A 72,089-nucleotide genomic window follows, 5' to 3' on the forward strand; every position below is an offset into this window, starting at 1 on the left:
AATGCTAAGAAAAATGAAGCTCTCTAGTAGTGGGACACCATCTTCTTGAGAAAAACATACTTTATCTTCATTGTGATCTTCACCCTTATGCTAAAGAGTAACTGTGATCAGAGGAAATATGTAGATTTTTTGTAGAGCTAGATGCCTTATGGGGCACCCTCTTGATGGAACTTGGTCAAAGAAATCATCCTAGAAAACATTGGTGTCCTTTGCAACACTTATATCCTCTAGGCTAGCAAGGGTTGGCTTTGATGGTATGGGTGATAGTGTTCTCTCCACATGCTGCAAAAGGGGAGGATTGCTTTATCTGAAATGAGAAAATTTCTACTTTGGGTGCTCTTGCACTTCAACTACTTGCAACTAGGCATTCTTGAGCCTTGTCTCCTCCTATTTTGCAGCTAACATTCTGTCAAGGTCCTCCTTTAATTGAGCCTGAAGAACCACCCAATTTGGAGAGTAAATGAGGGCCAAAAACTCACTTTCATTATCATAGTATGGAGGGAAAAAAAAGTCATCTCCATGAAGTAATTCCATGTTGAAGCAAGAGATTTCATAGAAAATTTGAAGAAAAACAAAAGATCAAAATATCTTTACACATATCAACATTTCATCTTTTGAAATCAGTAGATGCATAGAGTCACCATAGTGGTAAAAGAATGTTGATTTCATTGAGAATAACACCCAAATTCTCAATGGAAAGAGATCAACTAGCAAACTAGTAGACTTATGAGACAAAAAAATTATCCCACCAGGTGTGCCAAAAACTATGGTAGGGCTAGTGAAGTTTTTGGAAACTGATTTGAAGCATTGAATGCTTGTCCCATGATCCATACCAAAAACCATTGACACAAAATTCTTTTCCCTTGCTTGAGGTATGACCCTCAAGTGACCTTGTGTAAAATGGAAACAACCTCCAAGTGTGACACTTGTGCTCTAAGGCTAAGTCTCTAGAGAAGGCCAGCTTCCTTACTATTAAGGTGCATCTAAACTACTACTTGAGAGGAAAAGGGAGAAGGAGAAAAAAAAATTAAAAGTAGAAAGGGAAAAGGGGGTGATGCAACAAGATGGAATGTGGTTATAACTCTACCTATAGATGTAAAACATTAAGAAAAGATACCAAAATTCACAAATCTTACCTCTAATTAGTTACTTTAAGAATTTATGTGTAGGTTAAAACAAATGAGATCACACCATAACAACCATGATAAAGTAAAAACAAAATTCAAACTTAAATGATGAAATAGAAACACTCAACACAAGAAGAAACATGCACAAGATAGTCAAATGGTAAGAAGAGGAAACGTGGGTTTCTATTAATATGAGGGAAAAAAAGAAATTTGCAATCACAAAGCATAATTCTACTATGAAAGAACAAGACAAAAAATTGGAAAAAAGTATTTCCAACTTGCCTTTATAGATTTGACATAACTCAGATTTAACATTGAGTTCAAACCCCAACTAGAATGGAGTAGACTTGTAGAGAACAACAATAAATGAATCAGAATGAGATTTGATCTTGAAATACAACTTGAAGAGGTATCAAGATACATTGACACCCTAGAACAAGGCCCAAAATATAATTATGCAATAAAGAAGTTATCCTTGTAATGTGTCATGGCCACAAAAAATCAATTCATGTCGCTGTCAAAAAATGTGGGGTGGGATAATGCACAATGTTAATTTTCCACAAAAATGCAAAAAGTTGACCTGTGTGGAATAAATCTGATTTGCCCCAAAATTGGTGAGTCATTAATGAAGATCTTCTGATTTGAAATAGACAGTCAATATGTTGTTAAAAATCTCCCCAATGTATGAATAAATTATAACTATCAATCAAGATCAACTTTATAACAAATACATGATCAAGATACATCTAGAAAATCCCCACAAGATGATCCAAAATCTAATGGCCATCGCATCTTCACAAGAGAAAAAGGTAGCAATAAAAGAATATAAGAATCATCAAATTTAAAGTAACCTAGCAAGAGAAGAAACTACTATGTGGTACATATCTAACATTTGGCACATTTCCCAATGCACGATGGAGGAGACAACCAATTTTTCAAATTTGTTGGCCACCAAATGTAACCCTTGTGAAATGGAAAATATGGAGATAACACACAAGTTTTCCCATTGCCACATAGCACAAACCCATTTGCCACAACACCAATGTCGCTACTTTGTGGATGCAAGTGATGAAGCTCTCCGACATAGTGAAATTTAGTATTTTGCAAAGGCAAGAAAATTTATTCTCTAAAGTAGAAAATTTAGATATTTCAGAAAGAAAAGAAGATAAGCCTTCCAAAATAGCAAAATTCTATATTTCAAAAAGAGAATGAAAGTGCCTCTCCAAAATAGTGAAAATGGTTAAGATGAAATGTTAACCTCAACAAAAAACACATGTTAACCCTCAACTTAGTAAAAGAAGAAAATGAGCTAACTTCCTAAAGGAAGAAATAAAGTTCACTCAATTAAAGAATAAACAGAGCCAAAATTGAGTCACTTAGGCAAAGAGTAAACTGAGATAACTCAATAAAGAAGGAACTACATAACATTAAATGTTAGCTGCCAAACAAATGTGTGTGTTAACCCACTACAAAGAAATTAGCCCATTAAAGGTCTCTTTGATCAATTATCCATCATGGGCTGAATGGGTGGCAAAAATAGCCAACAAAAACCATGCCAAATAAAATGTGCACCATGCAAGATGAGAATTACATGAAACATGAATAACAAAGAATGACATAGAACTCAAATAAAATAAATGAACTATGGTTGCACACTTAGGAGGAGGGTCTAGCATAGGTCCTCTACATGACATAACTAGGTATAGAACAAAACTACAAGAAGGAATGGCTACTTTATGAATAGAAAAGTGGTACAAGATATGTGCACAAGGATGAAGGACCTAGAAGTTACCACTTTTTTTCCCCCAATCTAAGACATAGTGCATACACACTATGCTTTGTATTGCCTGAACTATATGGTTGGACAAGGAAAAACATAGTGTGTATGCACTATAGAATGTACACTATTTAAAAATAGAAAACAATTAACAAATTTTCAAATTTAAATACCGCATATACACTATTTTAAAATACAAACAAAGTGCCAATTTTTCAAATTTAAAAAATGCATATGCATTATGATCTTCATTGAATATTTCCAATCCTAAGAGTTTGATTTGCATTGCATATCCAACTCAAAGGCTTGAACATAGATTTGATTATGTGGAATCCATCAAGTTTTCTCATAGTTATATAACGAGAGAATCAAGTTACACAAGACTATTTATCTCTTTGTTAGCTATCTAACCATATACTTTTTTTTAAAATTTGGGTTATGTTAAGCCTTTCAACACTAATTTTTTTTCAATGTATGTCCATTTTTTTTCAAAAACCAACTTGTAGTATTTTGGGGATAGATTCTCTCCCTTTCATCATTTCTTGCAACAAGTTATATTTTTAGAAACTAGACTCCATTCTATACACATTTTTGAAAAATGAGTTTTTATTTTTATGTCTTCAATAATTTCTTGGGGTGAAAATTTGTTTTTCATGCTTTTGAGATGACTCCACTTGAAAAAATTATAATAAATCAAATATAGAGTTAAAATTTACCAAAAAAACTTGGATAAACTATGTACTATTAGCTATCTCCTTAGGTCATTAAAAAAAAATGAAAAATGAAAAATCTAAGGGGAGCACGCTTGACCCTATGTTATAAATTTACTCAAAAAATAAAACCACTTTGTGTGAACCCCTTTTTTGAGGATCTTAAACTCCACCATTGAAAAATTATTATTATTAGTTTAGAAACTAGATTTAGAGGTCTACAACTTTTTTTTAATCATATCTGAAAATTTTATGTCCAACTATCTTCAATTTCCTTCCAATTTTCAGATTTTTCTAATTTAAAAAAGAAGTGGCAACTTATACCCCCTTTTTGGTCCCCCATCTATGTGAACTTACCCTAAAAGGAACAAGAAATATTTTTGGTTAATGCAAGATTGGTCCAAGACCCAAGATGCCCTTAACCAAAATCAAAGTGAAACCAAAACTATCTTGAATGTATGTGCTTGAAACCCATCTTTGTAGATCATGTAGTCAATGGAACAAAGGATCTTAAATGTATGAATAGAGATATTGAATATTGAAAATGCAATTGAAGACCTAGCATAAACTCCTTGAATGGATTGAATGCATAAATCCTTGATCTTCAATGGAGAAAAACATGAATACCTTGGATGGTTGACGAGAACTTGATAACTTGTATGCTTGAACACTTGAGCTTATGGATGAAATTTCTTGTTATGATTGTGGATGCTTGGATATTTGAAAGAAAGATGACATGATATCAAAAATGGATCAAATGGAAGGTTTTATATAGATATTGGATTTGACTAACTCCCATAGGCCAATTGTCATAGAATTTAACACTTGAACATCACAAAAGATGAGACTCAAAGAGAGGAGGAAAAATAAGGCCCCATGAGGGGTGCATTATACCCTTGAATGGCTCATGAGGGGTAAATTGCATCCCTAAAGAATCAAGGGTGCATTATGCCCCTGACTGTTAGGTGCACAATTCCTAGTGACAATCTGGGGACCCCAAAATAGGTCCTCAAATCCAAAAATCATGTCTAGATTCTCAGTAAATATGATTTTAGTTCTAGGAGAAGATTATAAGTGGAAAGGTTGATGGAAATGTGGGACCTAGGGGATATATATCCTACCTAAAGCTTAAAACCATGAAAATAGGAGCTTTAAAGAGGATCTATTAGGTTTTACCCAAATTCCTCCTAGGAGAAAGGATGAAAAAGGGAAGACGAAATGAAAGAGGAAAGGAGATGGATAATCTTGCATTAAATAGGTTCTAAGCCTTTATTAAATTGGAGTGCTTCCAATTTAAGATAGTACATATAGCCCCCACTTTAGCAAAAGTATGGATCAACCCATGCTTGTGGTAAAGTAGAGAGAAGGGGAAGAGGGGGAGATGAATCTAGTGAATCTTAATGAGATAGGACATATCTTAGTCAAAGAGAACAATCCCCTAAGACTAAGGGTCCTATCTCAAGATGCATACATGAGGGTTCAAAGAAGATAATTTTTTTTTAAAAGGACAAAAATATGACAGAGGAGTTGGTACTAAACAAACCCAAATCAACTAATGAAAGTAATCTCAGCTAAAAAAAATCTCTCCCACTAATATCATATTTGAAAATCCATTACAAGAGCATAAATTATGACATAATAAATGCAAGAGAAATTTCATTAATCAATATAACTTTTGGATCTATCTCTACTTGCATGAAAGAAAAAGAGACAAAGGAAAAAGAGTGATTACCTCATGAAGTAAAGTGTCCACAACATTGTGAATCAGTAGGAGAGTTTCTTGCAAAAGATATAATTGAAATAGTCTAATGGGGTGCTAAGAAAATTTCCATCCATAGATAAACATCCATCATATCACCATGGCATGGTTATGTGTAAAAAGATGTGTTACTCATGTATGGGAGTGAACATGTTGTTTGAATGTGTTACCTATATTGTGACTTAGAAAGTTGTTATATGTGTTACCCAAATATAAGATTTATCATATTAGTATCTAGATGTGTTACCCGTGAATGAGATTTAGCATATGTTTTTGTGTGTGCAAAAGAGGGATGAAGTAACAATGTGTCGATTTTAGAATGACTTTGAAAGCATACCTAGTATCTAGGGCTAAAATACTCCATACCATGTTTAGTATTGATATTTTCTACCCCATGCAAACAAAAACTATGTACAAGGAGGGTGTATATATGCCTCCCTCCTTATCATGTATATATCAAATAGTCATGAAAAGGAAGAAAAAGTGGATACCTACTTACACAAGAAGGAGATAAATTTTAAGCAACAATATAGACTGCATTCATTTTGAAAAGTTGTAACTCTTCAATCTATGAGCATAAACAATCATCAAAAAGATATATCTCTGATGGCAAGAAGATCCTAAAAAGGGAGAAATCTTAAGAACAAGATACCTAGCTAAGGGGAGTGCATCTCCAACTTGAAGGAAAGAATAACAAGAGTGCTCCTATTCAATCCTTGATGTGTTTTTGTGTGTGTGTGTTAAATAGGGATCGTTGGATAAATGATAAGAATCTCCAAACAAGGGAAGGTGTACATAAAGGACATATCTTTTGTTGATAAAGAAGTGGTAATGACCTAAGACATGTACTTCTCTGTAAAAGAGAGAATCCTTAGTAAAGACATAATTATTCATGAAGAAAAGAAAAATGACACATAATGGACAATTTTGCATAAGCTTGAAGAAATTAGATCTCTATAGAAAGAGACAAAGAATGTATAAGGGCTCTTGCCCCCCAACCATGAGGCAAGAAAGGAAGTCCATAGTATATTACATAATGAATTATTTAAATACATTAAGATGTGTCAAGAGAAAAAATTAATAGCCATGCATTCAAATGGCATCATCTAATAAATATTGAGAGAAATATAATTTTATACTATAAAGAGAATAGGACAATCTATAGGAGATCATAACTAGAAGCATTACCAAGGAATATTAACAAAGAAAATATACCTTTAGATAAAAATGGACCATAGAAAAATATCTACCTATAGAATGATAAAGACATTATGATTCTAGAGAATAATCTCATAGAGATAAGACATATACAAATGTGAGTGTAGAAGAGATAAAAAAATCTTCATCTTGCATAATAGATAAAGAAGAAGGGTCTCAAAAGGAATAAAGAAAGAGAGAAACCTTACCCCCCAAAGTGAAGGACAAGGTAAATGATCCTATTGGGACATTCCAAGGAAATTCTATATAGGATAATAGGGAATCTACAAGAATAGATTGAGAACAATGACTATGTGAAATCATGCAAAAATTCTAACATGATAGGGAGGTTGGATGAATCACTCACTTATTCATGCTCTTGGTCTTCTTGCAAGACTATTAAGGTTTCTTCATTTCACCACTTATCACTTATAGGATCTTAACTATCTTAGGTTCCCCTAGTTTCTCTAGCCAACCCAACTACCAAGAAAGATTACACTATCAAGTCAAAACTTAATGCTTTCACACTTCATTCACTCTATCCTTCACATCAACATAAAGGTTCTCAACCTCCAAATTTTGAACCATGTCTTGCAGATCTATGGAGGTATCATCAAATTAATCAACTCAACCAATTAGGTGAATTATAATTCCCATCAATTCTATCTTCCCGTCGGATTTCTTCCATTTTCCACAAATAGGCCTAATAGGTTAGTAGTCCCAATTAGGTCTCCTGTAGTGATAAAATAAGGTTTTTCTCATATTCCATCCAAAGGAAATCTACAATATTTTTTAGGGTTCTTTCTTCATTTTCCATCCTCTTAGAAATTTTTGGGGTATTCGGGTCATGCCCTACCATCCATTACCCTAACCTAAATTAGGTGAAACTTGGGCATTTTAGGCTTAACTGGTTACCTCCACAATTTTATTTTATTTTTGGATTTTTATTGGATTGGTATCAAACTCTCTCCTTCATGGTATGATGGTAGTACTTCCTTATTACATGTCTAGAAGTAAGTTTGACTCTAGCTTTCCTCCTCTGCAAGTTATGTTGGTGTCTTTATGGTCTTCCCTAGTGGGGCTCACCATAGGCTCACCTAGGGCAAGACCATAAAAATAGTTTCTCTATATTTGAGAGCCTCTAATTCTATGTACATGATGTAGATTGAGTATACTCACTATTCCCAAGAGGTTTTATAGATTTAATGGTGGGGAAGTTAGTTAGAGCTCCATCTTCGAGAACTACCTCAACAAAACTGGTGACAATGTACAACAAAAGAAATTTCACAAAATGTAATTAAAATTTTCAAAATCCCTATCTACCAACACAAAAATTCAAACAAAAAAAAAAAAAAGGTTCATAAGTGATAGTAGGGCTCCTTAACTTCTAACTAACTTGTGTCATTAGAAACAAAGAATTTATTCACAAAATACTCCAAAATGTTCATTATAAAAACTATCAAACCATACAATGGACTTCAAACCCTTCTCACATGTCTTCTCCATCCTTATATAAGGTGGTTGGGTGGCTATTTACTCCTTAGGAATCCTCTCCTCTACTTTTCCACTTTCTTTCCAAATTTTGCTCAAGCAACTTTCAAAAGTTGCAAAGTTGCACAATTCAACTTTTACATCTTTTTGCAGCTTTTCACCAATTTGGTCAATTGACCTTCATATCTTCCAAAACTTAACTACAAATCTCAACTATGGTAAAAACCTCCTATAACTTTTCCTAGACACTATTGACCTCATGATGATGTCATCATTATGTCTTGTTCTAATCAAAGAGCTTTACAACTTACTAGACCCTAGTCGCACCTAATAAAAAGGCCCTAAGAACCTATGAACACTAATTTCCAATGTACTCCAACTATGGTCAGCATAACTTTATCTCCCATATTAAAAATTCCCTAAGGCTCACACTTATACAAAAAAAAATTAAGTTCTTCATGTAAATCTTGCACCTTGTAGACTTCTTAACCCTATATTCCAATATCTTGGGAGTTAGAGCTATAGTACTGACTTCTTGTATTATCTCTCTACTGTTCTAACCTACTTTTGACAATGGCAACTTGAAATTTCTCAAATCAACCACATTGAAAACTAGTGAAATGTTTAGATCAGTGAGAAGCTCTATCTCCTAGAAATTATTTCCATATTTTTCTAACACCTTGCATGGATCCACTCTCTTCATTTGAAAATTGGTTGGCACACCTTTTTGTAACCTCAATTTATATAAGTGAATCATGACATATTCCCCCACTTCAAATAGTGTGTCCTTCCTTGATATTTCCACATTGGTTTTTGTTTTTTGTGTAGCCTTTGTTATGGTCTTTTTCACTTGCTCTTATATCTCCTTCATTGTCTAAGAGAAATATTCTACATTGCCACTTCTATATTCCATAACTCCTAGATCTCTAAGTTCACATATTCCTCTTGGGTGCATACCATACACTATTCGAAAAGAACTTCTCCCTTTTTTCCTATTCAAACTATCATTGTAGGAATATTCAACTTGATGAATGATAAAATCCCATGTCTATACATACTCCTTGGTTAGGCACCTTAGAAGGTTCCCTAATAGTCTATTAAAAACCTTTGCTTCACCATTAGTTTGGGGATGGTAAGATGAACCAAATGAAAAATTAGTTCCTATCCTGCTCCACAAAATCTTCCAAAAATGACTCATGAACTTCACATATTTTTTGGATACCATGCTTATGGGTAACCTATGGATTCTAACAAATTCTTTGAAAAATAAATGAGCTATGTAGCTAGAATCATGAGTGGTTTTACAAGGGATGAAATAAAGCATCTTACCAAACCTATCTCCCACTGCATAGATACTATCCAACCCTACTTTAGTCTTGGGAAGACCCAACACAAATTCTATGCTAATGCACTGGCATGGTCTGATAAGAATAGGTAGGGGTTGGTAGACTCCTACTTTACTGGATCCCCCTTTTCTTTCATGCACACCACACATTTATCTACATACCTTTTGACATCTCTTGAAAAGTTGGGCCAATAGTAGAACCTCTAAACTAACTTCAAAGTTTTATTAACATGAAAATGGCCACTATGACTACCATTTTTCTTCTCTCAAATAAGGTTCTCTCTCATTGAATATTTAGGAACACATAATTTATTCCTCTTAAAAAATAAGCCACTTTGTAGAGTATAATAAAAAAAAACTATGAAATGATTTTGGAAATCAACACATACCTTATATGATTTAGAGAAATCCTCATCATCCTTGTATAGATCCTTAAAAATTTCTATATCAATTCTCATAAATTGCACCTCTTGTACTATCAACATACTCCTACTCAATGCATATTCCACCTTGTTTAGTTGTCCCTTCTTGTTCTTGATAGCGAATGTGAAAGCTTGTAAGTATTTCATCCACTTTAAGTGCCTATTGCTCAACTTCCCCTAAGTAATGATGTAGCTAAGTGTTTGATTATTACTAAACAACAAAAATTCCTTATGTAATAGGTAATGTCTCCATTTCTTTAATGACTAAACTAAAGCATATAGATCCAAGTCATAAGAAGAATACTTTGTCTTAGATTCATTAAGCTTCTCACTGAAGAAAGTAATTGGCCTACCTTCTTGACTCAATACTCCCCCTACTTCAATTCCACTTGAATTACATGCCAATGTGAATAACTTATCAAAAATAAGTAATGATAGGATAGGTTGGGTAGCTACTTCTTCCTTCAACCTTTCAAAAGCCCTTCTTTCTTTTAGAGTCCATTTGAATTTTCTCTTCAATCCTCCTTTAATGGTGTCCAACATTTGTGCACAAATACTACTAAAGTTCATAATAAAATTCTTATAAAATTAAGCTAACCCATGGAAACTCCTTAGCTCTACCCTTGTGGTTGGTGTTGGAAAATTCAAAATATTCTCCACCTTTCTTGGGTCCAACTTAAATGAACCTTGAGATACAAGAAAATCCCTAGGTATACAAATTCTTGGTTGAAGAAGTCACACTTTTCCAAAAAAGATAGACAACTTCTCCTCCTAAAACCTTTTAAACACAATCTCCAAATGTTTTGTATTGTTATATTTAGTTTTTCTAAATATGAGTATGTCATCTAAGCACACAACCACAAATCTACCAATATATTCCTTAAGGACTTCATTCGTTAAACTCAGGAATGTGCTAGTGGTATTTTTAAGCCCAAATTACATAACTCTCCACTTATGGAAACCTTCGGTGGTCTTGAATGTTGTTTCATATTCATATCCCTCCTAGATCACATTTTGATAGTCACCACTTTTTAAATCCTACTTGGTGAAGTTTTTGGAAATACAAATGGGAAATATATACTTCTGAGAGGGGGGGTGAATCAGAAGTACTAATCTCTAACCAATAAAACTTTTAACTTTAAAAAAATGCATGCTTAAACATATTGAAACAACATGTAAAGTAAATGCATCCATATAAACACTTGACACTAGATATGATTACCCACAATTCTTTACTGCGATAGCAATAAGGTTCACCTGTTAAGGTTACATGATTTGACCATTCTCATGATCTACCTTGTGAAAGGCCTACCCTATTAAAGGATTACAAAGGATTTTTATATCCTACCTTGTTAAAGTATTTTAACACCCTATTAAAAGTGTGCCGGATCAGAAGGGGGGGGAGGGGGGGGGGGGGGGGGGTGGTGGTGAATCAAAAGGACTAATCTCTAACCAATAAAACTTTTAACTCTAAAATAGTGCATGGATAAACATATTGAAACAACATGTAAAGTAAATGCATCCATATAAAACACTTGACACCAAATATGATTACCCACAATTATTCACTATTGTAGAAATAAGGTTCACCTGTCAAGGTTACATGACTTGACTGTTCTCATGATCTACCCTTTGAAAGTACTACCCTATTAAAGGATTACAAAGGATTGTTAGATCCTACCTTATTAAAGGATTTTAACAACTTGTTAAAAGTGTGCTTGGCTAAATGAATTTAGAACACTCACTTGCAATGTCACCCTGATAAATGATTTTATAATGATTGTTAAGTCAACCTTAATACAAAGAATTTCATCATGTTGATATAGTTATTAGAAAGTATAATAAAATGTTTGATTCGATACCCATACAATCTAGTATGGCTGATTTTAGATTTCAAAGTCCTTCTAAATCCTTTCTGATCTAATATGGAATTGTTGTATCCTTGATCCTTTATTTTGATAATTGATTTTACAATTCTCTCCTTCTTCTAAGTCACCTTTAATATATACTGATCAATTCACCCCTTTCACTTCCTTCAAATCTTTGCTAGGATCACCTTTCTTCATGTATTCTCTAATTCTCTCCTACACATTGAATTATGGGGCTTCGTCTCCCTTTAAAAATACTTCGGTGGCTTAGGGTTAGGTATGAATCTAGGATTGAGATTCATCCAATTTTCCCACTCAATTCCTTCCATTTTTTTGATTGGTTGCATGTTGATTGCATAGGGAATCCAAATAGATTATATCTTATCTTCAAAGCTTTGAGATCTATCCATATGTTAGCTCCAAAATAGTTTACATAGTTGTTTGTGCCATTGCAAAAAACTAGGTCAATTCTGTGTTACTCAGCACTTGTTAATGTTGATTCTTGAAACATACTATAATTCTATCTGGCTCGACACTTGGACTTGCTTGACATCTATTGTTCACTTAGCACTTGAACTCCTTAGCACTTACTATTTACTTAGTACTTCATTAACTCGGCACATGAGTGACTTAACACTCATTGGAACTTGGCATCTATACATAGTATACTTGGCATAGGTTACTAGCTAGACAAGAACTTAGTAAAAAGCTTAAGTTTTTTGACACTCAATTGTCAAAACTAATCTGAGATCAATAGAAGTACATAGAACATCCTATACAATCCATCAGTTCCTCAATCCTAGGCATGGGAAACCTATATCTAATTGTGATCCTATTAATAGCCCTAGAATTAATACAAAGTCTCCACTTATAACCTTTCTTGGATGCCAATACCATTGAAACTATAGAAGGGCTAATGCTCTTCTTTATAAAACCCTAGTCTAGAAACTCCTACACTTGTCTAGCCACTTCTTGGCTCTTCTCTAGAGTGATCTTGTAAGTTTCCTTGTTAGGTAATGAGGCCTCTGGGATAAAGTCCATATGATGACTAATAGCCCATTTAGGAGGTAGTGTTATAGGTGTTTCATCACTAATTATGTCTTTGAACTTAACAAGAAAATTTTGTAGCTCCTCTCTTATAGGTGTTAGCATAGTCTTCTCTTATCCCTTAGGTTATACCATGATAGTATATCCTTCACCACCTTCTTTTAGAATGTTGACAAGCTCTATTCCACTACTTAAAAATAAACTAGGAGTCTTATTGTGGTTCTTCATCCTCCATTAATGATTGTAACTTGAATATATTACCATCCTTCCTAAAAGAAATGATATTCTCCTTCACATCATAAATGAAACCTTTTTCATACTTTCATGCTCTAGACACTAGAAGATGGAAAGCATCCATAAGCAAGATATCACAAATCAGCTTATCCTTGTATCCACCAATAAATAACTCCACACATGCTTGATCATTCAACAAGGCACTATGACCTTTGTTCAAACATGTCACCTTATATTGATTATCTTCTCAAGCTTGATCTTCTTGACTGCCTCTTTAGATATTATGTTATCTCTGGACCCTAAATCCACAATAACCTTGCACACTTTACTAAGTATTTTATACCTTATTCTAAATAAGGCTCTCCTTTTCTTTGGCTCCTCCTTCATAGGTTTTCGAACCAAAATCCTCCTAAATATTAGGTTCTCCCCCATTTCTAACTCAATGTGGTTGTTCTTAGGTGACTTGAAAATTGATGTGTCTTCTTGAGCATATCCAATCCTTTTCATATTAGTAGAAGAGGATGCCTTCTTAGGACACCTATAAGAAAGATAACCCAAATTTCCACAACTATAGGACTTCATGCTAGAAAAGTAAGAGTTACTCCTACCTAAACCCCTTCCTATATTAGAACCTCCTTGAGATATTATACATCTTCCATGGCCTCCTCTTGGAGTGGTTTCACTCCCATGCTATAGAACTTTGGAATCCCCCTTGTTCCTTGATTCAATTCCTTTGCCTCACCTCTATGACCTCTCTGATCTCTTCCTCTACCTCTACCTTTGGAGGATTGGTTACAATTATTTTATTCTTTTCTTAAATCTTTATAGCCAATCAATATCTTTGATGCACTATTTTAGGACTAAGAAGCATCATCTCTTCTTGAATGTTCCATATTTGTCCACTAAGATTCTAGCTACCTTAAGGTTTTCATCCTCTAGCACATGTGACCTCATTATAAAGCTTTTTAAATTATTTAGTGTAGGAACTTACATCAATATCCCTTTACTTCAAATTCTACTTATTTTGGAGGAACTTGATTTCATAATCCTCTGGCATATACACTTCTCTCACCTTAAGAAGCATCTCTTTCCATGATGAGATAGGTTTCATACCTTTTAGTTCCCTCTCTTCCTAAATGAATTTCCACCATGCCAAAGAAGAGCCTCTCTAGCTTTATTTTTCTAACTTAACTTTCTGAGCCTTTGTGATGCCATCATACTCAAAATGGTTTTCCATCCCTTATATTTAGCCCATTGCTAGATTTGCCTCCATATTACCACTAAAAAATGGAATTCCCTAAAGTTCTTTCCCACTCATAGCCTTCAATGCCTTTAAGAAAGGATCCTCTATGATAACAGGGTCTGGTGTAGGAACTTTTTCCTCTACAAAAACTTTTGATTATTTCCCATCAACCTTTTCCTTGACTTCATCAAACATTTCTTGTAAGTGATCAAACACATCCTCTATTTGGGCCAATCTCTCTCTAAGATACTTTTTATCTTCCTCTTTCTCATTCATTTTCTTTTCCATTTTGTATTGGTCACCATTTTGGTTTCTCCTACTTATTCTTTAGTCTAAAACATCTATCCACAAGAAAAATATTTTTGGGCTCTAATACCACTCTTATAGGGAGGTTCAATGAATCACTCACTAATTCATGCTCTTCATATTCTTGCAAGACTCTTAGGGTGTCTCTTCTTAACCTCTTATATCCTATAGGACCTTAACTATTTTTCTGTCCCCTATTTTCTCTAGTCAACCCAATGACCAAGACAAATTGCACTATCAAGTCAAAACTTGATAATTTCACACTTCATTCACTTTAGGCCTTACATCAACATAAAGGTTCTCAACCTCAAAATTGTGAACTAGACCTTATAGAGGTATGGAGGTTTCATAAAATTTATAGATAAACCAATCAAGGGTGTTAGAAGTCCCATCGACTCCATCTTTCCATCTAATTTCTTCCATTTTCCACAAACAAACTTAATAGGCTAGTAGCTCCAATTAGGCCTCCTACACTGAGAAAACATGGGTTTTATATTATTCCTTCCAAAGGAAACCTATAATATTTTTTAGGATTCTTAGTTTAATTTTCATCCCCTTATATAATTTTGGGATCTTGGGGTCATATCCTTCCACCTATTACCCTAACCCAAATTAGGTAAAAATTGGGCTTTTTAGGCTTATTTGGCTACCTCCACAAACAAGTTTTTTTTGGGATTGTTATTTGATTTGTATGAACCTCTCTCCTTTAGTGGATTGTGGTAGGACTTCCTTCTTCCATTTTTAAAATAAATTTGGACTCTATTGTTTCTTATCTACAAGATAAGCTAGTTTCTATATGGTCTTTCCTAGCCAAGCTCATCACCATAGTATTGCCTAGAGAAAGACCTTACGATTAGTTTCTCTCCATTTGGGGACCTCTACTAACTATTCCCAAGAGTTCATATGGATTTAATAGTGGTAAAGTGAGTTAGAGCTCCATCTTCAACAATTGCTTGGACAAAACCCATGACATTGTAGAACCAAAGAAATTTCATAAAATATAATTAAAAAATTCAAAATCCCTATCTACCAACACACAAATTCAAGAAAACATGAAAAATAAAAAGGTGCATAAGTGATAGTATGGCTCCTTAACTTCTAGCTAACCACTTCCATTAGAAACAAAGAATTTGTTCACAAAATGCTCCAAAATGCTGATTGCAAAAACTATCAATCCATACAATGGAATTCCAACCCTACTCATAGGTCTTATCTAGTATTATATAGGGTGGTTAGGTGGTTACACACTCCTTGGGATTCCCCTCCAATATGATTCTACTTTCTTTCCAAATTTGCTCAAGTAGCTTTCAAAAAGTTTTACAATGCAACATTTTACCAATTTGGTTGATTGACCTTCCTATCTTCCCAAACTTAACCACAAATCTCAACTATAGTAAAAACCTCACCTAAAATTTCCTAGACCCTGTTGACCTCATGATGATGGTGTCATCATTCCTTGTTCCAATTAGAGGGCTTTACAACTTACTAGCCCCTAATTCCACCTAGTAAAAAGGCTCTAAGAACATATGAACATAAATCTCCAATATACTCCAACTATGGTAAACAAGACCTTATTTCCCACATCCAAAATTCCCTAATGCTCACACTTACACAAAAATAATATGAAACTTAGATTTCTTAGGAAATCCTTAGGTGTTCCTACACCATGACACCTTGCATATATAAGGAATGATACCCGCCAAAACCCTTTCTTTAACATACAAATTTTTAATGAAAAAAATCATAGATATTATGGTCATAATTATAATAAAAGGGAAATTATAATGAAGTATAGGAGATTTATTTGGTTCAACAACAACTATTACAATATACACCTCCAAATCCAAATCTCAATGAGTATCGAGATAATCAAGATTAGGAGTAGGTAATAGAAGATGAAGAGGAGGTCATAAAAACTATTCCTTCACTATAACATAAGGATAAAATCCTAGACCGTATTTATATTCATCTTAGGAGACACATTAAGAGGATTTTTAAGACCCTATTCATAAATACTAGGTCCTAAGCTAGTGTAACTATGTTCAACAACCATGCGATAACCTTTAGAATAGTTATTCATTAAAATGGTTTATACAGTTGGTGTAAGTAGTGATAATAGTAGGAGGAACAAAAGGGGCCTTATAATTTTCCATATTACAAGTAACAAGATTTGAAATAGGCTCCTCAAAGAAGGTAGAGACATCCTCATCATGAATTAAAATCTAGGCTAGAAAATATGTGGATGAAGTGTTAGGAGATGAAGGAGAACGAGGGTTAGGAGGGTTACTAGGAGCAACATTATCCACTAAGGTTCTCACATAATCTAAAGAGGTAATGAGCCAACCTCATAAAGAGATAATCACAATTTCAAAAGAAGGAAAACTTGTGTTTTTAATTCTAACAATAACATAAGTAAGGAAAGTATGAAGAGCCATAAACATTATAAAATGAATAAAACTCTCATAAATATCATAAATTCTATAAAGAGATGCAGCAAAAAAAATTTAAAAATATAACCATACAATAAAAGATCTTCATGAATCAAGATATATGATAAACTAAAGAAGAATATAAATCCCATGCACTAACAAGGAAGAAGATGACCAATAAAGATCAAAGGATCTAACTCCCAGAAAAGACGAAATAAGTCAAGTTCACCAATAAATGGTCAATACATAATGAGATGCAATAATGTAACTCCAAGAAAGAAGAACATGTCAAGTTCACCAATTAATGTATGGTAAGAAAATGGAATCAGTCCTACCTTACATAAATGAAAATGGGGAATACCAAGACCCCCACCCACTTTGATTATGTTTGATTGATACTAGGACGAATATCAATGTGAAACCTAATGAAAAAAGGAATAAATGACTTAGATTTAATTTCCTCTCACCCACACCTTAAGTGGATGTAGGTAAATTTATATGTAATGAAAGTAATGTAAAATGGAAAGTATGGAAAAAGAAGGGTGAAGATAATACCATATAGAACACAAACCTAAAAATCTATGATCAAATGTAGAATTTTTTTTGTAACATGAGATCTAGGCTGAAATTTGTGAGGTTGATAAAATCTAGAAATATTTCAATGATTTTCTGAAGGTGAACTAGTGCATATGAGATGAAATTATGCATCAAGGGTGTAGTGCAACCCCGTTTGACTATGAGATCAACATTAATTCTAATTTTGTAGTTCTGAAAAAAATCATAAAATGGTACTTCGATCTCCAACCTATTCATCAATTAAAGATCTGAAACCTATAAATTAAAGCAATTGTTTTTTGTTGTTAGGGAATTTGCCTGAGTGAAAACAAAGTTTATCAATTTGAATTTTAATTCAAATGACTAAAATCAAATGCTAGCAAGTATTAGTGATAGATCTAACATGAAGTAATACAAATCTATGAATATGCTCTTAAATTTAGAATGTAATCTAGTATGTAGATGTAATAGCTTTGACTCAAATTTAAAACTATAGAAAGTAAATAAATGTGAAAACAAAACCTTCTCTAACATATGTTCTTGAAATCAATATTTGTAGATCATTTTGAAAATGCAACAAAGGATCTCGAATTTATGAAGGGAGATCTTGAATGTTTAAAATGTAATAGGAGACCTAGGCTAAAATTTGTGAGGTTGATAAAATCTAGAAATATTTCAGTGATTTTTTGAAGGTGAAATGGTGCATAAAGTATTAAATTATGCATCAAGGGTGTGGTGCAACCCAGTTTGAGTATGAGATCAACATTAATTCTAATTTTGTAGTTCTGAAAAAAATCAGAAAATGGTACTTCAATCTCCAACCTATTCATTATTAAAGATATAAAACCTATGAATTAAAGGGATTTTTTGTTGTTGTTAGGGAATTTTCCTTAGTAAAAACCAATTTTAGAAATTTAAATTTGAATTCAAATGACTAAAATCAAATGCTAGCAAATAGTAGTGATAGATCTAACATGAAGTAAAGAAAATCTATGAATATACTCTTAAATTTAGAATGTAATCAAGTATGTAGATGTAATAACTTTGACTCAAATATAAAACTATAGAAAGTAAATAAAAGTGAAACCAAAACCTTCTCTAATGTATGTGCTTGAAATCAATAGCTGTAGATCATGTTGAAAATGCAACAAAGGATCTCAAATTTATGAAGGGAGATCTTGAATGTTTAAAATGTAATAGAAGACCTAGCATAAACTTATTTAATTCTTTGAATGCATAAATCCTTGATCTTCAATAGAGGAAAACTTATATTCCTTTTTCATGCTTGAAGAGAACTTGAAAATATGGAAGCTTTAACACTTGAGATTATGAATGTAATTTCTTGTTACAATTATAGGTGCTTGGATATTTGAGAGTAATATTATGTGATATAAAAAATTGATCAAATAGAAGGGTATATATAGAGATCAAAATTGACTAACTCCCATAGGTAGACTATTATATAAGTTAAGACTTAAACACCCAAGAACATGGGAACCAAAGAGAAGGGGAAAATAGGGCTCCATTGTTAGAAATAATAGTCCACCAAGATAACTAAGAGCGGGGGGCTGAATCAGTTATCCAGTAATTAAAAAAAAAATCTTCTTTAAAAAAACTTAACCATTCAACCAAAGTAAACAATAACAATAATGAAATAATAATATACAATTACACAAGATATTTTGACTAGGGAAACCCTAGAGAGAATGATGCCCACAAGATGATGTACTAATATAAATAATCCTTGTTAGAGGATGGACCCTATTAGGATTCTATTACAAAATTTAGTACAATGAGTCCCTATTAGGAGAATTTGAAACCATTTTAGGAGATTCCAACCCTATTTGGAGTTGTGGTACAATGTATGCAAGAAGAGCCTAGTTCCCAAACATGCAATTTCAACTACAAGAAGAGCTCATTGCTCAAACAAGTATTTACCATTATCTTGCTCTTTTCTCTATCCTATCAGCCACACCAATCACTATTAGACCTTGTAGACCAGCTCATGAACCTTAGCTCCAAATATTAAACCTTTGACCACTCAACAAAACATCAGCAATGAAGTTTCATTCACTTCTACACTGCTCTGCTCAACTTCACATTCCACACTCTCTACTACTTCTCAATAATTCAAATTCACATCATCGCATACTTATGATAAAGGAAAATTTCCTTCCTCTATACCAAGTCCATAAAAAAATTCCTTGAGTTGGCTATTAGACCTTCTAAATCAATTATTATAGGACCTCATTAAGAACACATTACACTTAGCGATAACATTAATCTTCTGCCTTGCAACTTGAATAACTTTCTATACACACAAATTATGATGAGCAATATTAGCCACATCATCCTCAACATGTCTTCTCCATGTCCTCAACCTCGATCCTCAAGATATCAACTCTGCTAAAAGATATAACATGTTTACTAGAATATGCCTCTATAAACTCTATCTTAGGATAGACATCACCAAAAATTACATAACTTCTTCTAGACTTATCCTTTAATATTTAGACATTAACTACATATACTGAATACTCAAAAGTATCTCTCATAATCTCAAGTGGTTATAATGCTCAACTAGCCAACCATACCAACATGATCTTTCTATTTCTCTTCTATCAAATACCACGTAAAATTACTATGTTAACATCAATGAAAAACTTAGTCATGAATGTAACATATCATCATAGTAGCATATGTAAAATACTTCCCCATAGGAATATCATCAACATTCATGCTTAGAACTAATCTTTTGACAATCTCCCAAATCTTCCAATAATCTCCTCCTTCGGCATTATGGGAACATAGATTGAAAACATCTAGTTCCAAGAATACCAAAAAAAGACTGTTAATCTTATTTTCAAATCCTCTTCATCAATCATTATCCCCTGTTGATATACCTCAATGTTCTCTATACCAAAATTTTATTCCATCCTATGCTCATGCCAAATATGGTGTACTCATGCTAAACATCACCAACATAATGTTTACTATTTTTCATGCCAAACTTCTCCCCATTGACATCAATGTCAAAGGTTTTAGAAAGAAAAATGTCTACATCAAAATCTACAACAAATAATTCTTACATATCTTGAGTTTCAAAAGACACTATTCAAAAAAATATCAAAAAGAGTTCTAGATGACTCTGTCCATCAAAGATACTCCCCTGTACAAGAAACATCAACATTTAATCCAAAAAAACAATGGTGCTCTATTACCCTAGACTAATGCACTCTTACATCTTCTACTTAGATATAGGAAGGGGCATAACCCCAAACATACCTTGTAAATACTCAAAAGTCTCTTTGGAAAGAGGCTTAGTGAATATATCTGCAATGTTCTCTTTAGTGCTCACATACTCCAATCTGATTTCCTTTTCTACAACTTTTTCTCTCAGTATATGATACTAAATAGAAATGTTCTTAGTCCTTAAATGCAACACTGGATTCTTAGTTATACTTAACGTGCTTCTGTTGTCACAATGTATGACAATAGGTTCATTTATTTCTATTTGTATATCCTTCAACATCTACTTTATCCAAATGACTTGATTGAAATGATTTTCTATTGAAAACAACTATGCTTCTATTGTATTTTATGATGTATAATCCTACTTCTTTCTTAGCCAAGAAGCCAATCTTCCTCCAAGAAATAAAGCTTCTCCACTGGTGCTCTTTCTATCATCCATACTATCTATCCAATCTATATTAATATAAGCACTTAGAGTGAAATCATTAGATCTATCATACCATAATCCAAATTCTTAAGTTCCTTTTAGATATCTAAATAATCTTTTTACTACTACATAATGTGCTTCTCTAGGATCATCCTAGAATCTTGCAACAATTCCAAATGCATTTGCTATATCTAGTCTCATGTGAGTCAGATATTGTAATCCTCTGGTCATAAATCTGTACTTTTTTTGCTCAATAGTAGGTGTCTCATCCTTTGTAGATAACTTGTGTCCAACTACTGTAGGTGTTCCAATGGGTTTACATGCTTCCAAGCCAAACCTTTTCAATAAATCCTTCAAGTACTTAGTCTAAGAAATAAAGATTCCTTGTTTATTCTATACAATCTACAATCCTAGGAAATATTTCATCTCTCCTATCATACTCATCTCAAATTCTTTCTTCATTTCTTCAAAAAACTTTTCATTTTCTTTATCATTTCCTCCAAATATGATGTCATCAACAAATATTATTTCCTTGTCATCTCTCAAAGGACATCCTTCAAGATGCTCAATGTATAACTCTTTTTTAAGTTCTTTATTCAAAAATGTTGACTTGACATCCATTTGATATATTTGAATTTTTCTATGCTACATACACTAAGAATAATCTTACTACTTTTATTCTAGCTACTAGAGGATAAGTCTCCTCATAATTCATTCCTTCTTGCTATGAGTATCCTTTACATACCAATCTTTCTTTGTTTCTTACAAATTTTTCTTGTTCATTCATCTTATTTCTGAATACCCATTTAGTTCCTATCCCATTCTTGTTTGCTAGCTTGCAGACCAATTCCCATGTCTCATTCTTTACTATCTAGTCCAATTCCTCTTTCATAGCTTGTTTCTAGTAATCATCTTTGCATCCTTCATCTACATTCTTAAGCTCAGCTTGAGATATCAAGTATAGTTCTTCATTGACTCTACTTTTTATCATCGCTCCTTTGTCTTTGCTTATGATGATTTGTTCAGATGGGCGATTCTTTATCATATTCTTTCCTCAAGTAGGAGTTGCTATCTCAAGTCTTGGCTCTACTAAAGGTTCTAAGCTTTGTTCCTACCTTAGATATCCTTCATTATGAAAATAATTGTTAGTCTCAAGAGATACCTCATCATTCCTTGGCTTAGTAACAACATCATCATCTAAATTGTAATCAACTATTTTCTCTTGTATTCTGAATTTCTTATCAATTCTCACATTTGCACTTTCCATAATAGTCTTAGTTCTCTAATTATAACATCTATAAGCCTTTATTTTTAATGAATAACCAAGAAACATACCTTCATCACTTCTATCATCAAACTTACCAATATCATCATCTATTTTGATATAATACTTCTAAAATTTTTGAAATACCTAACTGTAGGTGTGTGACCAAACCATAGTTCACATGTTGTCATGTTTGTGTCTTTCCTAACTTGCACTTTGTTTGTAGTGTAAACTATTGTATTCATAGCTTCTCTCCAAAATGTCTTAGATACATCATTCTCTACTAGCATAACTCTTGCAACTTTTGTAATTGACTTGTTCCTTCTCTCTGCAACACCATTTTGTTTAGGGGTTCTTAGAGCTGATCATTTCTTTTTAATTCCATTTTCTTCACAAAACATGTTAAACTCATTTGATGTAAATTATCCTCCTCTATTGGATCTTAAACATTAAATCTTCATACAAGATTCATTCTCAACTCTATTCTTGAATATCTTGAACTTATCAAATGCCTTAGATTTCTCTTTAAGAAATGAAACCCAGATCATTCTACAAAAATCATCAACTAGTATTATAAAATACCTTTAACCATATAATCCTTTAGTCTTTTTAGGACCACTAAGATTTTTGTGTACAATATCCAACTTCATTATAGTGGTAAACTTCTTGCTGGGAAAAGAAGCTCTATTATGCTTTGCCAAAACACACTCCTTGCAAATTGTGTTTATAGACTCTACAATCTTTGGTAAATCTCTAACTACAAACACTCTACTAGTCCTTATAATACTATCAAAGTTTATATGACAAAATATCTTATGCCATAACCAGTTGTGATCTACCTTTGCAACCAAACATGTTATTTTAGTAAGATTCAACTGAAATACATTACCTCTAGATTTGGTTCCTATTTCAATTACCTTTCCATCTTTTTCTTTGATCATGCATGTCTTTTCTATGAACTTCAACTAATAACATTTGTCTACTAGTTGTCCAACACTCAAAATATTGTGCTTTGAATCATCAACAAAGTATACATCCTTAGTGTCAGTTTTACCATCAAGAGTTATAGATCAAATACCTTTAACTTGGCATGCTACATTGTTTCCAACTCTAACAATTCCTCCATCCTAACTTTTAAAGTCAACAAACTTGTTCATGTCACCAATCATATAATTTTAAGAACCACCATCAATTATCTAGTTAGACTTCTTCTCAACCCATGACACCAAAGCTACCTTCTCTAGACTTTCTTCTTTAATTGCTACAAATCTAATTTCATCATCACTAGCACTTACTACTTGTTCGTCAAAATCATTATCTTCATTTGCATACAAATAGTCTCTACCTTTTCTAGGTTTATGATTTCCATTATAATTTTTCTCTCTTTTAGGACACTTAGATGCATAATGACCATATTCATCACAAGTCCAACATTTGAAAATTCTCTTACCTCCTTTTTCTCTTCTTACCAGAACGACTACTCCTTTAATCTTTCTATCCTTCTTAGATCTACTATGGCTAGAAAAATCTCCTCTAGCACTTGTCCTCCTTGATAGACTAGGTCAAAAATTCAAGACACTGAATGCTATCTCTATTTTGGTCAATTCTCTGAACTGTCTAAGTTCATTCTCAACTACTTCAAGTCTTCCAAGCAATGTCTCCTTTGTGAAATCTTTGGTACAAGATATCAACAACTGTATCATCTTAATTACTAACTTAAATGGTGGTGTTAGAGTTTTCAATATCTTCCATATAACCTCATCATCTTCTTTGGTTCCTCCTTGAGCTTTAATTCCTACCACAATTTATGACATCCTACCTATATATGTTCTTATAGATTCATATTCCTTCATTTTAGCATCTTGAAATGTACAAATCCAACTTTGTAGCCTCAACTTCTTAGAATGTGCATCATCTTCAAAACTATTTTCGAAAGATTTCTAAATCAAATGTGAAGTAGCAAGTGATTTTACCTAATTGTACTCAATAGTGCTTCTCTAGCTCTCATGTCACACATGAAAAGGTCTCTTTCTGCCTTGGTACAAATTTCCAAATCCTTTTTAGCAATGATTTTTTTCTCTACTTTTGTCAAGATCCAATATCTTGGACCCATATACAAAAAGTGTGTCTTCATATTTTCCTTCCAACTATCATAATTAGTTATATTGAACTTCAAACTATCTTTCCTAAACATGTTCACTATTGATCTCCCAAAGTTGTTAAACTTTATCTTCAAGTACCTGATGCTCTAATACCAATTGTTAGAAACAATAGTCCACCAAGATAACTAGGGGGGTGAATTAGTTATATATAAATTTAAAAAATTATCTTCTTTAAAAGCTTAACCATTCAACCAAAGCATATAGTAACCATAATAGAATGCTCATAGACAATTACACTAGATATGTTGACTAGGGAAACCCTTGATCAGAGAAAAGCCCCTAGTGGGAATGATTCCCACAAGATGATGTAATAATGTAAATATTCCTTGTTAGAGGATGGACCCTATTAGGTGTTTATTAAAAAATTTAGTACAATGAGTCTCTACTAGCAGACTTTGGTTCCCTATTAGGAGTTGTGATCTACAATGTATGCAAGAAGAGCCCACTACCCAAACATACAATTTCAACTACAAGAAGAGCTCACTACTCAAACAATTAATATAATTTTATCTTTCTCTTTTATCTATCCTATCAACTAGACCAAAAACTACTAGACCTTGAAGACCAAGTCATGAACCTCAAATCCAAATATTAAACCTCAAATCACTCAACAAAACCTCAAAAATGAAGTTTCCTTCACTTCTACATTACTCTGCTCAACTTTGCATTCCACACTATCTATTGCTTCTCCATAATTCAAATCCACATCATCACATACTTATGATAAAGGAAAATGTCTTTCCTTTATATTGATTCCATAAAAAAATTCCTTGACTCATCTATTAGACCTTCTCAATTAATTACTATAGCACCTTATTAAGAATATGTTACACTTAGCTATAACATGAATCTTCCACCTTACAAATTGAATAACTTTCTATATATGCAATATTATTATGAGAAATCTTAGCTATGTCATCCTCAACATGTCTTCTCCATGTTCTCAACCTCTATCCTCAATATATCAACTCTACTAAGAGATATAACAAGTATACCAAAATATGCCTTTGTAAACTCTATCTTTGGATAGACATCACAAAAACTTACATAACTTCTTCTAGACATATCCTTTCTTCTTCCAACATTAACTACATATTCCAAATAGTGAAAAGTATCTCCCATAACCTTGGGTGGTTATAATGCTCAACTAGCCATCTATACCAACTTGATCTTTTTTTTGTTCTTCTATCTGATACCATAGAAAATTACTATATTTACATCAATGACAAACTTAGTAATGAATGTAACATATCATTATAGTAGCATATCTACAATACTCCCCCATAGGAATATCATTAGCATTCATGCTTGCAACCAATCTTCTTACAGTCTCCCAAATATTTCAACACCCATCATGAGTGCATTGCTCCCCTAGTTATCCCATTAGGGGTGTAATACACTCTTGAAGCATTAGGGGCACATTGTGCCCTTGGTTATCAGGTGCAAAAACCCAACGGACAAATTGAGCACCATAAAATAGGTCCCAAAATCTATAAATCATGTCCAAATTTTAGTGTTAGGAGCATATTCCAACCAAAAATTTAGATGGAAAGGAATGATCCAAGAGAAATAGATCCCACCTCAAGATTAACACCAAAAAAATAGGATCTTTAAAGAGGATCTATTGCATTAAACAACAATTCCACCTAGGAGAAAGGATGTAAAAGAGAAGAAGAAATAAAAGTGGGAAGGGGATAAATAATCTTACATTAAATAGGTGATAAAATTTCATTAAAGTTGGGTGCTTCTAATTTAAGATGGTATAACTAATTGTTTGGATAGTTCAATCAAAGTTAAAGAGCAAGATTCATTCCACAAGGTTCATGGTTAAAGAGTTATGTTTTGTACACTTAGTGGAGAATTCAAGAATCTATTCTAATGTTGTATCTATTTTCATAGAAAGAGATATCTATATTTACATGAGTTACAATTTTTTGTGCATCAAGGGTGTAGTGCAACCCTGATTGACTATTAGAGACACAAATTCTAATTTTCAGGACCCTGAAATAGGTCCCAAAATCTGTAAATCGTGTCCAAATTTTGAGAAAAATCCATTTTAGTGTTAGAAGAATAATCCAAGTAGAAAGGTAGATGGAAAGGAATGAATTAGGAGAAATAGACCCCACCTCAAGCTTAACACTAAAAAAATAGGATCTTTAAAGAGGATCAATTGGGTTAAACCACAATTCCATCTAAGAGAAAGGATGGGAAATAGAAGAAGAAATGAAAGAGAGAAGGGGACGGATAATCTTGGATTCAATAGGTGATAAACCTTCATTAAATTGGGGTGCTTTTAATTTAAGACAATACAATTATTTGTTTGGATAGTTAAATCAAAGTTACAGAGGAAGATTTATTTAACACGGTTCATGGTTAAAGAGTTATGTTTTGTACACTTAGAAGAGAATTCAAGAATAAGTTTTAATGTTGGGTCTATGTTCATAGAAAGAAATATGTATATTTTCATGAGTTACATCTAAACATATCTTTTTGATGAGGTTAAATATTAGTCAGCAGACTTGGATTATGGTTGAAGATGTGTTCAGGATGCTATGGTTCATATGGTAGAAAATTAGTTTTTCATTATGTAAATTTATTTGATGTCCCTTTAGAACATTGTTCCTACGAGGCCAACATATGTTATTATCATTGAGGGAAGTGTATATTGCAATGAAATGTGTAATAAAATATATTAGAGTGCTCCTATACTATTCATTGTAATTTGAGGAAAGCTCAAGGTAAAATTAATAGTTTTTTCAGGAATTGGTATAAATGAAATGTTATTTCCTTGGTTGTAATCATCACTGAGATAATTTGTACTTTTTTATGCAAGATTTCAATTGAATTATGGAGGTTTAGAGAAAGTATTGATTGAGAATGTATTGTGAGAGTTAAAGGAACTATATTAGCAAAAAAAAAGGTTAGACCATGTACTTGGATAGGTTATCTGAAAGATTGTTTATTTAAGATGGTCTTGAAGAAATTTGGATAGTGGGTTTAGTTTACTTTCTATCAACTCCTAGCAAGGTCAACGGAACTCCTGATAGGGTTGCAATCTCCAAATAGGGATTCAAAGACCCCTAACACAGAATCATATATAATGATTGTATTTCTTTGGATCCTAAATAGTCTATCCTTCTGCAAGGAACTTTTATATTAGTACATTAAGTGGTGGGCATCATTCCCATGGTGTTTTTCCTATAGTTAAGGGTTTCCCTAGTTAGTAAATCTAGTGTTATTATGTATGTTTATCCTTCTATGTTTTTTGTATCTTTTTATTACATGTTTTAGATTTTATAAAATTATTATAACTTGTTTTGAGCACACAACTTATTGGACCTTTGTCTGAGTTATTTTGGTGGACTTTACTTTCTAACAAATAGTATGAGAGAATCAAGTCCTTGAAGGAAACTTTTAACAACTTAAGGATATCCATGGCTTTATTCAAGAAATAAATTATAAAGTTTGATGGAGTAAATTATGACAATTGGAAGAAAAAGATGAGGACTCATTTGTTGTGCATGGGTCTAGAATTTTCTTTGGTTACAATCAAGAAGAAGGAAGTAATAGTTAAAGATAATATTGATTCATGTATACCAGAGGCTAATGATCTATTCATGAAAAATATGCTTTCTCAAGAAGCATTCCTATTAACTCTTGTAGAATCTGAATATGTATAGGTAAAATAATTAAAGCTTGGACACAATGTTGAGATCTGATTATAAAGATCATTGTTGAGAGAGATTATTGAAAGAGGGAGATTCTTTTAGAAGACTATGTATTTCTATCATTTTTTTGTCACTAATGTCAAAACTTCTAGTTTCTAGTAAGACAATTGCTTATAAGATTCAAGTACTATCAATTGCTTATAAGATTCAGGTACTATCACTTAGTTGATTGATGATGAGGATTTGATCAATAAGAGGTAACAATAGCACCTAGAGGAAAGGTTGAGTTATGATTATGTAACAAAGTACAAGGATCAGTTAAGATAGTGAAGTTATGATATATTGATAATCTACTTAAGGTTACAAAGGTTGGTTTCACTTAGAAAGTTTAGAAGAACAAGTTACACAAAGTTTGTCTTTCAGGCTTGACCGAGTGGATAGCAAGTGCTGAGAAAAGTAAATGCAAGCCGAACATAAAATTTGTTGGAGCCAAGAAAAAGTTCATTCTAGTGTATGTTGAGAAAAATAGTTGATGCCAAGCATCAATAAACTTTAGTAGGTGCCAAGTAATTTCATAGTTTATGCCAAGTAGTGTAGTATGTGCCGAGCATCAGAAGGTTGATAATGCCAACCTATTGCATTATTTAAAAGATCAAAGATTTGATGAATCTAAGCCAACAAGTTTGTTTTCTTGAATTTCGTGAACTAGGTGGAAGATGAGATTGATGAGCTGGTGGCATAAAATATGAGGTAAACCATTTTTAGGTGAACTCAAATGGATTCTAGGAGAAGTTTCTAGAAGAGATATGAAATATGGGTAGATACATTGTATCCTACCTAATCCATCTAAACCCTAAATTTGGATGATGAAAATGAGCAGGAAACTATCTTAATTTCCTACTTATAAGAATGTCTACTTATGAAGAAAATTGTTTATGTGTGAGAACCTAAGGAAGATAAGGAGTTAAGTGGTTTTTTTCATCAAGTGACCTAAGTGAAGAGTTTGTAATGGCATGTTAAACAAGAAGGATTTAGGAGATGAATGGTTGAAGGGTGAACAAGCTATTAGAGCTACAAAGTATGAAGGCCAAGTAGAATTGAGGATTGAATAGAGATATGTAATTTTCAAGAGAAATTATAAGTTTTATCAAATCAAATCTCTACTATTACTCTCTAACAATTTCATTAGTTTAGGGTAAATCCTTTGGATTAAGGTTGACCTAACAGTCATTTGTAAATCCTTTAACTGGGTAGCATTCTAAGTGAATGGCCTAAAGTCCTCTAACAAGGCTCACTCCTAATAGGATGATAGAAATCCTTTAATAGGATCACATTTAATAGTGTGTATTGTAACCTTTAATAGGGTTGGCCTTTCATAGGGCATCACTTTACAAGAGTGAAAAGGAGTGCCATGTTACTAGTGGTATTTCCAAAATTGGTTTTCCACATAAATCATTGTGTTAAGTGTTGATGAATCTACTATGTCTCATGGTTTACATTTCTGCAAGTTTATTTGATAGCAACCTACAAGTTTTAGTGATTACATAATATTATAGATGCATGCATGAGTATGAATGTTTTATGGGTTCACTATGCTATGAAAGCTTTTATTTAAACTTTTGGACCTTGGATAATTGATTCACCACCCCCCCCTCCACCCCCCCAACCCCCGTCCCCCCACCTCCCAACCTAGTTATTCTAAAGTATTCAAACAATTAGTATTAGAGCCATTTTCTTGAAGATAACTAGTTTGAAGGTACTAGAAGCACAAAGATCAAGATGCCTAAAAGAGAAGTACCCAAGATCAACAGAGATAACTTTCCTACATGGGAAATTTTGATGAAGCTACACCTTAAAGGACTTGGAGATAATGCACAATCTACCATTCCTATGGATCATGTTGACCCTACTGGTCCCCCAACTGCTAAAGATATATGGAAGAAGAAAGAACACAACTAGGCAATGTTGGAGATTGTCTCTACCCTAAGTTATGCTAAGTTTGATGATATCAAAGGACTTGATAGTGCAAAGAAAATGTGGGATGCCCTAGTCACTATCTATGGAGGATATGCAAATGTTATAAGAGCCAAAGCTAAAAGTTTTAGAGATAAGTTTGATGACATAAAAATGGAAGAAAGTGAGAATATTGCTCAATAAATTGAAAGGATAAAAGTTGTCAATGTAATAAGAGGAGCCACTATTAATATCGATGATGAAATTTTTTAAAGAAAAGTTTTGAGAATAGTGTTGCCTATATATGCTATTAGAGTTTCTAAAATTCAAGAACTAAGATGTATTTTAGAGAATAAGCTATCACTTGAAGGTCTAGTAGGTAGACTCACTACTTTTGAGCTATCTAACTTTGATAATTACAAGCCTTAAAATATTGAATCTACTTTCAAAGCTAAAGTGTCATTGGAGGAAATTAAAGAGAAGAAGAAGAAGATAAAGACGAGGAGGATGTTGAACAACTTGAAGCACTACTAGAAATAAGATTCCAAAAAGATAAAGGCGAGTTCAAAGGTAAGTTGTCCATCATTTGTTTCAATTGCAATGGGGTTGGCCATACTACTACTAGATGTCCAAAGAAGAAGAGCTATAGAGGTGGTGACAAATACAATAGTAGAAGAGATGAAAATAGAAAAGATTACAAAGAAAAAGGTAAGAAGTCTTGCTACTTGCTAAAGAAAATGATTCTGATGAACATGATGATGAGGTGGTATATGTTACAATGAAGGACAAATTTGATGAAGATGAGGCATCTGCACTTGTGAATTTTGTGAACAAGAATGATAGATGAATCATTGACAATGGATGTTAACATCACATGACTAGAGATAAAAGTAAGTTCATTACCTTGATTTTTTCTGATTAGAAACATTGCAATATTTGGTAATGATGCACCATGTTTGATAAAAGGAAAAGCATCTATCAAACTTACAGATAAGATTTCATGTGACAATGCTTACTATGTTGAAGGACTAAACTATAACTTATTGAGTGTGTCACAACTGAATAATTTGGAATATAAGGTTTAATTTGAAAACAAGATTGCTAAGATGTATGACACAAATGGGGAACTAATTGGAAAAGGTGATCAAACTAGAAGTAATATATTCTATCTTGATACAGAGGATGCTACTTGTCTTGTTGTAAAATTTGATGATGTATGGTATGGCACAAGAGGTTATGTCATGTTAAATTTGATAACTTGGTTACTATTAGTAACATGAAGAAAGTTAGAGGTTTTCCTAAGTTGAAGAAGCCTGATAATGTAATTTGCAAACAATGGTGGGTAGGAAAAATGATAAAGTCAAGTTTTAAGAGTAAACTTATACCTCTACAAGAATACTAGAGATTGTTCATACTAACTTGTGTGGACTAATTGAAGTACAAAGCTACAAGGGAGATAAGTACATAATGCTATTTGTTGATGACTATTCTAGGATGATGAAAATTATGTTTTTGAAATAAAAATTTGATGCTTTTCAAATGTTCAAATGGTACTTAGCAAGAGTTTAAAAGGAAACAGGTAAAAGTCTAAAATATTTGAGATCTAACAGAGGAGTAGAATTCACATCAAATGAATTTGAGATGTTCTATAACAACAAAGGAATCAAAAGACAAACATCTGCTACTAGAACCCCTCCCCAATATGGAATAGATGAAAGAAGGAACAAATCTATAATGGAATATGCTAGAACACTCATGATGGAGAAGAATGTTGCTTTGAAATACTCAAGAGAAGCTATAAACATAGTTAACTATACCTTGAACCATGTGTAAATCAAGAAGGGTACTCGTTCAACACCTTTTGAACTATGGTATGGATACTCAGACCAATGTAAAATACTTTGAGATATTTGGAAGTAAGTGTTACATTCTCAAAGATGTTAGAAGTGGCAAGCTTGATGCAAAAAGTGAAGAAGATATATTCCTAGGAAACTTCACAAGAAGAAAAGCTTATAAGTGTTTGAATAATAACACTAACAAAACTATGGAAAGTGTAAATGTGAACTTTGATGAATTTAAAAAAGTACATGGGGCTAAACCTATGAAAAAGAAAGAAGAATAAAAATCATTTATATACTTTTATGAAGGAGTTCTTGCTAAAGAAGATGTTGTAGATCAAGTTACAATGACTACCAAGTCACACCCTATGAATGACAAGTTGCATTCAGGAACTGAGCTGCATTCAAATGTTGAGTCATAAATGAAGTGGATGCACTTTCTGACTCTAAAATTAGTACACATGTAAGAGATGTTGAACTAAATGATAGAGATATACATAGTGATTTTGAAGTTGAAATACAAAATGAAGAAACTAGAGTTGAGCCAAGATTATCTAAGTATGTCAAGAGACATCATCCTACTACTCAAATCATTAGAGATAAAGATATAAGAATAATGAAAAGAAACACATTGAGAAGTGAAACATGTTTTCTAAGCTTCAAGGAACAAAAAATAGTAAAGATGGACTAGAAGATGCTAACTAGTACAAAGCCATGGAAGAAGAGATTGAGCAAATAGAGAAGAAAAAAACATGGAGTCTAGTTCCTAGACTAGAAGACACGAATGTGATTGGTACCAAGTGGGTATTTAGAAACAAACTAGATAAAAATGGTGTAGTCGCACAAAACAAAGCAAAATTATTTTACAAGGAATATGCACAAGAAGAAGGAATTGACTATGGAGATACATTTTCCCCTGTTCTTAGATTGGATGGAGTAATAACTCTACTTGCTTATGATGTATAGAGAGATTTTAAAGTTTATCCGATGGATGTTAAATCTACATTTTTGAATGGCATATTAGAGGAAGAAGTTTACATAGAAAAACCAAAAGGTTTTGCTAATGTTAACAATAAGAACATGGTATGTAGAATACACAAAGCTCTATATGGTTTGAAACAAGCACTAAGAGCATGGTATGAGAGACTTCATACTTATCTTATGAAAATTGGATTTGAAAGGATTGATGATAACAAAATTCTATACATAAAGATAGAGAAAGGAAAATGTATTTTTTTTTCTGAAATATTTGTTGATGACATCATATTTGGTGGTCAAGATGCTTGATGTAAGGATTTTGCAAATTAGGCAAAGTAAGAATTTGAAATGTCTATGTTTGGAGAGATTAAAAAAAAATGTGGGTTTGCAAGTATATTAAATAAAATATGGTATTTACATCACTTATTCAAAGTATGTCAAGGAAATATTGAAAACTTTTGGATTAGAGGACTCCAAACTAGTAAGCACACCTATGGTGATAGGACACAAATTGTCAAAGAATGATGATTCTGCTGAGGTGAACCAAACAATGTATAGGCCTATGATTGGAAAATTAAAATATGTAGTAGATAGAAGACCTAATATTGCATTATTTTTAGGTATAGTTGCAAGATTCTCTACTAATCCCAAGGAAAATCATTTAATGGCTATGAAGAGAATAATGAGATATCTGAAAGGAACAAAAGAGTTTGGTCTGTACTACAAGAAGAATGAAAATTTTGAATTAAGAGCCTACACTGATGTTGATTGAGCTAGAAACATTGATGACAAAAGAAGCACCAATGGAGGAGCATTTTTCTTGGGCAAGAGATTAGCAAGAAGAAAATTTGTACTTCATAATCTACTGCTGAAGCTGAACATGTCTTTGCTGCTATAAATTGCACAAACATTGTAAGGATCAAATAATTACTCAAAGGAATGAAGGAAGAAATCATGGAACCAATGATATTTTATTGTGATAATATAAGTTCTATCAATATATCAAAGAATCTAGTGATGCATACAAAGACAAAACACATTGCAATCAAGTATCATTACTTGAGAGAGTTAGTTCAAGATAAAGAGGTGAAGATGGAATATGTTAACAAAAAGGAGAAAATTGTTGATATCTTCACAAAACCATTACCTAAGGATGCTCATGAGTATCTAAGAGGTAAATTAAGGGTGATACCCCTATCAAAGGCTAGCTAAGTACAAGAGGAGTGCCCTGCATCAAACAAGTTGGTATTCATATATTACACATTGATGCAGAGGATTTTACTTTAGGAACTACCTAAAGTAATCAAAGAGCTAAAACTCAAAATTAGTCACAAGAAAGGTGATAGAGGGAGCAATTGAAGAAACTAAAAAATCTTATATCTGCATGTTTAAGATGACAAGTTTTTATCATTGTTGTCAAAGAGGGAGATATTCTATTGATCAAGAACTAGAACATATAAAGGGAGATATTATACTGATCAAAGAGGGAGATAGATCAGGCTAGTATCAAAAAGATGAATAAGAAAGAGAGAGATATTAGAGATATCAAAAGATTGCTAAGAGATAGAGAACAATTCAAGAAAGAGAGAGAAATCCTAATACACCTAGTCAAAGGGAGTTGTAAGGAAGAGTGAATTTTGTAACCTAATTAGAAGATGAAATTTGTTAATAGAGGGAGAAATTTCAATACAAGTTTTCTTTTTGGTATTGTCTTACTATTTTTAACCTAGTAAATTTGGTTGATTTGGTTGGTTAGTTTGGTTTGACATCAATTCCAAAGAGGGAGATTGTTGAGATTTTATTGAAAAGATCATTGTTGAGAGAGATTATTGAAAGAGGGAGATTGTTGAAGAAGACTATGTGTTTCAATCATATTTTTACCACTAATGTCAAATTTGTTATTTTCTGATAAGAAAATTTCTTATAAGATTCAAGTCCTATCACTTAGTTGATTGATGAAAAGGATTTGATCAATAAGAGGTAATAATAGCACCTAGAGAAAAGGTTGAGATGTGATTATGTAATGAAGTACAAGGATCAATTAAGACAGTGATGACATGATATATTGATAATCTACTTAAGGTTACAAAGGTTGGTTACACTCAAAATTTTTAGAAGAACAAGTTACACAAATTTTGTCTTCCATGCTTGACTGAGTGGATAGTAAGTGCCAAGTAAAGTCAATGTAAGATGAGAAAAAAAATAGTTGGAGCCAAGTAAAAGTTTATTCTAGTGTATGTCAACCAAAACAACTGATGTCAAGTAAAGTTTAGTTGATGTCGAGCATCAATAAACTTTAGTAGGTGTCAAGTAATTTCATAGTGGCTGTTGAGCAACATAGTGTATGTCGAGCATCAAAAGGTTGATAATATTGAGCTACTACATTATTTAAAAGATCAAGGATTCAATGAATTTAAGACAACAAGTTTCTTTTCTTGAATTTTGTGAACCAGGTGGAAGATAAGGTTGATGAATTGGTGGTGCAAAATTTGAGGTAAACCATTTTTAGGTGAATTCAAATGGATTCTCGGAGAAGTTTCTAGAAGAGGTATGAAATATGGGGTAGATACATGTTGTATCCTACCTAATCCATCTAAACCATAAATTTGGATAATGAAAATGAGTGGGAAAAATATCTTTATTTCCTACTTATAAGAATGTTTGGTCATGAAGAAAAGTTTTTATGTACGAGAACCTAAGGAAGACAAGGAGTCAAGGGTTTTTCTTCCTCAAGTGACCCAAGGGAAGAGTATGTGATGGCATGTTAAGAAAGAAGGATTAAGGAGATGAATTGTTGAAGTGTGAACAAGTTATCAAAGTTGCAAAGTATGAAGACCAAGCAGAATTGAGGACAAATAGAGATTTGTAATCTACAAGAGAAGTTGAAAGTTGTAATATTAGATCAAAGCTCTACTATTACTCTCTAACAATTGTATCAATTTAGGGTAAATCCTTCAAATTAAGGTTGACCTAAGAGTCATTTGTAAATCCTTCAACTGGGTGGCATTCCAAGTGAATGGCCTAAAGTCCTCTAACAAGACTCACTCCTAACAGGGTGATAGAAATCCTTTAATAGGGTGACATTTAATAGTGTGTATTATAACCTTTAATAGAATTGTCCTTTCACATGGCATCACTTCAGAAGAGTAAAAAAGGAGTAGCATGTTACTGGTGGTTTTTCTCAAATTGAGTTTCCATGTAAATCATTGTGTTGAATGTGTTGATGAATCTATTATGTTTCATGTTTCACATTTCTACAAGTTTATTTGATAGTAACCTACAAGTTTTAATGATTGCATAATCTTATGGATGCATGCATGAGTGTGAATGTTTTATGGGTTCACTAAAATGTGAAAATTTTTATTTATAGATCTAGACCTTGGATAATTGATTCACCCCCTTTCCCCCACCTTGCCCCCCCTTTGTAGTTATTCTAAAGTATTCCAACATACAAAATTTGGATCTGATTGCATAATATATTTCAATGTGATGATTAAGAAAAGAAGTCTAGATTTTAAAGTTTGGTGTATATGTTTCAAAGTGTTGAAATGTAGGAAGATGAAACAATAATGGGATACTTTAGTATGATATATGATATTATTGCAAGAATTAAAAGTTGTGATGGAACCATATCAGAAGAGGAGATTGTATGAAATATCCTAAAAAAACTTTGACACCTCCTTAACATCAGAAGGCACGAATGATTGAAGAATTTATTCATTTTAGAACGAAAATTTATAGAGAAACTCTTCTTGGAAATTTCTAGGCATATAAATTATGGATGAAATGGAGTGGAGGAATACCTAGGTTTGATGCTAATTTTAGCATGCAAAGAGATGGGCCTACACTAACTAGGAGTGTGAGTGCAAGTGGATACTATGCTAGAGATTTGGAAGCTAAACAAAAGGAGAAGAAGAAGAAAGAAAATTAAATGAAGGGATGGATTTTGTATCAAAAATAAAATGTAAAGGTAACAAATCTTTTTCCTATTGTAATTGTAAGAATTTTGGTTACTTTTCACTTAAAATTTCTAAGAGGGGGAAGAAGATTAAGCTTACAAATCCTTACAAATCAATAATTCCAAAAGATTTTTCTTTGTCAATGAAGATGGTGAACTTGATTTGAAAAGAGTAAATGTACTAGATAGTGATTATGAGGATCATAAGATAGGATTTTTTACTATTAAAAAAGAAACTTCTAAAAAATAAGAATGGAAGAAAAGGCCATAGTGTCACATGTTGAAAAGAAAAAAGTTTGATTGGATTATAGATTGTGGATTGTCTCATCATATGACATAATTTATGAATAAGTTTTTTGAATTCAATAGTTATGATAGAGGGATACTTAGAGCTAGAAATAATGCAATACTTAGACCTATAAATAATGCATCATGTTAGATTAAAGTAAAATGGTCTATTACTCATGATGGAAAAACTAAGGATTTTTACTTTCTGGATGGATTAAAATATAATCTTGTAAGTGTTGGGAAAGTTGTTGACAAGGGACATCTATTACAATTTATAGATAAGACTTGCATAATCAAAGATGGCACACTAATTGGTATAGGTAAAAGAATGAAAGGTAATGTTTTTAAATTGAATCCTATTGAGATGACATGTTTGTTTTCTAAGGTAGATGATAGTTTTTATTCAATAAAATATTTTGTTACATTAACTTTGATAACATTGTGAAGATCAAGACAACACATGTAGTAAGAATCTACCTATGATTGTGAAACCTCCTAACATGGTCTACAAAGATTACATGATGGAAAAATAGAAAAATGTTCATTTACAAGAAAAATGTTTACCAATACAACAAAGTTGGAGATTATGCAAATAGATTTGAGTAGTCCTATAGGAAAAAGAGAATTTCATGGTGAAAGATATTTTATGTTTCTTATCAATGACTTTACTAAGATGATGTGGGTAGCATTTTTGAGAGAGAAGTTTGAAGCTTTTGAGAAAATTAACATGTTTAAAAGTGAAGTTGAGGATGAATCTAGTTTGAGGATTAAGTGTCTGAGATCATTTAGAGGAGTATTTATTTCAAATGAATCTAACATCTATTGTGAGGATAATGTTATGAAAAGATAGCTTTCAACTCCTAGGACACCACAATATAATGGGATAATAAAAAGAAGGAATAGGTCTATAAGTAGAGTAACTAGAGAAATGACATTTGAGAATCTTGAGATTGCATTTTTATTACATATCTATTGGAGAGAAGTAAAGAACACCACAGTATACACAATGAAAAAAAATAAGGTTAGAAAAGGCACTCATAAGGACCATTATGAACTTTGGTTTGGACATAGACCTACTCTAAAATACTTTATGATATTTGAGTGGGATCATAAATGTCCTTTGTATAATAACTATGTTAAAATAATAAGTTGTCTTGTATGATAAGTTGTGACATTTGAAACCTTTGGCTAACTAAAATCAATGTAGAATTTAATTTTCCTTTAATGGAAAGGTTAATGTGAATTTTCTCTTAAAAAAATTTCCCTAAAAAATATATAAATGCTTTCCATGAGTTCTCTAGGGAAATGTATTATTTTTTCTAGTGGCATCATTTTTCTACCTATTTTTGTCTTTTTAAAAGGGCGATTGAAATAGTTATTTAGAAACTATATTTGGTACCAACGATTATTAGATCTATGGTATATTGCAAAGACATGTGCCAAATATATTGAAATTCATGAAGTTTGTGATGTACTTTCATTAACAAATAAAATTAATCGATAGCACATGAATTATAATTATATTTTTTTGTCATGAATCACATGATTGAATATTTTTTCATTATACTCTCTAGTAAAAATTATATAAAAAATCTATACATTTATTACTTTTGATTATTAAAAAAAATTCAATGCTATGTTTTGTTGAATTCACTATTTATAAACATCACTATAAAATAGAGACATATAAAGGAAACAATTTGATTTGATTCCAAGTTCAATAAAAATAAAAATAATTATAAATTAAAATCATCATATTGTTTGAAATGCTTTAGAATAACTGAGAGGAGAGGTGAATCAGTTATTCAAGGTCCAAATGTCTTATTCAAACTTTTCACTAAGTATAGTGAGCCCATTCAACCATTCATTCATCCAAGCTTTAACTTTCCTAACCAGCAAGTTACTGTAAATCAACATGCAACCATAACACACAAGAAATCAACACATAACACTGTGATTTATGTGGAAACCCAATTTGGAAAAAACCACCAGTAACATTCTACTCAATTCTCACTCTTTTGAAGTGATGCCCTGTGAAAGGCCTTCACTATTAAAGGTTTACAACATACTATTAAATATGACCTTCTTAGAGGATTTATTCACCCTATTAGAAGTGGGTCTTGTTAAAGGACTTTAGAACATTCACTTGGAATGCCACCCTATTAAAGGATTTACAAATGGCTATTAAACCAACCTAAGTCCATAGGATTTTCATAGCTAATACAATTTCTAAAGTATTCAAAAAATCGTTGACCTGACTACAATATACAACTTAACTTGTAGATCTCATATCACTTCTTAGCTCATATCATTGTCTGGCCTTCAATCACTACATCTCTAACAGCTTGCCCTCCTTTCAAGCTTAGTCTCCTTGAGTCTCCATGCTCAATGTACTAGTGCAATCATCTCTTCATGACCACTTGTAGAAGTAGAGCCTCTATGCTCTTCCTTCTCCTAGATATCTTCTCCTTGACACACTTCCAACCACTTCATAGATTTGGCTCTTCAACAGCAACATTATCAGCAGCATTTGCTTCTTGTTCTATGACTCCTTAAATAGAAGTCTTGGAGTTCCTTTTCCCACTCAATTCTTCCATTCTTTAATTTCAATTTGTATGGATTAGGTAGTATTCATTGCATCTAACCCATATTTTGTTCCCTTTAGAAAATTCTTGAATAATCCTCTTGAATTCACTCAAAAATGATTTACATAGAATTTTGTGCCACCAACTCATCATTCTTATCTCCCAACTCATTCACAAAATTCAAGGTAGGGTATATGCAGGATCATGGTGTGCCAAAAAGTGGCAATCTGAAAAATATGTACTTCTAAAATGCCTCAAAGAATTTCAAAATCTATTCCCACTTTTTTCCCACCCATCTTGATACTAAATGAAAACAATTAATACCTTTATAATTCCTACTATATCTTTCAATACCAACCTTATATGGTCATCTTTAAAACATCCCGAAAATGTGTTTTTGGCATGTTCTTATGTGTTTTTTACTTCAAGCATGTAGCTGACGACTTTTTTTTAACCAAAATTTGATGTAATGAAAAGGGTTTCTTAAGAATATTCTTAGCTTTTCATAAATGTAAGTTTTGTCAAATTATGAGTTCAATAAGTAATTATTACTTATTTTCTAATGGAGTTAGCTACAAAGTGTTGATTGACATACTGGTTGAAAAATAGCTATAACTTTCAAACCGTATAAGATTTGTGAAATCCAAAAGATGCGTCACATTCTATGCTTTGACTAGTATAAGAAGAAAAAAAAAAAAACTTATTTTTTATTTTTTTTGAACTAGTTAAGGTGGTCAGACACAGGATTTTTTTAATTCTGAAAATAGTGTAGTAGAAAATTCATAATTAATTATTTATTTGGAATAAAAATTTCCAAAAATATGCGTCACATCTAGGCATGAGTCTACTTTTTATATCTAAAATTATATTCAAAAATATTATCATTTGATTATGATTAAGGTGCTCAGACATACACCTACTTTTTATTTTTGCCCTGAAATTTTTGTAGTACTCCATTAAAATCCAAACTTTTGACTAATCAAATAATTTTTTCTCTAGGTAAGGCCTTGTAGTATAGAAACTAGATTCAATTTCCTACAGATTATTTTCTTACAACTTTTTGATATAAAGTCCAGAACCACTTTAAAATTATGTGTCAAGTTGACATAACCCTGATTTGCTGGTTTTTCACTGCCACTTAAGGCCATAGTTTGGTACACCATGATCCTGCACATACCCAGTAACCACTTTGTCATCTCAGATTTGGTGAATCTTCATCATTTGGAATAATGTAGCAGCTCAACACTATTAAAATACTAGTGCTCAACACATACTATGTTACTTGGCATCAACTATATTTTTCTTGATGCTCAACACTAGAAGACCACTTGGCACACACTAGAATTTTTTGTTACTCAGCTCCAACTGAGAATTTTCTTAGCTTCAACTAACTTGCTTGGAACCCACTAATGATCTTAGTTTAAGCTTTGCAGTCAACTTTGTTACAACTTCTTCCTCCAATGTTTCTAAGTGTGACCAACCTTTATATTTTTGAGTATGTTGTCAATACTTCATTTAACCATTATCTCAATTGAACCTTGCACTTCATTACAACATCATAACTCAACCTTTTCCTTAGGTTCTCTTGTTACATCTTGTTGATCAAATCCTCTTCATCAATCAACTAAGTGATAATACTTGGATCATAGAAAATGTCATTCTTACAAGTAGTAGGTTTGACATCAATGACAAAACATTGATTGAAAACATTCTGTTAACAACAATCTCCCTCTTTGATCTTCAACAATGAGCTTTTCAATCAGATTTCCAACAATCTCCCTCTTTGGCATTGATGGCAAACTAAAATAATCAACCATCAGTCTAAACTATTCAACCATAGGTTAACTAGGTTAGAATAGTAAGCCAAATGCCAAAAAGTAATTGCTTCATTTGTGCTTCTCCCTCTTAGCTTTTGTAACCTTGTTCTTTGTATTTCTCCCTCTATATTGCTCATCTTTTGCTATTCTGATCAAAATCTAACCTATTTATGATTAGTTTTTCACAACTTCTCCCTCTATTTTCATTATTTATCTTCAATAGTTCTTTATCAGTTTTGTCGACATCCTCTACATCGAAGTGTAAAATCTTTTACATTCAGTTCATTTGATGCAAGGCATTCTTGCTTTTTCTTCAAGTAGCCTTGGCTAGGGGTATCACCCCTAACTTACTTCTAAGATACTCAAAAGCATCTTTAGGTATTGCCTTTGTGAAGATGTTAGCATTCTATTCCTTTGAGCTAGCATATTCTATCTTCACTTATTTATCTTCCACCAACTCTCCTACATAGTGATACTTGATTGCAATGTGCTTGGTTATAGCATGCATTGCAAGGTTCTTTGATATGTTGATAGTACTTGTATTATCACAATAAAGTATCACAGGCTTAGTTACCTCTTCCTTTATACCTTGCAACAAATGTTTGATCCATACAATATTGGTGCAATTTATAGAAGGTGCAACATATTCAACTTCAGCAGTGGACTGTGAGGTGTAGCTTTGTTTTTTGCTGGTCCATGTAGTCAACCTTTTTCCTAAGAAAAGTGTTCCTCCACTGATGATTTTTCTATCATCAATGTTACCTCTCTAATCTACTTTAGTGTAGGCTCTTAGTGCAAATTTTTCACTCCTCTTGTAGTACAAGCCAAAGTCATCAGTTCCTTTCAAGTACCTTAGTATTCTCTTCACTATCATTAAGTGATTTTCTCTTGGATTTGTAAAAAATCTTGCCACTATTCCAATGGCTAATGCAATTTTTGGTCTACTATATACAACATATTGTAGCTTTCCAATCATTGATCTGTACAATGTCTAATTCACTTCAGCAGATTCATCATTCTTGGATAACTTGTGTCCTATTGCCATTGGTGTGGTAACTAGTTTTGACTCTTCTAATCCAAATGTTTTGAGTATCTCTTTGATGTATTTGGACTGGGTCACAAATATTCCATGTGTCAATTGATGTACTTGTAATCCAACAAAAAATTTAATTTCTCCAAACATTGACATCTCAAATTCATGTTTCATTTTATTAGCAAAATCTGTGCAAAGAACATATTTTCCTCCAAATATTATATCATCAATAAATATTTTTAATATCAAAATGTCTTTACTTTTTTTAGCTTTGATGTACAAATTGCTATTGTCATCTATTCTCTCAAATCCTATCTTCATAAGATATTTGTGTAGTCTCATGTACCATGCTCTAGGTGCTTGCTTCAATCCATAAAGCACCATGTGTAGTTTGTAGGACCATGTCCTTGTTCTTCTCATATACAAATCCCTTTGGTTGTTCTATGTAAACTTACTCTTCTAGTATACCATTTAGAAAAGTAGATTTAACATCCATTTGGTACACTTTGAAACCTTTGTATGTAGCATATGCAATTAATGTTCTTACTCCTTCTATTCTTGAAACAAGGGCAAATGTTTCCCCATAATCTAGTCCTTCTTGTGCATAGCCTTTGAAAACTAGTATGGCTTTGTTTCTTGTTGTCTTGCCATTCTCATCAAGTTTATTTCTAAACACCCATTTGGTACCAATCACATTCTTATTAGTTGGTCTAGGAACTAGAGTCCATGTTTTGTTCTTTTTAATTTGATCTATCTCCTCTTCCATGGCTTTATACCAGTCATCATCTTGTAGTGCAGCTTCCATTGTTTTGGGTTCAACTTTTCTTAACATACATGATTCATTCCTTAGTTTATTCCTTGTCATTGGTTTGGCATCCTTGTCACCAATGATTTGATTTGCAGGGTGATGTTTTCTCACATACTTGGCTAATCTTGGTTCTATCCTTCTTTCCATGTTTGATCCTTTAGTTTTAGAGTCATTTTGTTCTTCTTCATCCAGCACTTCATCATTCCTCTCATGTATACTATTTTCAAAACTTGAATCTGCATTTTCTACATTTTGTAGCTCAACTTCTGAATGCAGCTCAACATTCACAGGCTAAGACTTGGCAGATACTGAAATTTTTTAATGATTCCCAATTTGATTTGCAGCATTGTCTTCAATAGTCATTCCTTCATAGAAGTATACAAAGGATCTATAATCCTCTAATTTCTTGGACTCATCAACTTAGACTTCTGCATGCTCATCAAAATTTACATTTGCACTCTCCATAATCTTGTCAGTGTTAGTATTCAAAAACTTACATTCTTTGCTTCTAATGGAGTATCCAAGGAATATGCCTTCATCAATTTTTGCATCAAAATTTCCATTTCTAGTATCTTTAAGAATATAGCATTTACAACCAAATACTTTGAAATGTTTAACATTAGGTCAGTGACCATACCATTATTCAAAAGTTGTTGCATTTGTACCTTTCTTGACTTGAACCCTATTTAGTGTGTAGACTATAGTACTTACAACTTCTCTCCAATATTTTAGTGCAACATTTTTCTCCATCATCAAGGTTCTAGCATAGTCAGTCACTAACCTATTCCTCCTTTCATCAATACCATTCTATCATGGAGTTCTTGGTGCTGATGTTTGTCTTTTACACCTTTGTCATTGCAGAATATTTCAAACTCTTTTGATGTAAACTCACCTCCTCTATATGACCTTAGACATTTTAGGTTCTTTTCTATTTCCTTCTCAACTCTAGCCAAAGACCACTTAAACATTTGAAATGCATCAAAAAATTTCTTTAAAAGCATAGCAGTCATCATCCTGGAATAATCATCTATAAATAGCATAATTTATATGTCTCCTAGGTAGCTTTGCACTTCTATTGGACCACATAAGTCTGTATGGACTAACTCTAGTATTTCTTTTGAAGTGCATGTTTTTCTTTTGAAACTAGACTTAGTCATCTTCCCTAGTTGACATTGTTTGCACATTGTATTTGTAGGTTTCTTCAATTTGGGAAACCCTCTAACCTTGTTCTTTTTTCTAATGTTGATTAGATTATCAAAGTTAACATGACATAGCCTTTTATGCCACAACCACACATCATCAAGTCTGACAACAAGACATGTTGCATCTTCCATATATAGGTAAAATAGATTACTCCTAGTTTCTTCACCTTTTCCTATCAAATTTCCATTAGTGTCATAGATCTTGGCAGTTTTATTTCCAAACTCTACTTTGCAACCTACATTGCCTAACTATGATACACTCAACAAGTTGTAGTTCAATCCTTCAACATAGTATGCATTATCACATGAAATTTTCTCTGTGAGTTTAATAGAGTCTTTTCCTTTTATTTGACATGGAGCATCATTACCAAATCTAACACTATTTCTATCATACTGAGTAAAGGTAATGAACTTACTTTTATCTCATGTCATGTGATGCGAGCATCCACTATCTATGATCCACTTGTCATTCTTGTTCACATAGGTAACCAATGTTGTTTCTTCATCTTCATCTTTATCTGATTCATCCTTCATGGCCACATAGACTACTTCATCATCATTCTCATCAAAATCTTCTTCAACAATGTAGCATCTCTTTCCTTTTTCCTTGTAGTCTTTGCTATCATCTTCTCTCTTGTTCCTATACTTGTTTCCTTCTTTGTAGTTCTTCTTCTATGTACATCTTGCAGCAATGTGACCTACTTCATTATAATTGAAACATATGATAGGGAGCTTACCATTGAATTTACCTTTGCCTCTATGGAATCTCCTTTCCAATAGTGCTTCTAGCTATTCCACATCTCCCTCATCTATGCTGCTATCACTAGATGCATGTTTTCCTTTACTTATTTTCTTGCTTGATGCCTCCTCCTTAGTGTCTTTTATTCTCATCTTGGCCTTGAAAGAAAATTCAATGTTCTCAAGTTTGTAGTTGTCAAAATTGGACAATTCAAATGCAGTAAGTCTTCCCACTGTTCCTTGAAAGGTTAGTGTGTTTTCTTGTACACACCTTAGCTCTTGAATGGCTGAAACTCTAATAGCATAGATAGGGAGTAGAGTTATTAAGTATTTTCTGATGACAATTTATTCTTCCAATTGACCACTTAAAATTCCTATTGCACTTACCACTTCTTTCATTCTTGTAGCATATTGAGTAGCATTTTCACCTTCCTCCATTTTCATGTCATCAAACTTCCTTCTTAGGCTTTCTCTCTTTTCTCTCTAAACATTTGGATCTCCTCCATAGATATCTGATAAGGCTTTCCACATCTTGAATGTAGTTTCACAATCTTTGATGTCATCATATTCTACATAATTAAGTGCAGAGGCAAAATCCAACATTACTTGATTGTGCTCCTTCTTTTTGTTCAAATAATATATAGTAAGAGGTCCTACTAGATTTACATGTTCTATTTCAACTAAAGTTTATGCATAGTCACCTATTGATCCAAGGTGTAGTTTAATCAAACTCTACCATACAGCAAAGTTATCCTTGTTGAGCTTGGGAACTTCTCTCTTGGACATCTTGATCTTCCTACTTCTAGAACCTTAACATTAAATCAGCAGATGGCTCTAATACCAATTGTTAGAAATGCTTTAGAATAACTAGGGGGGGCGGGTGAATAAGTTATTCAAGGTCCAAATTTCCTATTCAAACTTTTCACTAAGTATAGTGAGCCCATTCAACCATTCATTCATCCAAGCTTTAACTTTTCTAACTAGCAAGTTACTGTAAATCAACATGCAATCATAACACATAAGAAATCAACACATAACACAGTGATTTACGTGGAAACTCAATTTGGGAAAAACCACTAGTAACATACTACTTAATTCTCACTCTTCTGAGGTAATGCCTTGTTAAAGGCTTACAACACACTATTAAATGTGACCTTGTTAGAGGATTTATCCACCCTATTAGAAGTGGGCCTGGTTATAGGACTTTAGAGCATTCACTTGGAATGCCACCCTATTAAAGGATTTACAAATGGTTATTAAACCAACCTAAGTCCATAGGATTTTCATATCTAATACAATTTCTAAAGAGTATTAGAAAAATCTTTGACCTGACTACAACATACAACTTAACTTGCAAATCTCAAATCACTTCTCAGCTCATATGATTTTCTGGCCTTCAATCACTACATCTCTGACAACTTTCCTTCCTTTCAAGCTTAGTCTCCTTGATTCTTCATGCTCAATGTACTAGTGTAATCATCTCTTCATGACCACTTGTAGAAGTAGAGCCTCTATGCTCTTCCTTCTCCTATATGTCTTCTCCTTGACACCCTTCCAACCACTTCATAGATTTGGCTCTTCAACAACAATAGTATTAGTAGCATTTGCTTCTTGGTCTATGACTCCTTAAATAGAAGTCTTGGAGTTTCTTTTTCAGCTCAATTCTTCCATTCTTTAATTTCAATTCGTATGGATTAGGTAGGATTCATTGCATCTAACCCATATTTTGTTTCCTCTAGAAACTTCTTGAATAATCCTCTTGAATTTGCTCAAAAATAATTTACATAGAATTCTGTGCCACTAGCTCATCATCCTTAACAACAATCTCCCTCTTTGATCTTCAACAATGAGCTTTTCAATCAGATTTCCAACACATATATGTGAATATCATAATTGATAATGTTATTAGACCTAGTAAAATTAATGTCTACATCAACTATTCACTAAAACACATTCTGAGAGCTAAGTAGACAAAATACACTATTACTATCTAAAATTACTTTAATATGTTAAATTTACATATCAAATTTATAGAGTTCTCCATGTATACTAATTTTTAAAATAAATCAAATATAATCTCTCAAAACATATAATGACATAAGACTTGCTTCACCAAAAAGACTAAGTCAATTATTCTATTGATTTCTACTACTAATAAATTCCTCTCTAACAATAATTAATAAATTAAATATAAAATTAAAAGCATATTATGACATAATACCTACTTCACCCAAAACCAAGTCAATTCCTCTATTGATCTATACTACTAAAATTCTTCCCTAATAATAATTGAAATAATCCAAAAAGAAAATTTTCAAAATATATTATGACTTTAGAACTACTTCACCTTAAAACCAAGTCAATTACTCTACTGATATCTACTACTACTAAATTCCTCCCCTATTCATTGCATTGCAATATTTTACTTGAGAGAGTTCAACACATAAATGTCAAAAATGCCTCAATTGCTTTCCCTTTTGCATTGTTAAAAACTCTGTGGTTTTGCTATCATAATTGGAAAAGCCATCAAAGACCCCATTCTTTTTAGGTTATAGTTACTCAAAATTTCATCCATTACTACTATTAGATGATTTATCAATGATTGGATATTCATTTTTGTTTTATAGTGTTCCATATTCTTTCTCTGTCCTAATTTTTTTGGGTAACTCTCCATCTTATTTTCCTTACTATTTATAGCCTGCATATGATTTTCTTTGAGAGCAACAATATCCAGAATGGTACAATGAACTAAAAATGATAATAATATAATACAATATGGAGCAAAAGTAGCAAATAAGAGCATGTTCATGTTCTATGGCTTTAGAAAATGAAGAAAAAATAGGAGCATGCTTGAGTAGCATTATCTATTTCATGATCTTGTTTTGCATCTACTTGAAATTTGTAGTTCAGATGGGAATGGAATCAGAGAGGAAATGTGCCTTTGACCTCCATCATGTTTTTTTTTACTTGAAACTTTTCATTGATATGGATAGATTCCTCTTGTATTGACTCAAACAATTGCACAAATAGATGAACTTACACTATTTAGTGGTCCATTGAATTGTGAAAATTAAATCACAATCTCTTTAAAAAAATCTCAGAACAAGAAGGTGCCAAGTGACAATTTGATTGGCACATAATATATGTTGAGTGATAGGTAGTAGGTGATGAATAAACTCTACACAAGAAGAAGCTAAGTAACTCAACACAAGGGGCAAGTCAACATAGATTATGCAAAGTAATCTTCATAGTATAGTTGTTGAGTGATCTCGATCACCATTAGAAGGTGAAGCTTGGCAACAAGGGATGCCAAGTGAGCTCAGTAAGAGCACTAGAGAGAGAACTTGGTTAAGGAGTAAACTAAGTGGGCTCTATCTCAGACTTACAGCCTAGATATTTCCACCATTAAAATGTAGAGAGTTGAAGGATGAAGCTTTCAGCTATGAACTTATCAAATGCAAAAATAATATGCAATGATGAATAGAGGAAGGAAAAAAAAAAGATTTGTATGCCATCTTGATTTCTTTATTTTTATTCAAATAAGATAAAATTATTACAAAGTCTGGGATCATTTGGCTTCAACCAGACAAAATCTTTAAAAAAAATTCAAAATATTGAAACTTTAAACTTCAAACTAACAAAACTAATGGCTGCATACAAAAATGCCTGAAGCAATCACTACTTCATAGGAAAAATGAAAAAAAAACTTATAGAATAACAAAAGGATCTAAAATGTGCAACTGCAAATATGAAACTGAAACTTCCTTCTATCTTCTTAAATCTTACTTGATTTGTTGATCGAGTTCCTTCTCTACTCTATGCTTTTGCACTTCTCTTCTCTGTTTTGCAATTGATCCAACTCTTCTACTCATTGAATGAATTGGATTCATTCATTTTTGTCTTCTTGGAAAAAATATTTTCCCTCTCATTTCAAATTAGAACTCACCTACTAAGTTGAATGTTGTTAAGCAAGTAGGTGGGTGTTTGGCTCTAGGGGCAACTGACCTACTACATTAAATTTCTGACACTCCCCATTTATCTTGAGCCAAACAAACAAGGATCACTTCTAATTGAAATCAACTAAACCAAGACTCTCTCTTAGGTGTAGAAAATTTCCAATTCCTATAGGCATAGTAAATATATCTACTAGCTACTACTTAGACTTGAAAAATTCTATTTTGATATCCCAATTCTCCACCAACTCTCTAATGCAGCAATATTTGATTCCCCATGGAAGATTAGATTTTAGACAGTTTAATTGAGGAGATATTGTCACAAAAGATTGTGATTCCATCCTCTTGCCTTTCATTTAAATCTATCAAGATCCCCCTTAACCAAATAGCTAGGTATGTTGTTGCATTCACTACTATGTATTCAGCCTCTGCTCTTCCTATCATCTAAACTTCCATCCCAATCATTGTCTATGTAACCAACCAACTTCAAATCATTATTTGCATTATATAAAATCCCAAATCCCTTGGTACCATTCACATAACTTAGGATCTTCTTTCTTCATTTGCCAATGGGAATCCTTTGGTTTTTCCATAAATATTTAAATCAAACTTACTACATGCATTATGTTTGGCCGAGTTTCAATCAAATATATCAAACTTCAAACCATACTCTTGTAAAGTGTTAGATTCACACTTTGTTACAATTTTCCTTGCTCAACTTCAAACCTACTATTGTTGGTGTAGGGGTTTCTATACTATTCTACATTTTGAATCTCTCCAAGATCTACCTTGAATATTTCTCTTGAGAGATGAAGATGACATCATGCATATGTTTTACTTCTGTGCCTAGAAAGTACTTCAAGAGACCTTTATCTATCATTTCAAACTCATTTTTCATGGCCTCTTTGAACTCACCAATTAGGAAATTATCATTTCTAGTGAAGATTAAATCTTCTACATAAAAGACAACAATCAATACATTACCGTTTTCTACCTTGATGTAGAGAGTGGGTTCACCATCACTTTTGCTAAAGCTATTTCTCATCAAATGTAAGTCAATCCAATTATACCATGTGCTTGGAGCTTTCTTGAGTCCATATAGAGCTCTCTTCTATCTATACACTTTCTATTCTTCACCTACAACTTCATAACCAGGTGTTTATTCCACATACACCTCTTCTTTCAATACACCATTCAAGAAGGCAAACTTCATGTCTATTTGATATACCTTCCATTTGTGTTGTGCTGCAATTGCTATGACAACACACATAGTTTCTATTCTTGCAACCAGGGCATATGTCTCATCATAATCATTGACATACTACTGTTTGTACCCCTTGACCACTAAATGTGTCTTATACCTATCTACCTTTTCCTTTAGCATTGTACTTCATCTTGTAGACCGATTTTACTCCAATTACTTTCTTCTTGGGAGGAAAATTAGTTAACTCCCATGTCTTATTTCTTTCAATAGAATCTCTTTCCTCATCCATGGCATTACACCATTTCTCTTCATTCCCAACTTCCTCAAAATAAAGTGGATCACTATGGGAAAATAATTCAAAATTTACACTCTCATCATAATCTTTCTCATACCTTTCTTTATGGTATATCTCCCATAGACTTTTAGTCTTTTTTGGTAATAGGGAGGTGAGAATGGGATCTAAATTCTCATTATTACTGCTGCTACTATTTTTCAGACTAGCTCAGGGTTGTCTTGATGTGGTTGGAGCTGTTGCTCAGAATGTTAAGGGTTGCTTGCCTTTTTCCCTTTGTCTATAATCTATGTTTGATGCTCCATCATCTTGTTGATCACCAATATCATCTTCTTACACTTTAATAGTAGTCACTTTACTTGAAGTGCATGAGGATTCATCTATTGAGCCATCCAGTGACTAATTTTTAAGAAACTCCATGTCTCTTGAAATGATGATCTTCTTGTCAATTCGATCATATAGCCTATAAGCCTTTGATTCTAAGCTATACCCTATGAAGATACACTTCACACCTTTTTCATCTAGTTTTTGACTTTGTTCCTTAGGCACATGTGCATATGCTACACATTCAAACACTCTAAAGAGTTCAACTATCCATCTATTCCTTGACCAAGCCTCAAGAGGAATCTTGTCACAAACTAATTTTGTAGGACACCTATTAATTAGATATATTGTTGTTACTATAGCTTCTCTCCAATATTTAGTTACGAATCCCTTTTTTTTCATCATGCTTCTTGCCATTTCTACAATGGTCCTATTCTTTGTCTTAGCCACTCCATTTTTTTGTTGAGTGTAACTGGCTATAAGCTCTTTCCTTATGTCATTTTTCTTACAAAAATTTACAAACATATTGGAAGTATACTCCCCTCCTCTATCTGATCTAAGGACCTTTACATGGTGTACACATTTTTTTATAGCCAAGGCTTTAATTTCAACAAATTTATCAAATGCTTTAGATTTGTTCTTCAAAAAATACACCCATCTCCTATGACTGAAATCATCTATGAATTTCATAAAATAAGTACTCCCCCAAATAAAAGTAGTTTGCATAGGGCATTCCAAATCTAAATGCACCAATTCTAATGGTGCTCTAGCCCTTTTAGAATTTCTAGAATTAAAGGGAAGCCTATGTTACTTACCCAGAATGAAACCCTCACACTTGTCATAAGAATCTACTATGCTTGGAAAACCATCTACCATTATTTTCTTGGACAAAAAATTTAAACCAACAAAGTCAAGATGTCCATACCTGAGATGCCAAAGCTTGAAGATGTCTTCAATTACACTCATAAGAGTTGATTGCTGATGTATTATTATACATGCATGCTTGGGAGGTGCAACACTAACTTGAGAAGAGAAACATGTCTATATCCTCAATGGGAACATCATGTTCTTTGTCATTTGGACTACTACAAGTAATCTATTACTCTCATCCTTCTCATGAATGACACACTTGTCATTTTCCATCAGCATCTTGTATCCATTTTGAATAAGTTGTCCAACACTTGTCAAGTTCTCATTCATACCAAGGGAAAATACACATTTTGTATCTCCTTCTCACCTTGTTTGGTGTGGACCATGATAGATCCTTTTCCACTATGGGAATGGTTCCATTATTTTCCATCTTAATTTCAAACTTAAAAGTCTTATCAATGAAAGAGAATAGAATTTCATTACCACTCATGTGGTTTTTACAACTACTAAATAGCTACCATACCTCAAGGCTACCTTCTTCACCAATGTTACAAATGATGAAGGCTATGGAATTGTTTGCATTTCCCATGTTCACATTAGCCAATTTTTCATTCTACTTTGACTGATCACCTTTTTCTAGCATTCACTAGCATAATGCCCATACTTATGATAGTGGTAGCATTCAACATTTCTCTTGTTGGATTTTCAGTTCTTCTTACCTCCTCTATAGTTGTTTTGAGAGGTTCTTACTCTGTCTTGGTTGCTTTTTCATCATAAGCTTTCTGCACTAGCATTCCTTTGACCATTCCTTGCATGACATCTACTTCTTGAGCCTCTACTAGAGCCATTTCTTCCTCTCCTCCTACCTCTTGAATTCTCTTGAGCCTTGAAAGACTACTCTTGGTAAGTTGTTGCTGATATGTTTATCTAGTGCTCATGGGTTTGAAGAGTTCCCATCAACTCATCCATGGTCAATGTGCTAAAGTCCTTTGCTTCCTTTGTGGTAATCAAAAGATTGTCATATTTCTAAGGTAAACTCTTCAATATCTTTTCCACAATCCTCTACTCTTCATAGTCTACTCCATTTGACTTGAGCTGGTTTATCAAAGTGGAGATTTGTGAGCTATACTCTACAATAGGTTCATTATCCCTCATTTGAAGGTTCTCAAACTCTCTTTTGATCATCTGAAGCTTTACTAATTTGATCTTATCAATCTTCTTGACATTTTTCTATAGGATATCTCATGCTTCCTTTTCATAATTTACTACTAAAATTTTGGGAAAGACTATCTATATCATTGCTTCCTCAATCAGACTTAATGCCTTTGCATCCTTTCTCCTTGACTCTTTCAACTGAGTCTTTTATGCATTTGTGAAGGCAACATACAATGTTGGGACCATAACATCATTGAATCCATTTACCATAAACTCCCATAAATCATTTTCAACCATTATGGTATTCATCTTCTTTGCCCATGTGTCATAATCTATCCATTAAAATATAGTAGTTGTTGCCATATCTTTCCTACATCTCCTTCCATGTCAAATATCCTAGAAATAACAAATTTCCTAACTCATTGTGGACGTGGGGCCTCAAAGATCTTATACTATATGAAAAATAAAACATAGAATTTTAATTTTTTTGTCAGCACAAGAAGGTGTCAAGTTTTAGTTTTCTTGACATGCAATGGATTTTGAGTGACAAGAAGTAGGTGCCAAGTCAACTTGACACAAGAAGAAGCTGAGTAAATTGGCACAAGAGGCAACTTGGAATATATTATGCCAAGTAAGCTTGGTAGTATAGTTGTCAAGTGAGCTTGATCACCATTACAAGGTGAATCTTGACAAAAAAGGGACGTCAAGTGAGCTCAATAAGAGCACGAAAGAAAAAACTTGGTTAAGGAGTAAATTGAGTGGGTTGTGTCTCAGACTTATAGCCTAGATATTTCTGCAATTAAAATGCAGAGAGCCAAAGGTTGAAGCTTTCAACTATGAACTTCTCAAATGCAAAAATACCATGGAATGAAAAATAGAAGAAGTGAAAAAAAAATATTTGTATGCCTACTTGCTTGCTTTCTTTTTATTCAAATAAGAATAGAGTTAAATTTTTGAAATGAATTAATGCCTTAGTCATTTCTGAACTTTTCAAGGTTGAGTCCAATCAAATTCTTGAAAGTAGTTGGGTAGTGTCAATTGATGTGATCTAAATTTTGTCAACACATGCCATAGAACGGTCACATGAGCAGCTTGTTGTACACATCAATAGTGGGATGCTAAAATTTTACTCTCCAATCATATCCAAAATAGTTCTCTTTCTATGAATGGTATTTAAAAAAAAGGAAAAGTCCTTTTATAATTCACAATAGTGGTAATTTACTTTTATGATGATATTTTGTGAGCTATTATTATAATTTGTAGTTCATTAAACTAACTATAGATAATTATTGAAACTTTGTACTTACATTATTAAGAGTTCATAAGTAGATTAAAGTGTAGGATTCTATTTATTGTACATTGAGTTATGCTCTTTTTTAATATGTTATAGTCTTATCATTATCAAATTTGCTTGATATGTTGAAAAAGTAGTGATAAAGTTGTTGATCTTAGATTGGTTTTGACATATGAGTGTCTATACACTTAAGTCATTTACAAGATAGAACTTAGTTCATGGAAAACAAGTAATGTATTCTAAGTAAGTCACTCAAGTGCTGAGCAGATAGTTAGTTTCAAGTCATTGAGATGTCAAGTGATAGCACTGAAGTTGCAGTTGATGCCAAGCTTCAAGGACTTTAGATGCCGAGTAAGATAGTTTTGACATAGCTATTTGTACTAGAACAAACTACTATGTAAACCATTTTGGAGCTAACTTAAGGAATGTTTTGTGCTCCTAGATGATAAGAAAAAATCTAAATTGAGAATCCCTATTCAATACATGAATCCAATCAGCTAAAGGGATGAATTGAGCAGCTAGATGGATGAATTACAATCCTTGATTCATACCTAACCATAAGTCACCTAGATCTTCCTAAGTGGGTTGCTAATTGTGAAAAATGCATGATTTTTTCTAGAAAACCTTAAATAGCTAGCTTACCTCTTAGACTAGTGGTAATTGAAACTCCTTTCATCAATGGGGTTTAGATTTCATAGGTACCATTAGTCCTCCTACCAATCAAGGACATGCATATATATTGATTGCCACAACTTATTTTAGTAAATGGGTTGAGACCAAGCCAATGAAGAAGACTTCATCATAGTTGGTATGTGATTTTCTCAAAGAGCATATTTTAATAATGTTTGGAGTTCCTATGATACTGATAATGGATAATGCATCTTAATTTTTCTCTTCAAATATTATTGAATTTTTCTATCATAGTGGTATACAAGTTGGACATTCTTCTGATTATTTCCCTCAAGGAAATGGGAAAGTTGAATCTAGTAATAAGAATCTGATTAGTATTTTGAAGAAATTGGTCTTAGATAATCATAAAAGTTGGAACAAGAAAATTCATGATGCTTTATGGGCACACAGAACCACACCTAAAAGGGACATAGGTATTTCACCTTTTGAATTAGTGTATGGAGTGGAAGCAATTTTTTCATTGCCTCTAGAACTTACTACATGCAAATTAAAGACTATCATTGAAGAAGATATTTTCAAAGACAGATTAGAAAATAGAATCATGTACCTCACCAACTTGTAGGAAGAAAGAGAAGAGATGGTTGAAAAAATTACTAAACACCAAGGAAGGGTAAAGAATATTTTTGATAAAAGAGCAAGGCCTAGAAAATTTATGAAAGGTGATTTTGTGTTGCTATGGGATAAGAGACATGCATGAAGAGTTATGCATTCAAAGTTTTAATCTTTGTGGAAAGGGCCTTTTTAGATCATTCAACTGAATCAAAATAATTCCTTCAAGTTGGCATATACTATAGGAGAAATCCTACCGTGTTCTTATAATGGGCAAGACTTGAAGTTGTATCAAATACAAAATTGAAAGTAGGTAACCCTTGCATAGTAGTTGGATAGATAGGTTTTCCTTCCTTGTAGTTTGTTTTAGCTTAGTTTTTTCTTTCTAGGTTGTATTTGTTGTTTTCCTAGTTTAGCCCATTCTTTTATTTCCAAGTTGTCACCTTTTGTGTAGAATTAGAGATTGTTAGAATTCTTTCAAGCATTATCATGCTTAATTCCTAAGACAACGCTAGTTGTTTCCCAAGTTTTAGTTCATATCTTTTTCCTTAAGGTTTTGAGTAATGTCAAGTGTTAGAGTCTTGAGTATGAGCCTAGATTTCCTATAAGATGATTTTTCTTCTCATCATTACTTTGAGTTAACCTAATGTAGGAATCATTCAAGTAATGCCTTAGTCCAAAGCTAGGTGATTAGGATTTGGAGGGTTTGTTATGTTTTATCCTAATGATAAGGTCTTGATATTCTCCTAATTCATATTTTCTTGATACTAATCATGTTGTAGATAAGGATTCATACTATGAAGTAGTTCTTCACGAAAACATTTCTAAATATTTGAGAGTTTCTAACTTCATGGTCAAAAGTTTATATCTAAAAGAAGGTTACATTTAAAGAGATTATAGATAGATATAGAGAAAATGAAGTATAGAACATTGAAGATAGAGGCTAAAGATTGATTTCCAGATCATGAGAACAAGTTAGAAGAAAGTTCTGTTGGATTCATTATAGAGTGAACATTAAAAAATGTAGAACTGGAGAAGGAATTGAGTCAAAGGTGGTAAGAACCTTTTGAATTGAAATCAATAATTTATACTTAATTTGAGTGTATACATTGCACATTTGAAAAGTCAATTGAATGAAAGAATACATGCTATTAGTTAGTTGAAATGTCCAAGTCATATGGTGTTTTTAAGAAATACCATGGACTCAAGATCATTAGTAGCAGAGATATCATGATCCAAATTGGATATTTTCATATTTTCTTCTCATTTTATTTTCTCTTATGTGATTTTTTCTCTCCCAAAATTAAGAAATGATAGTGAACTATAAATGTAACCTCATTTGACAATGCAACAATCAACAAACTTGATAGTGAAGTGGTTTGTAATTGTATTTACCATATTTATTTGTCATGTTTTGTTGCCCATGCTTAGATTAGTTCTACATTAAGAGTTGATGGAAAATTATATGTGATCCTATGATAATAAAGTGGATTCCATTTCATTTTGATATTTTTAGTTGAGGTGATTCCATTTACGTCCTTCATAGATGATTATGCTTCCTCTCTTGTTCATTTCATTTCATATTATGTTAGATAGTTTATTGGGAATTGAAGGATAGATGTGTTTGAATATATTGGTAGCTTGGTAAATTCTATTTTATTCAAGTCTAGTAGTAAAAGAAATTTTATTTTTCCTCATGCACAAATTTCTACTTCCATTCCTCTTTGCATTTAGACGATTAACACTTCATTTCAAGAATAGAAGTTAAGGGTCACAAATCTCAAGATAGTCTATTACGTCATTACTTTGGATGTGATAGGTTGTCCAAATCTATTTTACCTAAATTGGTTATCCCTTATTGCTCTTAGGTTAAGAGCTTATAATGTCAAGACTTTTGATCTCATAAAAACATATTCATTTCATATCATTGAAAATCATAGGGAGTTTTACCTAATTAATTTAGAGGGTTGTGATAGAATATGTACACTAACCCATTTGTTGGTAAATATCATTTTACCTCTCCAAGAATTGGGTATCAAAGAGTCAAGATTATAAAATCTAATAGAAGGATAAACTGTTAATCAACACATCAATAAATTTTGATCTATTTAATTGACTTGAAACAAAATATATCATCTATTAACCCTAAATCCCATTCTTATGATATCCCTTCAATATAGTTATAAACCCTATCAACTCATATAAGCATTTACTTTATTACTTGAATGAAAAGCAATGATGAACTGATATACAACTTATCCAAGCTGCATTAACTAAAATTAACTTTTTTCATTTAACCTTAGAGTGATAAATATATGAAAAATGGACACAAAATTGAAGGACACATATATTCAATAACTTCATTTCATATTAATGTTCTTGAGAATGATACATATATCTAATACAAGACTCAAAATATAACACAAGACTTGACAATTATTTCATTCATTTATTCACTATGTTATTGAGATACAAATTTGAAACAACATAAAACCAACACAATAAATTGGACCAACTATAAAATATCATTATCACTAAAACTAAAATGGAATTTGGATCCTCACTCTAGATCTTGAATATCATTTTATAGGATAGGGATTGCAAACAAGCTCATTTTATAGAATAGGGATTGCAAACAAGCTATAGATGGGAAGACACTTGTCAAAATTTGATTCAAAAATAAATACAAAGAGCTTAGATATTCTCTTTTAAAAGGCATTGTTTGTACTTGGATGGAAGCTGGGAAATAGTTCCAAATCTGATAGATAGCAATTGATCTTCAGGTATAGTCCAAGTTTTTCTTTGCAAGTGTTACCAAGATGATCATGCGTACAACTTTAAAACTTGTTATAATCATTGTCCTTTCTCTATTTTGTCTTTTCCACCTTTTAGCTATTATTTCTAACTACTTCCCATGAGCATAACCTTAAATTTTTCCCTAACCACTTAATCACTATCCTAATATGGTAAGGCTTTAATCCCACCTATGACTTCCCAGACGACTATGTCACTATCAATATATGACCGAATAGGCTTATAGGCCCAATAACATCTCCTATAGTGAGAAAATAGGGGCTTTCTCTTATTCCTTCCAAATGAATAGGATATAATATTTTTTAGGATTCTTGGTTCAATTTCCACCCCCTTATATATTTTTGGGATCTTGGGATCATACTCTTCCATCTATTACCCTAACCCAAATTAGGTGAAAATCAAGCTTTTTAGGCTTAGCTAGATATTGGATACCTCCACAAACAAGTTTTTTTTGGGATTTTTATTGGTATGAATCTCCCTTCTTCATGGAATAATGCTAGAACTTTCTTATTCCATTTTAGAAAGGAATTTGGATACTATCTTTTCTTATCTATTAGATATGCTAGTTTCAATGCGGTCTTTCCTAGGTGGGCTCATGACCATAGGCTTGCCTAGGGAAAGACCTTAAAAGTAATTTCTCTCCATTTGAGGGCCTCTTATTTTATACACATGATGTACATGGAGTCTAATCACTATTCCTAAGAGACCATATAGATTGAACAATGGGAAAGTGTGTTAGACCTCCATCTTCAAGAATTGATTGGAAAAAATCAGTGACAATGTAGAACCAAAGAAATTTCACAAAAGGTAATTAAATAATTCAAAATCCCTATCTACCAAAACAAAAATTCAAGAAAAAAGAAAAAAAAAAAGGTGCATAAGTGATAGTATGGTTCCTTAACATCTAACTAATTATTGTCCTTAGAAACAAAGAATTCATTCACAAAATGCTCCAAAATATTGATTACAAAAACTATCAATCCTTGTAATTGACTTCTGACCCTACTCATAGGTCTTCTCCAACCTTATATAGGGTGGTATGGTTTTTATACACTCCTTAGGACTCCTCTTGAATGAATTTTCACTTTCTTGCCAAAATTTTCTCAAGCAACTTTCAAAAGTTGCAAAGTTGTGCAATGCAACTTTTGCATCTTTTTGCAAGTTTTTACCAAACTGGTTGATTGACTTTCCTTTCTTCCCAAAATTAACTAGAAATCTTAACTATAGGAAAAAAATCACCTTAACTCTTCCTATACACTATTGACCTCATGATGATGTCATCATCATGCCTTGTTCCAAATCAAATGGCTTTATAACTTACTAGCCCCTAATTTCATCTAGTAAAAAGTCTCTAAGAACCTATGAAGACAAATCTCTAATGTACTCCAACTATGGTGAACATGACCTTATCTCCCACATCCAAAATTCCCTATTTCTTACACTTACACAACAATGATATGAATCTTAGATTTCCTAGGGAGTCCTTAGGTGCTCCTACACCATAATACTTTGCATATGTATAAGGGATGATACCCATTGAAGACTTTTATTTAACATACAAATTTAAAAAAAAAAAAAAATTAATGATCTTATGATCATCATTATAACAAAAGGGACAAGAATACACAAAAAGGAAATCTTCAAGAGGTATAGGATATTTCTTTGGTTCAACAACAACTATTCTAATATACACCTCCAAAGCCAAATCTTGATGAGTATCAAGATAATCAAGGTCAGAAGTAGGTAAGATAAGATAAAGAGGAGATCATCAAGAATATTTCTTCATTAGAATAGAAGGAAAAAATCCTTGACCATGTTTATATTCATCTTAGGAGACACATGAAGAGGACTGTTAAGACCCTATTCATAAATACTAGGTCCTAAACTAGTGTAACTGTGTTTAACAACAATGTGATAACCTTTAGGATAGTTAGCCATCTAATATTTAATAGGAGGAGATTTTTCATTAGAATGATTTACAAATTTTTTGTAGGGAGTGATAATAGGAGGGAGAACAAAATGGGCCTTATAATTTGTTGCCCACTTTTCATCCTATATCCATAATGCAAAGTGGAAAATGTTATGTCATTGGTTAAGTCTAGGTGTGTCTGGGTCTAGTCCTAATCTTTCTTAGATATAAAATTTCTCCATTGAGTTATCCATTCTTCCCTTCCTTCATATCAAATGGCTAGGCATATTCCCTCTATGCCGTGAATTTGTGGGTAGTGTAGAACCTAATTTGATGGAGATTCTGGCAATTCACAAAGTGGGTTTTTGATAGTGGACTTTTTTATGGTTCATCATGTTTTTCATGTGAAAGTATGAAGCTTGTGGAAAAATAGAGATCATCTTCTCCTCAATAGGTTTCCAACCCTTGAAGGTGATTTTCTATAGATATCAACAAATGAGGCTTACAGGTTGAAGCAAGAAGGAAATAAGTTGTTCTATATAGAGAGAAACATAACATTTTTTCAAATTACCACTTTTTATTGAACTGTTATGCTATTGAATTGTATAGAATTTTCAAAGCTCTTATACTTGAAAATTCTATTCTCTATTCTACTTTCAATTTTAAGGTTTCAATTCATTTCTACCTCAGATAAAATGGCAACTAGATTCGTTAGGTTCAATACGCTGAATGGAATCAAGTCTACATTGTAGAATGTTACAGATACCTTGCTCCATTTCTTTGACATGCAAGATTTTCAAAGGAGGCTGAGGTCAGAGAAAATTAACCCTATAACTGAGAAGCTCTGAGGAAGTGGGATAGTGGAGGCAACTAGATTTCCTTAGGTAGTTCAAGCTCTTGAGTTGATTGTTGAATGTATAAATCACTACAACCCAGACACCAAACAAATTTTTCTGCCCCACCATAAAATTTTAATCTCTATTGATAGGAAAACTGTAGTAAATTGCCTCTGGGTTCTAGAGCAAGAACAATTTTTTGAGTTGACAGTAGGAGGAGCCATGTTCAAGTTCTCCTTGAAGAAAATGGTGTGGAGAAAAGAAATTATGAGGTCCTAGTTCCAAAAGCTATGAGGAGCTAAGAGTAAGGTTCCTAAGACTCTATTTGGCACTAGTCACAAGCCTAAGATCATAGACATTCTAGTTCTCTTACATAGATTGAAAGGTGAGGTAGGAACACTCAATTTTGTTGAACAATATTTCTTTTTGGTAAAAATCATCTATTTACATACACATTATGTTGATTGAGCCTATGAGCTAAGTGAGCATCTATCTAGAGCCCTCAACATTGTAAAGTTTTACAATACCTTTTACATGTCTTCTTTCCAAATTTATATGTTAGCTTCTCTAAAATTGTGGCCAAGCCTTCCCAAAATAGAGAACTTCCTTGATGATGTAAAAAGATATGAATTTTATCCATGCTTGCAGTTATAGAATAGCTATTCAAAATATGTCAGAGTTAATGGTTCATTTACAATGAGAATTTGCAGGGAACTCCAAGGATGCCTAGAAAGGAGGTTCAACCCGGAGGCAATGGAAACCATCAGTTAGTTGGTAGCTATTTTATTTAGTTCTCATCCTTTTCATATTTGCATCTTATAGCTTTCGACAGATTTCCTTTGAAGCTATCCAAATACCCAAGTGATATGATTGTGCTAATAGAGATCATGAGGCAAGTGATGTAGGTGAACATGCTAAGTACAAGCTTAAAGAAGAAAGGGTATGAATTCCCTATGAAAGTTGGAGCTTATAGTTGTGAGTCCCATTCTAATGCTAAAAATATGCTCAAGGCATTTGAGACTAAGTATAGGTTGGAGGAATATGAGGTTGTGAGACCTATGTTTGATCCAAATGTGTATGTGAGAGAGGTGTTGCAGATTGGTAGTGTGATCAAATATGTTACCACTGTGAAGATTATTGGGTGAACTATAGAGATGAGCTCAAAAGTAGAGATCATGCTTTTGCTAGGCTCACAATCGAGCAAATAAAAACATATGGTATCAACTTTGATGTAGAAGGTTTGGAGGATGATAGTCAAAATATATATAGAAATACATATTTGACTAAGTTAAGGAGGATTGTTATCAGTTTTGAGCCATATGTAGATGTGGAAGAGAATCTTGATATCATGATGGATAGGATCATCAAGAGGATGACAAAATGGGTTGAGTGGACAACCAAGAGGATCTAGAGTAAAGGTATAGCCACTCAAGCTTCTCTAGTAGTTGCAACACCTATTTCATCTCAAAGTGCTACACTAGCCATGACCATAGCTTTCACTCAAGGGTGAGCTTAACCTTTAGGAGTAGGGGATCAACCTCTAGACAAGAATGTCCCTATAGCTAAGACCTATTATGATGGTTCCCTCCTATTCATAGGAACCTAGACTAGTGCTGAGGAAAAGAAGATGGAGGAACCAAAGGATATCATGGCCACCTTAGTCCCATCCCCCCATGTCACACCAATTCCATCACTTTGTGTTTCCCCAATTCCTTCTCCCAACACTAATCCAATTCCCTCTCCTCATCATAGCCCTGTTCTATCAAAAAGTATTACACTTTTACAACCAAGTGGGTCTTCAATACAAATAGTAGACTTAGGAGATGGAAAGAGTAGTAGTAGTGAGTCCACTAAGTTAGATGAAGCTATGAAGAAGACTCCAAAAGTGGAAAAAGGTTAGAGCTCCTCTAAGCTCCCAAGATCCAAAGAATCCTTTTTCTTCAGTTTCTATGATAGTTACCCCAGCTAAGAGGAAGATTTTTAGCATAGAATCACTCAGGATAGCCTCCAAGGTGATAGGCACTAAATCCTAGTTGGAGAATACTGTGGAGAGAAAGAGAAAAAGGAAGGATGAGAGCACTTCTACCAAAGATACAGTATCTCTTGCTATCTATTTTGGATCTGCATTGACCAAACTTAAGAAGTAGAAGACCTTGTCCATACTCAGGCAAGATCCAAAAATAGGTCACCTAACAATGGAGACTGCCAAGCCCAACAAGGGAGGGTGAATTAAGGACATGACGGCCAAAGATTTTACCCTGTATTCTATGGATCTTGGTGAAGCAACGAATGTTACCAAAGTTGGCTTATGGAAGTCAACCAATGAGGTGATCAAAGGGAAACTAGAGAGTCTTAAGTTATTGAAGACCAAGATGAAAGCTGAAATAGAAGAATTAAATAAGTTCATTAGATAGCTAGTCACTCTGTTAGAAGCCATCTCTAGAGTATCAGTGACTAAAACTCCTACCACTGCTGAAGTTCAGGCCCTCACTTTTGAACTCCAAGAAGATAAGCATTATGGCTAGATTGGTAAGTAATGTATCGAGAAGCTCAGATTAGAAGGAGCCACAATTATGGAGCAGATTAGTAATTTTATCTTAAGATTGGAAATAGAAAAAGATAACATTATGTCAAATAGCAATACTCTAGCTATGTGAAATGTGATGATTGCATCTCCCTCTTGAAGATGATCATCCAAATGAAGGCCAAGGAAGTAGTGGAAGTGAAAATATTACCAAAGGGAGATGAGCCTCCATTCGAGTGGCTTCAGAGCATGCAATTTAGGACTGAGATGATCCAGTCTCTAGAGAAAGGGCTCAGAGAAATAGAGGATAAGGTGAAGAAAACACAAGATCGAGGATTTGAACTTATGAGGGGATTAGATATAGACTCACAAACTAGTGGCCAAGGAAAAGCACTTATTGGAGTCAATTTGATGAACAAGAACTTTTCCAAATTTCTGGATAGTTTTTTAGATATAAACTTCCATAGTCAAGACAAGGTCACTGAAATATAGGCACTCAATGGATGTATACACGTGGCCAAAGAGGAATTTCCAAAGCAATTGAATGTTGTAAAGGAGTTGGCTAGAGAGCATTCTAAATGGCTCTTGAGGTATACCAATATCCATGTGCCAAGGCATGAAGAGCTTATTCCAATCATAGTTTTTGCCAAAGCCTATAGAGAAAAAGTAGAAAAGGGGAAGAAGTCAAACTGATTCACATTCTACCTCCTTTTTCTATTTTATTATGTAATTTTTGTAATACAAAAAATTGGTGCCTTGCCATTTTTCACTTTTGAGAACATGAATCGATTGAGCTTTCATTGTAATAGTCATCTCAAAATTGTATATGTATGAGATTGAAAGATTAATAAAAGGTTAGAAAATCTTTGGTGCGAGATACTTGATGTTGTAGAGACAATTAATGGTATTTTGTGTCAATTATTTCCTGTTCCATTTTTTGTCATTTCTAGCTTGTGTTTTCTCTTTTTCTTGAATTTAAGGAAGGAAAGAACATAGTTTCGCTCCCTTGTTTCAAGACAATGAGAAAATGTGATAAGAATTGTTATTGTTTTCTCGAAGAAAATTTTCTTTAAGTTTTTCCTTTAACTAATTGTAGTTTAGATTCAAATTAGCTAAGTTGAATGTTGGTAGGAGTGCTATTAAGCCTCATGAATGTATAATATGTGTGGGTTAATGAACTTAACCAAATCTTCAAAAAATTTCATTTGCCTGAGTTAGATTCTGTTTAGGTTTGACTTGATCTTACCTCTTGTGTTCTTAGATCAAGAACATACCCCAAAGTAACTTTAGGAATAAAACATTATTAATTGAAAATTTATCACAGGGAGCTGTACCTATCAATTTAGAGAAAAGTATATTTATCCATTAGTGGATTTTCAACTATTTGTAATCAGATATTGTTCCAAGCTTGGGTATTCAAGGATCATAATCAAAAGAACAAATCAATTTACCAACACAATTTACCCTATTATGAGTAACATGATGAGAAATAGGATCCTCAAAGATTGTAGAGGCATCCTCCTCATGAATTAAAATATGAGCTTGAATATATGTGAAAGAAGTTCTAGGAGATGAAGAAGGAGAAGTAGGATTAAGAGTGTTACTAGGAGGAACATCATCCACTAAGGTTCTCACATAATCTAGAGAGGTAATGAGCCAACCCCATAAAGACATAATCACAATTTCAAAAGAAGGAAAAGTAGTATCTATCATTCTCACAATAGCATAAGTAAGGAAAGTATGAAGATCCATAAACATTATAAAATGCATAAAACTCTCATAAATATCGTAAGTGCTATAAAGAGATGAAAAAAAAAACAATATTGAAAAATATAACCATACAATAAAAGATCTTCATAATGCAAGATGTATGAAAACCCAAAGAAGAATCAAAATCTCATTTACTAATAAGGAAGATAACCAATAAAGATAGAAGGAACTAACTCCAAGAAAAGAAGAAAAAAGTCAAGTTCACCAATAAATAGTAAACACATAATGAGATGCAATAATGTAACTTCAAGAAGAAGAACATGTCAAGTTCACCAATGAATGTATGGTAGGAAAATGCAAGGTGTCCTACCTTACATGAATGAAAAGTGGGAATACCAAGATGCCCACCCCCTTTGATTAGGTTTGATTGATACTAGGAGGAATTTCAATGTTAAACCTAATACAAAGGATTGAATGACTTAGATTTAATTCCCTCTCACCCACACCTTAAGTGGATCTAGGTAAAGTTATATGTAAAGAAAGTAATGCTAAAAGGGAAACTATGGAGAAATAAGGGTGAAGATAATACCATATAGAACACAAACCTAAAAATATATTATCAAATGTAGATAGTTGTTGTCACATGAGATCAAGGCTGAAATTTGTGAGGTGGAAAAAATATAGAAATATTTTGATAATATGTTACAGGTGAACTAGTGCATTAGGGATGAATTTATGCATAAAGGGTGGAGTGTAACCTCAACTAATTTATGAGATTTATGTTTATTCCAATTTTGTAGTTCTAAAGAAATCCAAAAGAAATACTTCAATCTCCAACCTATTCATCAATTAAAGATCTAAAACCTACGAATTAAAGGGATTATTATTTTTTGTTAGGATGTTTGCTTGAGCCAAAATCTTGTTTATCAATTAAAATTTGAATTGAAATTATTGAAATTGAATAAGAGCAAGTACTAGTGATAGAAATAACATGAAGTAATGTAAATATATGAATATGCTCTTGAATTTAGAATGTAATCAAGTATGTAGATGCAATAGCCTTGACTCAAATTCAAAATTGTAGAAAGGAAATCAAAATGAAACTAAAAGCTTCTTGAATGTATGTGCTTGAAATCTATATTTGTAGATAATGATGAAGATGCAAAAAAGGATCTCAAATGTATGAAGGGAGATCTTGAATGTTGAAAATACAATAGAAGACCTACCCTAAACTCCATCAATTCTTTGAATGCATAAATCCTTGTTTTGTTAGAAATAGAGACTACCTAGGGGGGGGGGGGGGGGGGGGGGAGAGGGGGTGAATCAGTAATCTACAAACTTTAGTCACCAGCTAGATATTATTACTTACTTTAAACCATGCATAACAAAGAAATAAAGAAATGCTAAAAAATAATACTAACAATGCACAAAGATAACTCATAACACCATATTTTGTTAACTAGAGAAACCATGGCCAAGGGAAAACCTATGACCCCCTTTGAGCCACTAGAAGGATTTTAATATGTCCCTATGGGTCTTAGGACCCCTAGGGACATATGTCATCATGTAATGGATCGAAGGGGATCATAGGTTAACTTATGAACCCCTTTGACCCATAAGAACGATTCTAATATGTCATATGTTATCATTTAATGGGTCAAATGGGGTCATACATCACCCTATAACACCCTTTCACCCATAAGAAATATTTTAATATGTCCTTAGGGGTCTTAAGACCCCTATGGACATATGTCATCATGTAATAGGTCGAAGGGGGTCATAGGTCAACCTATAACCCCCTTTGACCCATAAGAATGATTCTAATATGTCCCTAGGTATCCTAGGACCCCTAGGGATATATGTCATCATTTAATGGGTCGAAGGGGGTCATAGGTCAACCTATGACACCCTTTGACCTATATGAAGCATTCTAATATGTCTGTAGGTGTCTTAGGGCCCCTAGAGACATATGTTATCATTTTATGGGTCGAAGGGGGTTATAGGTCACTCTATGACCCCCTTTTACCCATAAGAACGATTGTAATATCTCCTTAGGGTTCCTAGGACACCTAGGGACATATGTCATCATGTAATTGGTCGAAGGGGGTCATAGGTCAACCTATGACCCCCTTTGACCCATAAGAATGATTCTAATATGTCTATAGGGGTCCTAGGACCCCTAAAGATATATGTCATTAGTTAATGGGTCGAAGGGGGTCCTAGGTCAACCTATGACCCCATTTGACCCATATGAAGCATTCTAATATGTCCGTAGGGGTCCTAGGATCCCTAGGGGCATATGTTGTCATGTAATGGTTTGAAGGGGGTCATCGGTCACCCTATGACCCCCTTTGACCCATAAGAACAATTCTGATATGTACCCAGTGGTCCTAGGACCCCTAAGGAGATATGTTGTCATTTAATGGGTAAAAGAGGGTCATAGGTCATCATATGATGTCGTTTGACCCATATGAAGCATTATAATATGTGCCTAGGTGTCCTAGGACCCCTAAGGACATATGTGATCATGTAATGTGTCGAAGGTGGTCATAGGTCAACCTATGACTCCCTTTGACCCATATGAACAATTTTAATATGTTCCTAGGGGTCTTAGGATCCCTAAGAACAAATGTTATCATTTTTTGAGTCAAAGAGGGTCATAGGTCAACTTATGACTCCCTTTGATCCATATGAATGATTCTAATATATCCGTACCTGTCCTAGAACCCCTAGGAACATATGTCATTATGTAATGGGTCAAAGGGGGTCATAGGTCAACCTATGACCCCCTTTGACCCATATGAAAGATTCTAATATGTCCCTAGGGGTCCTAGGACCCCTAGGGACATATGTCATCATGGAATAGGTCATGAATGATTTTAAAACGTCTTGAGGGGTCATAGGACCCCAAGGGACATATGGCATCATGTAATGACCTATGACCCCCTTGGACCCATTAGAAGGGTTCTAATATGTCCCTAGGGGTCTTAGGACCCCTAGGGAAATATGTCATCATGTAATGGGTTGAAGGGGATCATAGGTCAACCTATAACCCCCTTTCACCCAGAAAAATTATTCTAATATGTCATTAGGGGTCCTAGCACCCCTAGGGACAAATGTCATCATTTAATGGGTTAAAGGGGGTCATACGTCAACCTATGACCCCTGTTGATCCATAAGAATGATTCTAATATGTCTTTAGGAGTCTTAGGACCTGTAGGGACATATGTCATTATTTAATGGGTCAAAAGGGATCATTGGTAAACCTATGACTTCCTTTGTCCTATATGAATGATTCTAATATGTCCCAAGCGATCTTAGGACCCCTAGGGACATATGTTATCATGTAATGAGTCGAACGAGGTCATAGGTCAACCTATGACACCTTTTAACCGATATAAATGATTCTAATATGTCTAAAGCAATCTTAGGACCCCTTGGGACATATGTCGTCATGTAATGGGTCAAAGATTCTAATATGTCCCTAGGGATCCTAGGATCCCTAGGGATATATATTGTCATTTAATGGGTTGAAAGGGTTCATAGGTCAACCTATGACCCCCTTTGACCCATATTAAGCATTCTAATATGTCCCTAGGGGTTCTAGGACCGCTAGGGACATATGCCATCATGTAATGTGTAAGAGGGGGTTATAGGTCAATCTATGACCCTCTTTATCCCATAAGAATGTTTGTAATATGTCCCTAGGGGTCCTATGACCCCTAGCTATATATGTCATCATTTAATAATTCAAAGGGGGTCATAGGTCAACCTATGAGACCCTTTGACCCATATGAAGCATTCTAATATGTCTCTAAGGGTCCTAAGACCCCTATGGACATATGTCGTTATATAATGGGTCAAAGGTTATCATAGGTCACCCTATGACCCCCTGTGACCCATTACAAAGATTCTAATATGCCCCTAGAGGTCTAAGGATACCTAGGGACATATGTCATCATGTGATGGGTCGATGGGGATCATAGGTCAACCTATGACCCTATTTGACCCATAAGAACGATTCTAATATGTCTTTAGGGGTCCTAGGACCTCTAGAGATATATGTCATCATTTAATAGGTCGAAGGGGGTCATAGGTCAACCTATGACCCCCTTTGACACATAAGAACAATTTGAATATGTCCTTAGGGGTCCTAGGACCCCTAGGGACATATGTCATCATGTAATAGGTCAAAGGGGGTCACAGGTCAATCTATGACCCCCTTTGAACCATAAGAATGATTCTAATATGTCTAGGACCCTTAGGGATATATGTCATCATTTAATGGGTCGAAGGGGGTCATAGGTCAACCTATGACACCATTAGACCCATATGAAGCATTCTAATATGTCCCTAGGTGTCCTAAGACCCCTGGGAATATAAGTTGTCATTTAATGCATCGAAGGGGATCATAGGTCACCCTATGACCCCCGTTGACCCATAAGAATGATTCTAATATCTCCTTAGGGTTCCTAAGACCCCTAGGGACATATGTCATTATGTAATTTGTTGAAGGGGGTTATAGATCAACCTATGACCCCCTTTGACCTATAAGAATGATTCTAATATGTCCCTAGGGGTCGTACGACCCCTAGGGACATAGGTCATCATTTAATGGCTCGAAGAGGCTCATAGGTCAACCTATGACCCCATTTGACCCATATGAAGCATTCCAATATGTTTGTAGGGATCCTAAGGTCCCTAGGAACATAAGTTATCATGTAATAGTTCGAAAGGGGTCATAGGTCATCCTATGACCCCTTTGAACCCATAAGAATGATTCTAATATGTCCCTAGGGGTCCTAGGACCCTAGGACCCCTAGGAACATATGTTTCCATTTAATGGGTAAAAGGGGGTCATAGGTCATCTTATAATCTCGTTTGACCCATCTGAAGCATTCTAATATGTCCCTAGGGGTCCTAGGACACCTAGGGACATATGTCATCATGTAATTTGTCGAAGGTGGTCATAGGTCAACCTATGACTGCTTTTGACACATACGAATGATTCTAATATGTCCTTAGTGGTCTTAGGATCCCTAAGAACATATGTCATCATTTAATGGGTCGAAGGGGGTCATAGGTCAACCTATGACCCCTTTTGATCCATACGAATGATTCTAATATGTCTCTACGGGTACTAGGACCCTTAGGGACATATTGTCATCATGTAATGGGTCAAAGGGGGTCATAGGTCAACCTATGACCCCCTTTGACCGATATGAACGATTCTAATATGTCCCTAGGGGTCCTAGGACCCCTAGGGACATATGTCATCATTTAATAGGTTATGAATGCTTCTAAGACATCCCTAGGGGTCCTAGGACCCTTAGGGACATATGTCATCATGTAATTGGTCAAAGGGGGTCATAGGTAAACCTATGGTCCCCTTTGACCCATAAGAATGATTCTAATATGTCCCTAGGGGTCCTAGGACACCTAGGGACATATGTTGTCATTTAATGGGTCGAAGGGGGTCACAGGTCAACCTATGACCCCCTTTGACCCATATGAATGAATCTAATATGTTCGTAGGGGTCCTAGAACCCCTATGAACATATGTCATCATGTAATATGTCGAAGGGGGTCATAGGTTAACCTATGACCCACTTTGAACCATACAAATGATTCTAATATGTCCCTAGAGGTCCTAGGGCCCCTAGGGAGATATGTTGTCATTTAATGGGTTAAAGGGGGTCATATGTCAACCTATGACCCGCTTTGACCCATATGAAGCATTCTAATATGTCCCTAGGGGTCCTAAGACCCCTATGGACATATGTCGTTAGATAATGGTTCGAAGGGGGTCATAGGTCACCCTATGACCCCCTTTGACTCATTAGAAAGATTCTAATATGTCCCTAAGGGTATTAGGACCCCTAGTGTCATATGTCATCATGTAATAGGTCGAAGGGGGTCATAGGTCAACCTATGACCCTCTTTAACCCATAAGAATGATTCTAATATGTCCTTAGGGGTCCTAGCACCCCTAGGGACAAATGTCATCATTTAATGGGTTGAAGGGGGCATAAGTCAACCTATGACCCCCATCGATCCATAAGAATGATTCTAATATGTCCCTAAGGGTCCTAGGACCTATAGGGACATATGTCATCATTTCATGGGTCAAGGGGGGTCATTGGTAAACCTATGACCCCCTTTGACCCATATGAACAATTCTAATATGTCCCTATGGATCGTAGGACCCCTTAAGACATATATCATCATGCAATGGGTCAAATGGACCTATGACCCACTTTATCTCATATAAATGATTCTAATATGTCCCTAGGGATCCTAGGACCCCTGGGAACATATGTTGTCATGTAATGGGTTAAAGATTCTAATATGTCCCTAGGGGTCCTAGGATCCCTAGAGATATATGTTGTCATTTAATGGTTTGAAGTGGGTCATAGGTCAACCTATGACCCCGTTTGACCCATATGAAGCATTCTAATATGTCCTTAGGGGTCTTAGGACCCGT

The sequence above is a fragment of the Cupressus sempervirens genome, chromosome 6 (assembly GCF_028749045.1).
Source record: "Cupressus sempervirens isolate cs-2001-9-10 chromosome 6, ASM2874904v1, whole genome shotgun sequence".
Taxonomy (NCBI): Eukaryota; Viridiplantae; Streptophyta; class Pinopsida; order Cupressales; family Cupressaceae; genus Cupressus; species Cupressus sempervirens.